At 36.2% G+C, this 64,990-nt stretch overlaps 5 protein-coding genes across 9 annotated transcripts; 4 read left to right on the forward strand and 1 right to left on the reverse strand.

Moving 5' to 3' along the window:
* Positions 1-14,890: 14,890 nt before the first annotated feature.
* Positions 14,891-16,213, forward strand: LOC116188837. The gene is made up of 2 exons (XM_031518300.1): positions 14,891-15,160; positions 15,542-16,213. The coding sequence occupies exons 1-2, from the start codon at positions 14,891-14,893 to the stop codon at positions 16,211-16,213; spliced, it is 942 nt and encodes a 313-aa protein (XP_031374160.1).
* A 15,298-nt stretch (positions 16,214-31,511) lies between these two features.
* On the forward strand, positions 31,512-34,567 carry LOC116189128 (OVARIAN TUMOR DOMAIN-containing deubiquitinating enzyme 5). Of its 2 annotated transcripts, none has more exons than XM_031518660.1 (3): positions 31,512-31,679; positions 32,971-33,082; positions 33,369-34,567. In XM_031518660.1, exons 2-3 carry the CDS (start codon positions 32,979-32,981, stop codon positions 34,228-34,230), a joined length of 966 nt encoding a protein of 321 aa, XP_031374520.1. In that variant the 5' UTR covers positions 31,512-31,679; positions 32,971-32,978; the 3' UTR covers positions 34,231-34,567. The 2 variants fall into 2 exon arrangements, with proteins under 2 accessions (XP_031374520.1, XP_031374519.1); XM_031518659.1 differs by having other exon boundaries at positions 31,513-31,679; positions 32,957-33,082.
* Positions 34,568-35,100: 533 nt separating this feature from the next.
* Positions 35,101-39,170, reverse strand: LOC116189016 (BTB/POZ domain-containing protein At1g03010-like). 3 transcript variants are annotated; one of them, XM_031518497.1, is made up of 4 exons: positions 38,814-39,168; positions 37,329-37,395; positions 36,051-37,253; positions 35,101-35,832 (listed from the first exon to the last, which is right to left on the reverse strand). In XM_031518497.1, the coding sequence occupies exons 1-4, from the start codon at positions 38,912-38,914 to the stop codon at positions 35,272-35,274; spliced, it is 1,932 nt and encodes a 643-aa protein (XP_031374357.1). In that variant the 5' UTR covers positions 38,915-39,168; the 3' UTR covers positions 35,101-35,271. The 3 variants fall into 3 exon arrangements, with proteins under 3 accessions (XP_031374357.1, XP_031374356.1, XP_031374355.1); XM_031518496.1 differs by lacking the exon at positions 38,814-39,168 and adding an exon at positions 37,501-37,660; XM_031518495.1 differs by having other exon boundaries at positions 36,051-37,395; positions 38,814-39,170.
* An 8,689-nt stretch (positions 39,171-47,859) lies between these two features.
* LOC116187617 (spermatogenesis-associated protein 20) lies at positions 47,860-53,293 on the forward strand. Of its 2 annotated transcripts, none has more exons than XM_031516455.1 (15): positions 47,860-48,259; positions 48,620-48,692; positions 48,819-48,840; positions 48,942-49,020; positions 49,136-49,168; positions 49,274-49,422; positions 49,519-49,675; positions 49,918-50,158; positions 50,441-50,682; positions 51,169-51,432; positions 51,536-51,646; positions 51,746-51,970; positions 52,069-52,272; positions 52,418-52,594; positions 52,794-53,293. In XM_031516455.1, the coding sequence occupies exons 1-15, from the start codon at positions 47,984-47,986 to the stop codon at positions 52,995-52,997; spliced, it is 2,457 nt and encodes an 818-aa protein (XP_031372315.1). In that variant the 5' UTR covers positions 47,860-47,983; the 3' UTR covers positions 52,998-53,293. The 2 variants fall into 2 exon arrangements, with proteins under 2 accessions (XP_031372315.1, XP_031372316.1); XM_031516456.1 differs by having other exon boundaries at positions 48,093-48,259; positions 48,829-48,840.
* Positions 53,294-53,487: 194 nt separating this feature from the next.
* On the forward strand, positions 53,488-55,501 carry LOC116187618 (transcription termination factor MTERF8, chloroplastic). The gene is made up of 2 exons (XM_031516457.1): positions 53,488-54,319; positions 54,428-55,501. The coding sequence occupies exons 1-2, from the start codon at positions 53,729-53,731 to the stop codon at positions 55,088-55,090; spliced, it is 1,254 nt and encodes a 417-aa protein (XP_031372317.1). The 5' UTR covers positions 53,488-53,728; the 3' UTR covers positions 55,091-55,501.
* Positions 55,502-64,990: the final 9,489 nt, after the last annotated feature.

Below are 64,990 nucleotides of genomic sequence, written 5' to 3' on the forward strand. Positions count from 1 at the left end.
GTTAAGGAAAAGAAATTTTGCAATTCTGTTAATTTCACATGTAGCGTGAATTTACATCTAGTTTAAAGAATTACAAATATGGAACCAAAATTAAAATCCGCATCAATATACTTGACCAAAAATTTAGCGTTAATCCAATCAAAGTGATAAAAACACGAAAGAATAGGAAAGAATGATCGGAAAAAAGGATTTAGAAGAAAACAGCAAAAGCATCAGCTGAAGACTGAACTCTCTTTTTCATGAATAAAAAACATAGAGCATATGAAGGGAGACATGCCGCCATCTTGAATGAAGATGTTCTGAATTCGATTCTCGCGAGCAATGAAACTTTATGTATCCCTTTATTTATTTTCTCTATACTACATTAATGTGCTTCATGTATAAATAAAAAAGGGAGTTTGAAGGGTTAGGAGGCTCGGCAAAAGTATGCTTTTTAGGAGTATACAAAAATGAAAATATTCTTTATTATTCAGTAAGGGAACTTGCTATTTAACAACAGTCTTATTGCATTTAAAATAATAAAAATTTTACAAAATAATGGTCCATCTCATAGAAGAATAAGTTTTTTATTATTTAGTAAGTAATTTACTATTTTAAAAAATAATAAGTTTCTTATCAAATAATAAGACTTTTATTATTTAGCAAAAAAAGTTCACCGACAACTGACCCGACATGCAGTGACATGGCCATTCTCCGATTAGTCTCATAAGAAGTTAAATCCTAAAAAAAAATAGAAAAATGAAAATCATAAGAAAAGAGCCGCATAAAATAAAGTTGTTAGTTTAATTCAAAGTAATTAATTCAAGAATAATAATGCTCTTTGTTTTCCAATAAAAATATGTGTTGAATATATTTTGACTTGATGTTTGATTTTAAAAACATCGCCCAATCATAATTTCTCTCCATTTACAATTCTCGAATCTGCTTCAAAAGGCATGCACCCAATTCATCTGAACCAACCCACATTGATTACACTTTTCTAGTTTCGTTTGCTCGCAATTTTGAATCCTTTCAACAGAAAGATTCATAACTCCAATGGGTTTGGCCTAGTAGTTAAGGAGGAGCTCTAGTATCTACCAAATCTCGGATTCGAAACCCCTTGGAGCCACCAGAACGCATTTGGCGTGATTACCCGCTCCATGCGTCGCTGGGGGTTCACGGAGCCCCCGGGATTAGTCGGGCGAAGTTTGGACACCTCGAATTAGAAAAAAAAAAAGAGAGAGAGAGAGAGAGAGAAAGATTCATGAAAGGATCTCAAAATAATATTGTTTAAAAAAATTGGCCCCCAACACTTACTTTGTCAAATCTTAATACTAGAGGAGTGAAAGTGCATCTCTCGTACCAGGGTGCACATAGATAAAAGAAGGTCCATCTTGCATAACAAAAATAAATTAATAAAAATTATTCTCTATTAATATGTAATTCAATTATTTATCATTTATTTATTTATTTGTACTGTTCAAGCTTTTTTAAAGAAAAAGTTTGTGGAAGGACAGCAAAATAATTTTTTGTGTAAATTACTCCTAAATTTTATTTTGTCAATTTTATTATTAGAGAGGGGTGAAAGTGCACTTTAAATATCGATTAGATAAATTAAAAGATAGCATAACAGTACATATATATTTCACATTATTTTTGATATGATCCTCAAGAAAACCAGTCTAAGTGTTGGAAGACAAATTTAAAAATAAAAGGGTAAATTACAAAAAAAAACCCAAATTTTGTAAAATATCTCAATTTTGTCCTAAATTTTATTTTGTAACAAAAAAAACCATAAGTTTTCTAAACTGTCTCAAAAATGACCTCCGTTATAACATCCGTCAATTTTTGCTTGCATGTGACTTACGTGGACTGTTAAAGGGACCCACCATCAGCAGCAAAAATTGACGGAAGTTATAACGAAGGTCATTTTTTAGACATTTTATAAAAATTATGATTTTTTTGTTACAAAACAAAATTTAGGACAAAATTGAGACTTTTTACAAAATTTGAGTTTTTTTTTGTAATTTGCCCAAAATAAAAATGATAAAAATTTGGGAATTATGATATGATTGTCGTGAAAATTTTCTCCCACGACATCACAGGTCCAGTTGATTAGTTAATTAAAAATAAAACATATTAAAATCACTTATATAGTGATATGTAACCTAATCGGCATATATATCTATATACTAGTAAATTTACACGTGCATTGCATGTAAAACCTTCTTTGATAATGTTAAAATACATAATACTCGAACGACTGAATATATAACAAAATTATTTTAAGTAAAGAAATATATAAATTGTAAATAAATTAATAATATCTCCTTTTGAATAGATTTGGAACTATTTCTAGTCATAAATTTATTCTTACTTTAATTTATAAATAAATAAAATAAGAAATAGTTAAAAATATCTATGAGGGTTGATACCCAAAAAAGCAAAAAATTGGCCATTTTATTATTTCTAGCACGAATTTTTTAATTAAAAAATTACAAATTATGAGTTTTTTATCACGTTTAGCGTGTCATCATTTTCCTGTCAATTTTAACAGATTTTTCTAACATGGCAGTAACATTGTTGACATGGCACATGGAAATATACCAAGTGGATCCCATGAGTATTTAATTATTAAATTAAAAATAAAAATTAGAAACTAATAATATTCACAAAAAATATTTAATTGAATTATTATAATAAAAATAATTAAATAATATTAAATTCAATGGAAACATGTATATGCATATATATTAATAATAGTATTTACATATGTGTAATATAAAAAAGTATATACAAAATGAACATACTAATGACAAATCACTATATCTAAATATATGTATAAGTTTTTGTACAATTTTATGAAATTGTCCCCATTATTGTTTACTCCACTGAAAAAAAGTAAAACTGAAAGTAAGAAGAAAACTGAAGGTAAGAATAAAACTACTTAAATTTTAAACTCATATATCTCATCTCACTCCCCCATTAATTCACACATGGTCATATTCCCTTTTTACTTATTTCTCTTCAATCCCCACTCTATATTTCAACCTAAGTTATTTTTCTTTTCTTTCACTAAAAAAAATTATTTTTTCCAATTTTTATCATAATTTTTTTAATTTTTTAATAATAACACAACTATGTAGAGTTACAAATGACATAGAATGATGAAAATACAGAGACAACATTTTAAACTATGTTTTTTCACATTGCGCATAGTACTGGTGCAAAATCTACTGTATAAATAATAAAAATTTGATAAATACGATTAAAATATTGGAAATGATTTTTATAAAATGAAAATAATGCAATGTAAAAATAATTTATTTAAAGAAAATTTTTTCAGTTGATATATTATTCTGGCTTGATCTTTCATTTCAATATAATATCTTAAAGAAAAATAGAGAAATGAATTTAAATTTTTAATAAAAGTTTACAAAATAATTAATAGAAATGTTATTTTCACAAATAGTCTTACCCCATAACTCCAAAATTCAGAAACATCCAACCCAAATCGACCAAAAACTTCCTAAAATTAAAGACCTTAAGGTTCGGGTTGTTTAAGTTCTAAAGAAAGAAAATTGGAAGGAAGTTAATCGGACCCGATTTTATGAATATATAAATTTATTTTAGTAATTCATATTTATATTGTAATTTATACTTAGTAAATAAAATAAAAATGAAACAAACGATACACTTTAGTTCCCACCTAAGTCAGAAGAATAAATCTAATTTCAGTTGCAAACTAATAAGTTGTATTGATAATCGATATTAGATTTATATTGGAAACAACTTATCTCTCCCTTTTAACACACGTACCCTTGAGAAGCAACAACGGAAATGTACCTAGAGCTCGTAAAGGACATTAATAGCATGAGAATTTTAAGCTTGTGCAACATTGTTAGCTAGTAGTGGTGGCAGGCACTATGATGCAATGGATAAAACGAAAGCTGATGTCTATGGATAGAAGAAAAAGAAGTAAATAAGAATAGGGAGATAAAAAAAAATCTGAGATAAAAAAAACAAAATTAAATAAAAAAGAAATTAATAATATAGTATCTTTTTTCTTTGAAACTCTTCTTTTCTTTCTTTTTTAATCTCCAAATGCATACTTTTGTATCCACAGAATCTCATACAAAATTTGATTGGAACTTTAAACAAAAATTATTGATGATGACTAAATATCTTAAATAATTTTTAAAATAAATTAATATAAATTTTGAAAAATCTGTCAAAAATATAAAAAATTTTAATCACATGATATATATCAGTAATTTATTAGAAAATATCCATCTATATAATAATTTTTAAAAATTCTTAATATAAATTTTGAAATTCCATCGATAAAAATGTAAATAGAAATATGAGAGAGGAACCGTGAGCATTGCATGGATAAGTTATTTCATATTTGATACATTTGTCAGAGTAAATAATTATAGGAAAGAACATGCAAGGCAATTTATATAATGAAAAAGTATAAAAGGATGCCTTGAAATCAAAAGGTCACGAGAAAGAATAGGTGTAAGTTGGTTTTTGAAAGTTGAAAAAAATATAAGTACTACAGTGGAAGAAAGAGAATACGGGAAATTTTTTTCCAATGATTAACAAAGTCAAAGAATAAGAATAATTAAAAGGAGAAGTAATTAAAAATCGAAAGAGAAAATAGAAAATATACAAATGTAAATGGGAAAGGGAAGAGAGGAACCATGAGCATTGAATAAAGAAGTTATTTCATGTTTGATGCTTTCACAAGAGTGAATAATTACGAGAAAGAACATGCTATGTAATTTTTAAATGGTGCATTGAAATCGAAAGGTCATGAAAAAGAATACACAAAAGTCAATTTTTCTATTAAAACGAATGAAAGGATGTCATGCTATTGAAAACATGTGACGTTTAGTAGCATTCGCATTATTTGAGTAAATGGTAAAATAGTAATATTATTAATTTACCAAGGGCAAAAAAGGAAAAAAAGTTTGAGAAACACTTTGGGAATGGTCATACTTTAGAAGAGATGTACAAAGTTTAACTCAACTAAGACAATATATGATAGAACATGTGAGATGTTGAGAATGAGCGATGAATAGAGAGTTGAAAGTGTGTGAGAAAAAATCATACTAACAAAGCACACTAAAAGTGTGGCAGTAAAAGGTATAAAAAGAAATGTAGAAATTTATGAAAGATACGAGTACTTTTTAAAATAAAAATTGAGAAAACGGGAAATATGAAAACGAATATATGGTGCAACAAAATTTTAAAACTATAAATTGTTATGAAATAATAATAAAATAAACATACATGTGATGAGGGCTAACTTGGTTGAGAGAGATGCGAGACAATAAAGCGTCGAAAATGAACAGTAAATGGAAAGAGCCAGTTTATATATAGTGCAAATGTGCGACCAAAAGTCACAAGCCCAAAAAAGGTGCAAGGAAAAGTCACGAGAGTATAAGAGCATTTTTAGAATATTGAAAATTAGAGAAATTTGTCATACTTTTATATATAGTATAAATATAGATATATAATTCACCAACGAGATTTTTTAAATCCTTTTCTTTTTACTTTTTCTCTCCCTTTTTATTAGGCAATGAATAATGACCCCTATTAATAAATAAACAACTTGTCGTTTTACGCTCTTTGTTTTGGTAAAAAAAAATTTTCCCCTTTTTTGGTAGAAGCAGATTAATAAAAATAATTCTATCAAATAATAATAATAATAATAATAATAATAATAAAAGCTCCTCCAATGCCCTGGTATTTCATTCACTTGCATTTATCCGTTAATTATTGATAATATGGAATTAAATCAGGGATATGAAACATATGCATGAGAATTACACTCATAAGCTCATCATTCAATTCAGATGAAGGACGAACATCACCATATTAAACGTGATTTCTCCGCTCTCAAAGTATTAGGGGAAACTTTATTTTTCCCCCTTAACATCAATGGTCTCTTCTCCTTCACTTGATTTGACCTTATTCTTTTTTGGCTCAAAATTGACTTCACTTAGCTCATTCGAGAATAAAGTGCATCCATGAAATCATGTAAAGACTTTGTCCTTTTGGAGAAGGCAAGGGCCAATGCTAGCTTATAGCTTCAATTCGACACCCCAATTTGAAGGAACAGAGAGATGATGAGTCACTCCGACAACCATCCAATTGATGAAGTTCAAGGAATAAATGCCTTCATATCTGAATTGATGGATCCCCGTCATGGATTATCATGTGGATAAAGCAAGCAAAAAAAAAAAAACACACGCACACAAACACATAAGAATCTGAAATCAAAAGCAAGTGACTGAGAATATGCCCACGTCCCCGATGATGCATGTCCATGCATATGTCTGTGTATACTTTTGGTTTTTGGAGAAACTTGCTCATTAAGCGATTCAAGGTGCGATGATGCAATGGAGTTGCAACTTGTCCACATGCAAAGCGCCCACAAATTCATCAACGACATGTCTGAATCCGCGGAATCGCCTTGGACTGGAAAACAGTTGCGGAATGTATGAGATTCCATCTCTCTTGCGGCCTTCTTGAGAAAATGAAACGATGGACTGACTGAAACACCGGCCCCTTGTTCCTCGTAATCTTGGACAGTGACCGCGAGGTAATGAATGATCAAATTTTATACCAATTCTTGAACATGGTGTTAGGTTCGCTAGAACGAAATTGAGGGGGATGCGAATTAAAAAGCAGAGGGAATTTAAATGACGAGAATTGAAATTTCAATTTAAAACCTTTGTTTGGTTGAGTCTCGGAATTAACACAAACTAAAATCAGGTAAATTACTAAAAGACTAAAATGACCTCTATTTTTAAAAATTAAAGATCAAATTAAAAAAAAATCAATTCACTGTGAAGAAGATGAACAATGCACTGATGGGAACTCTCGGATCCCATGGCTTCGGGATCCACAAGGCTTGAGTGGGTTCACCGAGCCCTTGCAAACCTGGACCAAGGGTCCGAGCCACTGGTGGAGGCCTCGGCGGAGGCAGGAGGTGGACTGGACGGAGGAGCACCACGGGTGGGTTCACGGCTGCTCAAAAAGTTCAGAGGTCTCTAAGAACCTCATTCGTGGGCTCCGTGACCTCGTCTCGTGTTCGCCAGTGCTCGCGAGTCCATGGTGAGTCTCAAGCCCCTCGTTGAGCCTTGACTTGGCAAGGGCTTGCGAGTTAGGGTTCCATCAAACCCCCTTGATGGCTAAATCCTCCCTATGCCGGCGAGACTTGGCCACAACAATGCCAGATCTGGCCTCGTCGTGCCAAGACCGGCTCGGTGAGGTCGGTTAGAAGCTCTTGCCGTGAAGGTGAAGGGGCGGTAGCAGCAATGATGCGACCAATTGGCAGTTGGCTGAGGTCGAAGGCAATTCTAACATTGCCCATTCCTCCTTCGATCAAAATCTCAAATCCGACATAATTAGGGGAGTTGCAATTCTTCATTTTTACAGAATCGGGATGCCTTGAGAATTTTAATTCCGACCTTATCTGCACTGACGAGCATGGGAATGAGAACCGGTCTGGAATGGAAATTTTGATTCCCTCCAATTCCCATGAACCAAACATCACGGAAGGGAAAATTTTTCTCTACTTGGAAAACTCCAACCTCACTGCAATTCATCATCTCTTACCACCTTCCGCCTCCTTAAGTCTAATCAATATAGTCAACCGAGAGAAAGTCTGTTCAATGGGAAATTCTAAGAGGACATAAAGGTCAACATGACCCTGCATCTTCAGCCATTGCATGGGTGAGTAGGATGTAGGGTCCACAGGCATTCGCGGCTGGGACACGGGGTTATGGTGATCCCATATCACTGTAGAAGCTCCGTTGTTCAATGGGAAATATAAGCCGAAAGTTAGGTCTAGCTAGTTCCATGTAAGCTTGAATATGTTAGGTCTCTATTATTAGTATGACTGATAAGACTACTCGAAGTACAATTTCACTATATAAAGTATTTAAAATTTAACTTATTCCATTGCTATCATATGTTAAATTGTTTGAGAATTTTACATCGATTTGAATCATATTAGGTTTTACTCAAAATAGAAAATAATTTTTTTTGAAAGGAAGTGAGTAGTTAAAAGGAAATCATTACCATATTTATCACATAATACAACATTGAATAGTAAAATAATTTATAATGTTTTAATCTTTCTATTTCTTCGTGGAAAGTATTCATCATTGTTTCAATTAGTCTTTGATTAGGTTTGTGATTATTAAATAAGTATTCTAGCAAACTTGCATGATAAAATAATGAAGAATCAATATAAAATTGCATAAATCATTATATTTTTTAACCAAATTCTACATTACATAATTTTATTTTTTTCACACAGCACAAAATCAAATTCTACAGAGCATTATTCTATCCAAATTCTACTGTGCATAATTTTAGTTCTTCCTCTCTTCAGTTTGATGCTTCGAAATCCAATGGTGTCGCCAGCGATGCTTCAAGTTTCTTGCTCAGTCAAGGAGCTTTCAAGCGCTGGTTCCATTCCTCTGCTTCCATTTGATGAGAAAGGAATTCATTTGAAGGGAGAGGGGAGAGAGACAGAGAATGGGAGTGAGAGAGAGATGATGGAATGAGAATTGATTGGATTGGACATTTCCTCTTACCCCTAAGCGGGTGAGTAAAAACTTGGCCGACTTTTCAGGATGGTCGAAAATTTGGAGGAAGAAGAGAAACGTTATTAAGTGCTGAAAAAGCCTGCTGACAAGGAACTTTTGCCATGTATCGCAGCCTCACTGCGAGTAATTGGGACATAATTAGTAAGAGTGCGTTTGGATTTAGAATTGAATTGAGTTGAATTTTGATTTTAATTGATTTGTAATGATTGTATTGTTGAATTATGAGAAAAAGTGTGAAAAAGTAATAAATAATTAAAAAAAAGTAATGATTAAGCCTGATATTCTACTTCCACCGAAATGCATTCCAGGTAACTTATTTGCTTAACCGGTTTGGTTCAGTATTACACGTGACATAATAATAATTATGGACAAAAATCACGTTTTATCTAATAAATGAATTATATCATGATTTTTCAGGGGCATTTTTTGAAATTTTAAAACTTATAAAAATGACGGTTTAGATTAAAATTAGAGGAATATAAGGGTCCAAATTAGTTATGCATGGTGTGAAAAATAAAAAATATGCACTGAAGAACCAACCTATCTTTTATTCCAATTTAATAACTTCACAACTATTCTATTCATTGAAATTTCAAAATCATTCATATATTACGATGTTATGATATATGCAATGAATTCTAAAATATACATGCACCTATAGATCGCCTAGTCTCTTCGTGTTTCCTCTTTTTATCTACTATCATCTTAATCTTTTTACCCATGAGATCAAAAATAACTTTGTTATTTAAAACAATACTTTTGTTAAGTGGATATCTCAAAGCAGCAAATAAACAATCATGCTCAAATCTTAGTCTTTCGATTTCTTTTGAATATCTATTCTAACAAAACACTTCCTATCTTATATTTTGATAATAATTTATTTTAAACCAATAAGACATAGTAAAGAATAAGTTTGAACAATACATATACTTACAAAAACTTCTTTATTTCATCAATAGTAACTTTCGTACAATGCTGAGGAGGTAGAGATACACATTCGCTGGAGAGGGTACGCGCTTTAAGCATGTCTCTTCTGTCTATCCAATTTATACAATAGAAAAGCAAAACTTATATTATTACTTACTTTACACACGTATGGACTTAACTAAAAGATAATAAATTATTGTCCTTTAAATATTGAAAGTTGAACAATAAGAGAGAACAGTACAATCAATAATACAAGAGAAAGAAAATAATACACTATTCTCTAGTCATTTCTTGCAGGAATGTTCCGCTTTATGTCATTCGTTCTTTTCGCCTTTTCTTTCGTCTTTTCATCGTGATGTAAGATTAATTATTAATTTAATAACAATAAATTACGTAACGAAATAAATTAGCTTTCAATCATTGTTTTGATAACGTCGATTTTCTACGTGTCTCACAATAGACCTGCAAATAAAACTAAGAGTTTCTTCTAGCTCCTAACCTCTCCGTATAGGATGTCTAAATGAAGACACATGCCCTTTTAATTAGGTAGAGTTAGGGATCCCTCAGAATATTATTTCCTTATATATCCTCCCATCGAAAGAATATTAACTGTAATCCACAAGATATGAAATATCTCACTCAAATCACAGAATATATATTGTATGACATGAGGGCAACTTAATTGAGATATCATCTCCTTAATTATGTAAATATATAATATATTCTTACATTCTCTAACTTGGCCCCATGACACATATTTGTGAGTGATAAACTTTATTTGGCCAAACTTGATATTCCCTGAACTGTGGAAACCTCTCACTTACTCTGAGAATGCTACACACGAACCATGACGGTAATACCTGGTAAGAAAATACTTCTCATTCATGTGTCACAATGCATAATACTCCCAAAATAAGCACTTTAGAGAAAATTTGAAACTTAAAATAAGTTACATGGGTCTTACTTTATATCCCAATGAATTCAATACTTTATTTGCGAAACTGATGGGAAATAGAATTCAACTTTATTCTCTAAAATAACAAAATAATACATAATTGTCCAAAGTATATCAAGAAAAATCTACATTGCGTATAGGCCCATACTTCCAACATGTCCAATGAACTGTTTTACTGGTAAACCTTTGGTCATTGGATCCGCAGTCATAGCATCTGTACTGGTGTGTTCAATAATTACCACGTCTTTTTTGATATACTCCATCATACTGAGGTACTTGATATCGATATGCTTACTTCTGCTGCCACTTTTGTTATTCTTAGAGAAAAACACTACAGCTGTGTTATGATGGTAAATCTGGATTGGTCTCTATATGGTATCGACAACTTGAAGACTACTTATGAAATTCTTCAACCATAGTGCCTGTGTTGTGGCTTCATAGCACGCAATAAACTATGCCTCCATAGTAAATGTAGCCACCATAAATTGCTTGATACTCCTCCAAGAAATGGCTCCTCCAGTAAGAAGAAACACATATCCTGAAGTAGATTTTCTGGACTCTACACATTTGGCAAAGTCAGTATCCGAATAATCAACCACCCTCAAATGGTCGTTATGCCTGTAGGTCAATCGGTAGTCCTTGGTTCCCTAAGATACCTCATCACTTTCTTTGCAGCAACCCAATGTTGGATCCCAGGATTACTTTGGTAACGTCCTAGCAATCCAACTGCCAGACATATGTCAGGTCTCGTGTAGACCTAAGCATACATTAAACTCCCAACTGCGGATGCATATGGGATGTTCTTCATCTGTTCAAGTTCCAACTCATCTTAAGGTGACTGGTCATTATTGATGGAGACACAGGCCCTTTTAATTAGGCGGAGCTAGGGACCCCTCAGAATATTATTTCCTTATATATCATCCCATCAAAAGGATATTAACTGTAATCCACAAGATATGGAATATCCCACTCAAATCACGGAATATATATTGTATGACATGAGGGTCACCTAATTGAGATATCATATCCATAATTATGTAAATACATAATATATTCTTACACATGATTCGCAGCTTATATGGATTTTTTGAGTCCTGCAAAGGGTCTTTTGGCGGGTCTGCTGATCCTGAGACTGATCCTTCTAGACCACACATAGAATGAATCTTTTGGAGCTGAGTCTACATTTCCATAATTGAGCCAACCTTGTGCAGATCAGCTATCATTTGTGCCTTTAACTGCGAAAACTCATAGTTATTCGTAACATCTAGTAAAAGAGTCTTTTGCGAATCAATCCACTTCTGGACTGCTTGAGGGCAAGCCTCGCCTTCCTTGTAATTTGGCCACCACTTTACCTTAAACTGTCTAACAAGTCTAGGAAAATGATGTCCACATCTCTTGTGATTGTATCATAGGCAAGACTCTGTCATAAGTTCTTCAATCTTGAAATTCCAACAAAATATCCAAGTAACTCATATAGTCTATTTAATAAATCTCTCTTACTAGGTATGGGAATACCATATCCATTTTATTACCTTATTCAAGGGTTTGTAGTTTATTAATAATTTTGGAGCTCCTCTCTGAATTTCCGCTTCATTTTGTACATAAAAAGCAGCGCGACTCTATGGAGATTTACTTTTTCGTATTAATCCATTTTCTAATAAATCGTCAATTTCTTTCATGCTGAATTTTAGTAATTCTTCATTCATCTAAATTGACCTAGCTTTCGTAGGAATATTTCTTTCATTAAAATCCTTTTCATAAGGTAAAGAAACTATATGATGCTTATACTGCCAAAAAAGCATTTGGCATGGTTGAGCATATTTCCTATTCAATTTTTTCTTGCAAAACTATTACTTTATCCTGTATTTCCTTTTTCATAAGTTGTTGCTTTATTCTTTTTCTCTTTATTTCTTCATTCAAAAAATTTAAATGATTTTCTTTTGCCTTGATCAAGTTTATTATTTTAAAAATTGAATTACTTTGTAATGTTAAAATATTTTTTTCTTTGACGGGATCTAAAAATTCAAAACAAAGAGTTTTTCTCAAAATATTAGTACTGATTCCTTTAGTCGTTTCTTGAAAAGGATATAGTTGCATTAAAAATGGCATTCCTAAAATCATTCTTATAGAAATATCTTTAACCGAAATAAAAGTTGTTTTAAAACAACATTTGTTTACAAATATGAACTTTCCAGATTTTTAATTAATTTTTAGAGTTGAGTGTGGTTTTGGTCCCTGAAAGATCCCATAGCCATGGGTTTGGTCCCTTAAAAATTTTTGCCATTGTTTTCGTCCCTCAATCTCCATTCCGTCTGATATTTTAGTCCTGCCGTCATCTTTTGCGTGCCAACCGTGACGTAAATCTCACGTGGCAGATGAGCTGGACGTAACGCCATTAAACACCACCCAAATTGCCAAAAAATGGCGTCGTTGTCTTCCTCGGTCGAAGGTCGCCCGAAAACTCAAGCCGATGCATCCATTCCCGCCAAAATCACTCTATGATGTTGTCGTTCGGACTTCTAGGTCAAACCGAGGGCCCTAAATGCTATAACTGTTGTACAAATCGATTTGGGTGAGTTGAAATTGGGCAAAAGATCTGCTATTCGCACATTGAAGAGGCGAAGGTTTCAACAGCAGTATACTCGATCGAAGCAATTTCCATTTGTTAGCATCGGTCGGTCAGTGAAAATTCCCTTCCCTTTTCACTTTTTGTTGTTGAATGGCAGTTGGAATATTTGGGAATGGCAAAAAGCCGACTTTGGTTGTTGTCCCATACGATTGTGAAGCAAATGTTGTCGAATGCCAGTGGGAAACTTCTAATTTGTTGTCTGTTGTTATTCCTCCCATCACAACCTTTTACCCTTTTTTTTTGCTTTGTGGTCCCTTCTTATCGTCCCATTTGTGTTCACTGCTCTTTGTTATTGTCCCCTTCTTGGTTCTTGTCGTCACTTTTTCTCTGTGGTCCTTTCTTCTTGTCCACCGTTTTGTGGTTCACTGCTTTTAGTTCAGAGCAATAGTGATGTTTCTTTTTATTTAAATACATGTATAGATAATGGATGAGGACTTGTACACGTTGATTTTTCACCATGGGGGTGAGTTAGTCTCTGAACCCCGTGTGCAATATGTTGGTGGAGAAATTGATGTATGGGGGGATGTAGATATTGACCTAGTATCAAAATCCACCATTGAGAACTTATATGTTGAGCATGGATATAGAAAACCAAAGAAGATCTTGTGGTTGGTTCCCAGTTTAGAAGTGCATGAAGGGCTGAGGGATTTTGAGATAGACCAAGATGCTCATACACTATATGCATCAGTTAGAAATGTTAGAGAAATCGAGTTTTTCTTCATCCAAAATGAAGAAGAGATTGTTGTAGCAGAACTTGCAAATCAAGATGAAGAACAAGATGAAGATGCACTGGAGCTTGAGTCTGATGGTTTACATGATTCAGATGATGCATGGGTACCAGGGCAAGATGGGGATGAATATGATTACTGTACTGGCGATGATCGTGATGCAGGGGAAAGTGGAGGGGGTGTAGCAGTGGACAAAACAGTGGAAGTTGAAGTTGTAGGGGAAGTTCCAGTTCAAGAAGCAGGGGAAGAAACAGGGGAAGAACCTGTTGAAAAGGGTGGGGAAGGAACCAACAGAACTGAATCTTCTCGTGTAAGAAGTCCTAAATGGAGACCTTGCAATGCACTGAACAGAACAGCAAGGGAAGAACCATCTGATCATCAAGGTACTGATGAATTTGTAGAGGAAACCAAGTATCACTCTGAAGACTTGCAAAGCCTGAAGGGAAGCGATGATGAATCTGATAAGAGGCCTGCTTTCTTTCACGAGAATGCAAAATATGGTCAAGTGCAGCTTCAACTAGATATGTTATTTCCTAGCTTGCAAGTTTTCAAAGAGGTGGTAAAAGATTATACAATTTCAATTGGGAGGGAAGTGGTTATGAAGAAGAATGATAAGGTCAGGTGTAGATTCAAGTGTCAACATGGCTGTGAGTGAGAGGCCTTATGTTCTTGGTCAGAACCATATGGTGTTTTTTAGCTGACGAAGTTAATTCACAATCACAGTTGCTCCAGGAAATTGAAGAATAAACAAGCAGACAGCAAATGGATTGCTGAGAAACTGGTAAACCAACTGAGAAAGATGCCTAATATGACTGCAAGGGATGCATATAAATATTTATCTGAGGTATTCTCCATTAAAGTTGGTGAATGGAAGATATACAATGCCTTGCGGATTGCAAAAAAACAAGTTGAAGGAAGTGAAGAGAAGCAATATGGCAGATTAAGGGACTACCGTTAAGAGATTATAGCAAGCAACCTAGGTTCTAGTGCAGTAATTGGGGTAGAAAGACCAGACTTGAGCTTCCCTCCCATTTTTGATAGGATGTACATATGCTTTGATGCCAGTAAAAGGGGGTTGCTAGCTGGATGCAGACCACTGATAGGGTTAGATGGGTGCTTCTTGAAGGGCTATTATGGAGGCACTTTACTAGCTGCTGTCACACAGGATCCAACCCACGCATTCTATGTAATAGCATATGGAGTTGTGGAACGGGAGACTAAAGACAATTGGAGTTGGTTATTGAGAATGCTACTTGAAGACATTGGAGATCCAAGGGAACATGGTTGGGAGTTTATATCAGACATGCAAAAGGTAATTGTAATTGTTTTATATTGCATTTTCATTTTCCATATCTTCCTGTATGGATCTAAATATTTTTCTCCAAATTTTCTTTCACGGGGCCTTAGGGAGACAATTAAGGAATTATGCCTAGACACAATTCACAGGTTTTGTGTGAAACATCTAGAAGCAAATGTATGGAAAAATTGGCACAGTGTAGATCTTAGGAAAAAGCTATAGCAGTGTGCTAGATCAAACACCACGGGAGAGTTTGAAAGGCATTTTTAGGAGCTTAGATGTATCAGTGAGGAAGCCTATGAATATCTCGGGTTGTTGGACAAGCATACCTAGACCAGGGCAGCCTTCAAAGTACATACCAAGAACCAAAGTCTGTACAATAACATGTCTGAACAGTTCAATGCTGCTATAGTGAAATATCGAGCAAGACCTATCATCAACATGTTGGAAGAGATCGGGTTATATTTGATGAGGAAGATGAACTCTAATAGGAATCAGATTGCAAGATACAGAGGTCCAATCACACCAACTGCACAGTCTAAGTTAGAAATAGCAAAGAGGGATAGTCACAAATGGCATGCTCTTTGGGCTAGAGACCCTGAGCTTGCAAAGTTTCAGGTGCAACATATATACAGCAGCAACCATCAGCATGTTGTTGACTTGAAGATGTCGACCTGTTCATGTAGAGAGTGGGATTTGTGTGGGATCCCTTGTAAGCATGCAGTAGCATGTATGCACTCGGTTGGCATTGATGCAGAGAAGCATGTCAATCCATGCCATTCTAGGGAAACATGGGACAGGATTTATGCTCCGTATATTGCTCCACTAAGAGGTAAAGATCAATGGATGAAGTCAAGTGCAAAACCTGTTGAGGCTCCAAGATTTGCCAAGGGTAATGATGTGCCTCAAAACCCATATAAGTTTAAAAGGAAGTACAAGGAAATACAATGTGGAAGGTGTGGTGAGAGAGAACACAATGTGAAGAGATGCAAGGGTACATTATCGAATGATAAGCAAAGGAAGAAGGCTAAGACTGATACCAGCCCCCAAAATGCATCAGCTTTGTAGGTATACTGACTTTCAACTGTATATTTTCCCCATTTGTACTGTTGATATGTGAAATTGACAAACTATTGCCTTTAGGGAGTGACATCAAGTGTGGTCCAGCAGCCAGAGATGATGTCTCAAGAAGCAGACAACATTTCTCAGCCTAACATGACTCATCCAAAACCAATGAGACCTCAAAAGCTAGCAATCAGATCAAGTATGAGAAAACCAACAACAAAGACAGTTGACAATGGTGCACCAACGTCAATTTCACCAAATCAGACTCAGCATTCAATTGTAGAGGTGGGCTATTGTTCTTATGTGCCTGTGCATGTGCTTGTGTGTTTTAGTGTGCTCATCTGCCTGTGCTGGTGTATTTTCATGTGCTTAGTGATGTGCTTGTGGTACTGAACTGTGCAAGGAAATGATAGTATTTGTCTTTTGGTGCTTGTGTAAGTTCAAGCTACTGATCTTTGTTGTGCTTTTGCTACTGAACTTTGCGGGGAATGTCACCATCGATGTGTCAGCATTTGGCTAGCGGCCCCTCCAATGCTCATGTTATCTCAGGACCCAATGAACCTAAGAAGCAAGCAAACAAGCCAAAAAAGGATTCAAGGAAACGAAAGTAGTCCATTTTGTATAGAGAATACTGTGGTTTGTGAATACTTTTGATAATGGCCATTGGCTTTTGATACCTTTTGAATAGAGAAGAATTTGATACATTTTTGTATAAACAAGAATGTTAATGAATGGGCACTCAATAATGCAAGTTTTTATGGTATATATGGTTTACATCTTGCAAGTTGATATATTGATTGCAAGTTTCATTTGGTATACTAGTTACAAGTTTCATATGGTATAGAGACTACTGTGGAAATTGTATTGTGATTGCATTTGCTATACAGTCGGGTAAAAACCAAATGCAAATTCCAGAGCAGTATGCAAGTTTCAGAGTAGTGAAATCAAATTGCATATGCTAAACTGATGAAAGATGCAGATGGAGATGGACAAATGGACAAGAACTGATGGCAAACGAATTTCATTAACCAACATTAATACAGACCAAGTCATACACAAGGCTGAGTTGGATAGCAACTTGCAAAAACTTCCAACTCATTGCTTTAACAGTACCACATCAATCCAACATATCCTAGCTGATGTGCTTCAGATTGCAGCTCAACACATATTCGAATTTTCGGGTCCAAACGTGTATTCTAGAAGATTCCGAAACAAGAATTTAGCTTAATTAGATATTAACTTTCCTATATTGCTATGATATAGTTTCCTTTAATTAGATATTATTTCCTATATTAGCTTGAGTCAGCAATCTTAAGTTTCCTATTTCAGATTATTACATTACTCTATTTTAGGAAAGTAATCTAGAGGATATCAGATATCAGTTTCATATTTTATAGTCAATGGGGTGTCTTCCTTCTATATAAATATGCACCTATTGTAAGAGAAGCAGAAAAATGAATTTGATAAATATTTGAATGAAATTGCTTAGAGTATTTCTTCTCTTTCTTATCTAAACAAGTTCCTTGTTTAGTGGCGAAAACCCCGATTCTTATCGTTCTTCCTTGAGCGTGGCGAATCAACCCGACTTTTCTTACTCGTGGCGAGTCATCTTATCAAGTGAGTTTTGTTAATTCTACCATCCACCCTTCTTTCTTATCAAGTTCTGGTTGGTGAGCTTATCATTTGGTATCAGAGCGAAGGTTCTATCCTTGTTGGCCGAGTGAAACACGTGTGTTTGAGTGGATTTTTTTATAAATATGCAAAGATTATGGCTAAAAGCTACCCTGAACGAGTTCCAAGAGGGTTTACTTTCGACCAAGACTTGCCTCTCACTTTCCAGCAGACGCGAGAGGAGTTCATTGCACGGCTCGAGCGAGTGACCCAAGCCCTCGAGAGTTCCGGTGGAATAAGAAGACACCAATGGGTGCAGAAGGACTATCCCCCAAAGAGAATTCCGACTTTCAACGGAAGCATGAGCGCTCAGGAATACTTGGCGTGGATTTCGGATGTGAACCGATTCTTCGACTACTACGGCATCCCGGATGATGGAAGTCGAGTTGTTAGAGTTGCTTATCAGCTAAGAGGCAAAGCGTCTACTTGGTGGGAGAAATTGGAAAATAATCATCTTCAAGATGGAAGGAATCTGGTATTTACGTGGAGGCACATGAAACAACTCTTGAAAGTCAGATTCTTTCCTTTGGGATACGAAAAACGCCTCTATGAATCTGATGACGGTTGCATGAAGTCTACCTATCCTCTTAAGCATAGAAACACAAATGCTTTTCCTATGACGATTGTTGATGTTGAGGAAAAAGTACAACTTGAAGAAACTTCTATGAAGGGTGACAAATTTAAAGAAAATGTGGAGTCCAAGAATGAAGCAGCTCAAGCGTCACAAGATAATAATGTTCTAGTCGAGAAGGATTTAGCGATTGGCAAGATTCTTCGAGAGGAACTAATTTCAAACTCCGAAGAGAAAGTCCAAGCTGAACTGTTTTTAAACCCAGGCCAGGTGGAACTTCAGGAAGTAATTGCTATTAAAGATTCGTCGATGGTGTTTCATCCAATCAAGGCAAAATTTGCCAAAGCATATACGACTCCACCGAGGAAGCAACAGTTTGGGCAACAAGTTGGCTGGCGTGGAAAAACAAAGCAGTCAATTTATGAAGAATTACTGGAAAGAGTTCTCAAAGAAAAGATGTTGTTGAAGTGGCAAGTTAAGAAGCGGCGAAACGCATAAATCAAGACCAGGAGAACATCGACGAAGACTCGAGGTCGAGTCTTTTTCCAACCAAGAGGGGATGATGTGCTTTAGATTGCAGCTCAACACATATTCGAATTTTCGGGTCCAAACGCGTATTTTAGAAGATTTCGAAACAAGAATTTAGCTTAATTAGATATTAACTTTCCTATATTGCTATGATATAGTTTCCTTTAATTAGATATTATTTCCTATATTAACTTGAGTCAGCAATCTTAAGTTTCCTATTTCAGATTATTACATTACTCTATTTTAGGAAAGTAATCTAGAGGATATCAGATATCAGTTTCCTATTTTATAGTGAAGGGGGTGTCTTCCCTCTATATAAATATGCACCTATTGTAAGAGAAACAGAAAATCGAATTTGATAAATATTTGAATGAAATTACTTAGAGCGTTTCTTCTCTTTCTTATCTAAACAAGTTCCTTGTTTAGTGGCGAAAACCTCGATTCTTATCATTCTTCCTTGAGCGTGGCAAATCAACCCGACTTTTCTTACTCGTGGCGAGTCATCTTATCGAGTGAGTTTTGTTGGTTCTACCTTCCACCCTTCTTTCTTATCAAGTTTTGGTTCGTGAGCCTATCACTAGCTAACTAAAACTACCCACAATCCATTCATAACCAAGCTCGGGCCCACTAACAGCAATCCTCACAACCAACAAGCTCAGCCGACTAAAAGGAAGCTCAGAAAATAGCTATCCTCACAACCAACACACACACTACAATCGTCAAAATCCACCACAGCCGAGCCAGCTTCTTCAATTGACGCTCACACTCCACAATCCTGCTTTTTAATAACACCACGTTCCTCCGAAGTTGGACTTCAACTGAAAAAGTGTCAAGCTGGTCTTCCCACTGAAAATAACCGCAGGTATGAGCTTCATTCTTCCATAAAGGACACCTATAAAATGGTCGATCAGGATTTGCAATGGTCTTCGAGATCATCAGACGTGCTCTTTGTCCACAATAACAGAGAATCGACCCAGCTCCGGAGATGCTGGAACTGCAATTGGGATGACAACTCACGCTCGATTTCTGATCTTTGTTCATCTCTTTCCTTTGCAATTGAATTGTAATTGGAGTGGCAAATGATTAAGGCTTCTTTCCCTCACCTGAATTTCTTCATTCCTCTTCGATTGAGCTGTGATTTCGAGTGAACAGTCTCTAATTCTTGCTCCAAAGCCTCGTACTTCTTCCGATTGTTGGGTAATTCCAGTGGCCAGCCTCGAACTTCTTCCTTCCTCTGCGATTGAATCTTAAATCGATTGCCCAGCCTCAGACTTCTTCCTTCAAAGCCTCGAACATCTTCCTTCCTCTGCACTAGATTCGCAATTAGGGCTTGTAAATGGAAAATTAGGGATTCTGGGTTCAAGGGGCATTCAACGCATCGTTTATGTTGTTGAGTAAGAGGGGGGAACGACGTCGTTTAGGGCGGCCTTCGATCGACGAAGACAACAACGCCGTTTTTGTCAATTTTGCGAGGTGGTTAACGACGTTAAGTCCAGCTCATCCGCCACGTGAGATTTCTGTCATCGTTGGCATGCGAAAGATGACGGCAGGACTAAAACATAAGACGAAATGGATATTGAGGGACGAAAACAATGGCAAAAATGTTTTAGGGACTGAACTCAAGGTTTTGGCATCTTTCAGGGACCAAAACCACACTCAACTCTGATTTTTAACCTTGATCCATTCGTACCTTGAAGCTTTTCAGTTGTTTTTTCGTAATATTTTATAGGTATTATTCCATCATTGTAGACAATTCATATCTACTCCAGTATCCAGTAAGGCTATCGTATCTAACTCAAGATCTCCACCTATTATTATATTTACTCTTATGTGCCACTTTTATATAGGTATTGTGGAAATAACGTTTAGGAATTCGTTTTCTGACTTACCGGTATTATATCCTTGTGACTTACTAGTATTGTCTTCTTGTGACTTACCGGTATTATCTTGCGTCTCCTTTGGGCTTCCTTGAAAATCTCTTGAAATTCCTTCAAAAGTGGTGAGAAGATTTTTTATTTCGAAATTTTCGTGCTTTAATTCTCTAATATGTCTTTTAATTTCATTTACCTCCTTTTGAAAATCTTGAATTCTAATAGGCTTACTTTTCCGGTTTAAACATGTCAAATATGTTTTTAAGATTATACGTAACAATTTCTTTTTTCAACTTGTTTTCTTCTTTTTCTAGAAGCATTTTCCTAAATTTCATTAAAGCTTCTAATTTCGCTCTAGGACTTTCTAATTCTTTTTTTTCTAAAACCTCTTTTTCTTCTTTTGTAATTACACTAATTGATTGCTTACAAAAAGAGACTCCATTGTGTTTACAAGTGCTATCATCTGATTCCGTAATTTGAATTTCGTAAACATATTCAGAATCAATTGATCTAGTTTCTTTGAAATTAGACGATTAATTTTCAAAAAGTATCAATAATATTTTTTTTGTTTTACATTCTTAGCCATTGTGATTTCATTCATCTTCTTTCTGACCCGGCACTTTGAATTTATATGCCATTTCTTTCCCCATTTATAGCAAAATATTTCTCTTTTATTTCCATTAAAAGGTTTTTTCGTAAATCTTTTCTTATTTTTAAAATAATAATTCCGATATTTTTCTTTGTGTGATTTTATAGGCTCTCTACTATATTTCTTTCGAAAAGATTTTTTTTCAGATGTTTAGAAGGAGAGGATTCCCCTTTCGTTAGGCCATATTGTGAGCAAAATGATCCTAATTCTATCTTGAACATATTAGTGTCTTGTAATACTTTAGACTTAACTTTAGGTTCGTATATAGCATTAATCCTTCTTTCGTAACATAATTTATTATTTTACCATACGTTAAAGCAGAATAAGGTATGTTTCCACAATGTCTTTCCCTAATATGTTCTCTTACGTTTTCTGCAAATAATGGAGGAAATCCCGAAATAAATTTTTCTTTTCACAAGTCTTGATTACATTTTGTTCTTAAAAACAGTTTTGCCAAAAATATATCTTTATACCATCTAAAATCGTGTGAAGTGGGATAGTTAGGTTTGTTAATGATACCGTGGATCTCTCTTGCAGCTGAGTCACCTACAAAGTGCTTAGTGATTGCATAAATTAAGGTTGATATAGCTATTTTCATATCTTCCCCGTTTATGTTTAGCGTATGTTTTGCGTAGCCATTAAAATATAATATCGTTGTTCTTTCATTAAATAATTATCCCACCAATCTTTTAGAAGACCATTGAATCATACTGCTAGAAGTTTAGCAATTGCGTGATCGTTATTATTTCTACTCCTATACGCCGTAGCGGCTATAGTCATTTCGTTAAGTACATTAATAATTTGATGCTCTGATTGTCCGTCTAAATTCCATTTTTAAATACAGTCTTTTGTATATGAAGAAGCAAATGCTGGTTCCTCTTATTGTAAATCAAGAGGCGTAGGTCCAGGGTAGTAATTTTTTGAAAAGAAATGTCTTTAGCCCGGGTTATACCTTCATATCTTGTTTACTTTTGAGCTTTCATTATTCATTTCCCTAAACTTCTCAACTAATTTATCAATCTCATCTTTAGTTTCTTCACTTTCGTTTTAACTCTCATTCTTTAGTGAGATTGCCTCAATATTTTTATCTCTACTTTCTCCTGAAGCGAGTTTGTCTGTTTTTATAGTAATTTCTTTTAACAAATCATTCATATTTTCCTTATTTAAGATAGAAAGCTCTTCGTATGAAATTACCGGTGGTTTAAAAAGAGGTTTTGAGAGGTGAAATTCGGACTTTGGTTGGGAAGAGGTAGAAGTAATATTATTTCCTATCATTACTGGAGATTTTGTCCAGCATTGTAACATGTCTAATTTTTCGGATATAGTATGAAGGATTTGATTAGAAAAAATATTTTGTATCTAAACGTTTCCCATATCATATTTCGTATCACAACCATTAGAGATTCCATGTTCATCTCTAATCATTTTAAAAGGTCCAACAATAATTTCTTTTGTAATCGTTAATTCCTTTAATGGAGGGTGAGTTGAGACAAACGTATCTCCTTCGGAGGTATTCCAATTCTTAGTTGTCCTATTAATAGGGAGTAAATTTAATTTCATATATGCTTCAAACCATTCAAAAAATGAAACTTCTTCTTTCCAATCATTCATATATTCATAATAGTCTTTTTGAATTTGATCTCTTTGAACTTTGTTGGAGTCAACAAAAAATTTTCTCTTCTTTCCCTGTTCTGTTCGTTGTAGAATTCGTTCATTAATTCTTCTTTATCAAAAGCATATTCTCTGGTTGTCATAAAAATTTCTTTATATTCATAATTACCTACATGCATATGAGATTGGGTGGAAGACATTAACTTTTTTTTTTCTTAATTGAAAATAGGTTTTGAGATTTGTCTATTAAAATCTACTCCTTGCAGATTAATGGAAGAGGTTCTTGTCATGTGAAAAGAATTCCTAGAAGGGGCTGGAGAAGCAATAAAAGATTCATGAAAAAAGAAATTCTTTTAATGTGTGGTCCTTCAAAGTTTAGTTGAACACTTCCATGACCAAATTTTATTATCCTAGAAGGTATACCACTAGTGGAGCTATCAAATTTTGGCATGATTTCCTAAAGATTCCATGATTATGTAGTGTAACTTCTTCCCATTTTAAAGGTTTAATCGTCAAGACTTATGATCTTTGCGTATTACCTTCTATCAAAACTGTTTCTCTCATTTTTGACTTTTTAAAGCTTTTAGTGAGACATTAGTAGCCATAAATTTGTAATAAATTATGTATATTAAGACTAAACATTTTCCTTGTTTTGCCAAGTTGTGATTTTATGTTTGCACATTTAAAGTTAAGATATCTAATACTAAAGAGTCATTTAGATCTAAGGAACAGTTGTGATAGCAATTAAAGTATGCAAGACCATTATGTAAATTTAACTCTAAGACTGCCAATAAAGATTTCTTAAGAGATATAAACCTTGTATCTATTAAATAAATTGAAATAGGTATATCTAATCCTACCCTATGTAAGGGTTTTACTGTTATTTGTACTAAACTAATATGTAAAAACTTATATTTCATTCTATCTTCTCTTATGGATTCTTTCACAAATAGGTGTAAGTTAATATCTTCTTCCGAGATGGTATTGACTTTTCAACAGTTTTAATACAGTAATATTGAAAAGAATAAAAATTCCAACAGCTTGGGAATATTTCAATTTTATAAATCTTGCTCTATATTAACAATTTGAACTTCTTGTGAATTATGAAGGTCGTGGTTGGATTTCATCGTTGGAATAGAAAATTCGGTTTGAACGGAATGAAATGAATACATATTACTGGTATATGAACTAGCACTAAATCTTCGGCGAGAGAGTTTTCTGAAAAATACAGACATCTTAATTTCTTTCTACAATAAATTGAAGATAGTAAGTTTAACCATAAGTGCTACTTCGTGATCGCCACTGACAACGGTCTCAATGCCGAGACCATAGCTATCCAACAAAACACTTTCAATAATAATAATAATAATAATAAGTAAGTCTACACTAGAATATCTCAATTTTTCTATTTCTTCGAGGAAAGCATTCATCATTGTTTCAATTAGTCTTTGACTAGGTTCGTGATTATTAAATAAGTATTTTGGCAAACTTGCATGATAAAACAATGAAGAATCAATATAAAATTGTATAAAATCATTATATTTTTATACCAATTTAATAACTTCATAACTATTCTATTCATTCAAATTTAAAAATCATTCGTGTTTACGATGTTATGATATATGCAAAGGATTCTAACAAACACATGTACCTATAGATCACTTAGTTTCTTCCTGTTTCCTCTTTTTATCCACTATCATCTTAATCTTTTTATCCATGAGATCAAAAATAACTTTGTCATTTAAATCAATACTTTTGTTATGTATTTATCTCAGAGCTGCAAATAAATAGTCAAGCTCAAATATTAGTCTTTCGATTTCTATGGAATATTTATTCCAACAAAACATTTCGTGTCTTATCTTTTGTTAATAATTCATTTCAAACCAGTAAGATATAGCAAAGAATAAGAAAAGAAAGGGCATATAAGTTCACAAAATAAGAAAAGATTTATAAAAAAAAACCTTTTAAAGGAAATAAAAGAGAAATAGTTTGCTATAAATGCCGAAAGAAATGGCATATAAGTTCAAAGTGTCAGGTCAAAAGGAAGATAAACGAAATCACAATGGATGAGGATTTAAAACAAAAAATGTTATCGATACTTTCCGAAAATGGATCATTTAATTTCGAAGAAATGGAGAAAGTAATGGATATTGCAAGATATTTTAAATTCAATATGCAAGATAGTGTGAGAATTACAGTAAGCAAAGATAATCTTAAGTGCTTTGAAAGTATTTCGCTGGATAGTTGTGGTCTAGACAGTAAGTCCTAGAGAAAGACAGTGAGACTGTTGGTCAGCGGCGATCACAAAGCACCCAAAAGCACTTCGGGTTAAACTTACTCTCTTCAATTTACACAAGATATTGTTGAAAGAAATTAAGACATCTGCATTATTAAGAAAACTCTATCGCCGAAGAGCTAGCACTAATTCAAATACCAGTAGTATTTATTTTTTCCATTCCGTTCAAACTAAATTTTCTATGCCAACGATGGAATCCAACAAAGACCATCATAATTAACAAGAAGTTCAAATTGCGAATATAGAGCAATATCTACGAAATTGAGATTTTTCCAAGACTAGTAAGAAAGAAATATACGAAATTGAATTTTTCTATTCTTTTCAAGATTACACTATTACAATGTTCAAAAGTCAATACCCATCTCGGAAGACGCTATTAACTTATAACTATTTGCGAAAGAATCCATAAGAAAACATAGAATGAAATATAAGTTTTTACATTTTGGTTTAGTACAAATAACAGTAAAACCCTTACATAGGACATGATAAGACGTACGTATTTTATTTTATTAATGAGACGTAAGGTTTACATCTTTTAAGAAATCTTTACTGGCAGTCTTCGAGTCACATTAATATAATGGACATGTATACTTTAACTGCTATCTCAAATTTTTCATAGGTCTAAATGACCCTTTAGTATTAAATACCTTAACTTTGAATGTGCAAACATAAGGTTTAGTCTTAATATACAATATCTATTACAAATTAATGGCTACTAATCTCTCACCAAAAGTTTTGAACGTCAAAAATGGGAGAGACAGTTTTGATAGATGGTAATACGCAAAGATCACGAGTCGTGACGCCTAAACCTTTAAAATGAGAATAAGTTACATTTCCAGAGTCATGAAATCTTAAAGAAATTACCAAAATCCGATAGGTCTTCTGGCAGTATGCCTTATAAGATAATAGAATTTGAAGACGGAAGTGTTCAACTAAACTTTGAAGGAACACGCCTTAAAAGAATTTCTTCTTTTCAAGAATCTTTTAGTACGTTTCCATCCCCTTCTAGGTATTTTTTTTCATTGGACTAGAACCTTTTCCATTAATTTGAAGGAGTGGATTTTAATAGACAAATCCCAAAACTTGTTTTCAAAGAACAAACATAAAAGTCAATGTCTACCATACAATTGGATATGCAAGCAAATAATTCTTAATATAAAGAAATTTTTATAATAACCAGAGAATTTGCTTTTGATAAAGAAAAATTAAGGAATTCTACAATGAACAAAACGGGGAAAGAAGAGAAAAAAATTTTGTTCACTTCAACAAAGCTCAAAGAGGTCAAATTCAAAAAAGACTATTATAAATATATGAATGATTGGAAAGTAGAAGTTTCATTTTTAGAATGGTTTGAAGCATGCAAGAAATTAAATTTACTCCCTATTAATAAGACAACTAAGAATTGGGATACCTCCAAAGGAGATATGTTTGTCTCAACTCACCTGCCATTAAAGGAACTAAAAATTACAGAAGAAATTATTGTTTTCATCTTTTAAAATGATTAGAGATGAACCTGGTCGCAATCATGTTTTTAAAATTTTAACTCTAAGTTTAACTCTACTCACTACAAAATAAAAATTAATAATATAATTATTACTTTTTCCTTTTTCTTCAATTTTTTTAACCATTCAATTCAATTTTTAATACTAAAATTTTTCAACTATTCATTACCTTTTATACAATTCAACAATACAATCATTACTTTTTTTAACTATTTATTACTTTTTCTTATTTTTTTTCATAATTCAATAACACAATCATTACAACCCAATTAAAATCAAAACTCAACTCTACTTAACTCTAAAATCAAACACACCAAGATAGTCTTACTACGATATATGATATAAGAAACGTTTAGATACAAATATAATCAAACCCTTAATACTATATCCGAACAATTAGACATGATAGAATGTTGGACAGAATCTTCAATAATGATAGGAAATAATATTACTTCTATCACTTCCTAACTAAAGTCCAAATTTCACTGCTCAAAACCTCTTTTTAAACCACTTGTAATTTCAGACGAAGAGCTCTCTATCTTAAATGAGGAAAATAAAAATGATGATGATGATAATAACAATAATAATAATAATAATATCTCATGAATGTTGGAAATCAAATTTCACCCATAGGCCGTCAGCAAACTCGCCGGAGGCAATGCTGGCCTCCTCTATCCCCTGTCCTTCCTCATTCTCTTCAACAATTTCTTTTTTTAAAAAAATGAAATTAATTTTTAAAATTTTAGAAAAATTTCGGAAAACAATGAAAAACGAAGGAAAACAAACGAAAAATGAAATATTTAATGGAATAAACAAAACTGGCTACAAACAGTACAAATTCATGCTTTAATTTACAATAACTTTCGTTTTTTGCTATCAACCCGAAAAAATAAGCAAAGTACTTTTTTTTTTAATTAGCCCATCCATGTACGTTCCGGTATCTTGATAGATATATTACCTATAATTGGTCTATCAGGAGTCACTAGTCGAACTCTAAAGGAAACAAGAGAGACTGTGAGAGCCAGTCGGTCAAGCTGTCGAGGCTCGATAGTTGCGCCCATCCCACTAATCCAAGCTCCCTATTTTTCTGAAAGAAAAAATATTTGTATATAATCTATCTATTCTTTTTTGCTAAGGAAGAGTTACAAGGCAGTCTTCTCAACAGGCCACGTGTAACAAAATTGCGAAGAGTTATTAATATTTTTAATTAAAAAAACTGTCATAAATAAATGGAAAAACTACACTTCTAGGCCTCTAACTTTCCCTACTTTTCTTTTGTCTACTTTTTTTTGTCCACTGCCTTTCACTACTTTTGCGTTTCTATCCTCAGTTACTTTTTCTGTTAAACATGCTGATGGGTCTTTAGTGATGGTCCATGTCTGCAAAAATCAGACCCTTGGATTAATTGAACCCAACATCAAAAAGCTGTCTTCAAATGAAGGTGGGTTAATTCAAATAATTCAGCGCTTATTCTGCTTAATTAAGGTCTCGGATTCGAGTTCTTGTGAATGTAAAAAATCCATGTTGTGATAGCTTTATCTCATAGTGAACTGACATATCTCGACTGGATTATTCATGATTCGATTTGATTTTCGAATATCAAGGTTCACATCGAAAATGAAAAATTGCCTTCTAAACGGTGGAATTAAGAAGACTCCATCGTCATCTAAGATTTTCAGTTCTCCCTTGCTCTCTTCATCTTCTCCACTCAGTCTCGTCGCTCTCTATCTCTTCCTCTTCCTCAATTCTTTTTTGTTCCCCCTTCTTCCCTCGATCTATTATCTCATCCCTGATTTGCCTTTGATAAAAATTTTGGGCAGAAATTAGGGTTTCATGACATGAAATCATGTTCGATTTTGCTCTGCCAGCAAGGGATTACATATTAAAGCTCGTTGGGAAGACCAAGCATGGAGGATTTTGGAAAGAAGTAGAGGTGTGCATGGATATTGGGTATACTCGGAATCGATTGGAATCTACCCATTAGGGTAGGGTCCGGATAACTCCAATTGAAAATAGGATGGGATCCATGTAGTAATTTAAGGAATCAATGAAAATAGATTCCGATTCTGACATACAGGGTACCCACTGCAAGTAAGAAGAAGGGAAGGGAATAATGAGCTATAGTCCCAAGAGGGTATCTGGAACATGTAATATAATTTAAGTTTCGGGTGAATTCTGGTTTCAGGTCCGAAACATGTAGTATAATTCAGGTTTCGAATAGACTTCGGATCCAAGTCCCAACATGGTAGAATCCGAGTATAGTGAAAAATTATGGTACATTTATCCAAAAAAAAAAGAAAAATTATGGTACTTGGACACTCCTAGAAAGAAGTGTCATTCTTTGATGTTAACTGCGTTGAAATTGGCTTTGAAATGGACCCCGTGGAGATGGAAGATGAGGAATATTTCAGGGTTGTCGGTTGTAAACATCATATTTCAAAAATTCATAACAACCATCCCTTTCACAAAGCTATATAATTATGATTAGATCTGAGGACAAGCATCAAGAATGGGAGAAAAATCAAGAACTTTCGTCGAAAGCATAGTGGCAGCAACATCTTGAACTTCTGCTATTGGGCTTAGTTTTGACCCTAATTTTTTGTATGGAATTTTCAATTAGTCAAGAGAGCAAATTTAGCCAAAAAGATGAAACAACACTTGGCAAAAAATACATTCATTACGTTATATATATATATATATATATATATTATCTAATTTGGGGTATCCAGTCTTCGCCCGACTAATTTCCGGAGCTCCGTGAACTCTTGGCGACGCACGGAGCAAGTAATCACGCCAAAGGCACTCTGATGGCTCTAAAGGGTTTCGAACCCGGGATCGGGTAGACATTATTTTCTATTGTTCTCTTCTCTTAGCCGATTCTCCTCTTCTCCGATTGAATTTTTTATCGAAAGCGAGTGGGGCAAGATAAGAGGCCAATGCAATGAGATGTGAAAAATATATAGATGAAAGAATCTGACCAATCGAGATGTCTACGTTGACGTGAAAGGGGTAAGAAGAGTCATTGGGATCGAAACCGATTTGAGGGGTGAATTCTTTTTGAACTGAAATATTTTAATTTGGGTTTGATTTGGTCTCATCAGATGCCATGTGGCAGTTTATCGTAAGGTGGAAACCCATACATACTTTCCAAGTCGGCAGCATCTTGACGGAAAAAGTTACAGAAAGGGAGAAAACAAAAATTAATCAAAGGTACTGGACTGAAATAGAAAATTAGTGAAAGATAGTGGACGAAAATAGAAAAGAAAAAAGAAAATGGACGAAAAAAAAATAGCGAAAGTCCTTTTTTCTAGGGTTCTTGAAAAAATCTCCCAATCAGTGTTATTTGAAAAAAAAATGAGGTTCTGATTACTGAGACTAACGAGGAGAGGATGAGATGCACCGTGAGAAACTTGGGGAAAATTGAATTTTTTTTATTATGAGAAAAACAGAGATTATGTATTTGATTTTAGAGTTCAGTTGAGTTAAGTATTAGTTTTAATTGGTTTGTAATGATTGTATTGTTGAATTATGAAAAAAAAAGATAAAAAAGTAATGGATAGTTGAGAGAAAGTAATGATTGTATTGTTGAATTAGAGAAAAAGTAATGAATAATTTAGAAAAAGTAATTATTGTGTTATTAAATTGTGAAAAAAGTAATAAATAATTGAGAGAATTTAGTATTAAAAAAATGAATTGAATAGTTAAAAAAATTGAAGAAAAATAATAATTGTGTTGAAAATAAGTAGAATTGAGTGAAGTGAAGTGAAATTTTTTTTTTTTTTGAGAGGTGATTGATCACCTATCAGTCCATATTTTAGGTTTTGGGACATCACAAAGAGCTGAACCCTTAATTTTCGCCTGTCTTAGTTAAAGTTTCAGGCCGTAAATTGTTTTCTTTTGTATTTGTATCGGTCCCTTAGGTGTTGTAGAAAAAAATATTTTTTGATGAAATATTTGTTTTCTTTTTCAATTTGTTCTAAAACACGTGCATAACTTTTTGCCCAATTACTTCTCTCAGCTGACAAGGTCATTTTAATTCTTCTATTAGTGTTTCGCCTGCCGATCATAGCGATTCGATTAAATTGCTGGTGGATCCGCAGCGTCCCGCTGGGTGTAAGCTAGTAATATGTATATAATATAATAATGGAATAACTGTGCCATATTGCCTAACGTTTGAAGGAATTTTTAATTCTAGTCTAAACTTGATTTTTTACTTGAAATATCCTAACGTTGACGTGTTAGTTTCACATCTAGTCCGACGCTAACTTTCAATCCAAAATTGACGGAATTGCACACGTGGCACATTAATTTTGTAACATTGCTTACATGTGTTACAAAATTGATGTGCCATGTGTGCAATTTCGTCAATTTTGAACGGAAAGTTAGTGTCTGGTTAGATGTGAAATCAACACGTCAACGTTGAAATATCTCAGGTAATAAAATCAAGTTTGGGTTAGAACTAAAAATTCATTGAAACGTTAGGCTATATGACGCAATTAACTCTATAATAATTCATCAAATGGCCTATCTTGGGCCGGCCCATATGCTTCCACCATGTCAAGGCCCAGCCCACTCTTTCACTGCTCATTCTTCTTTCTCCTTTCATCCCCCGACTCCCCTGTCTCCCTCTGCTTCCCACTGTTAAACCCGACCGTCTTCTGCTTCTGCCCTCCTCTGATCGCTTTCCTCCCTGTCGGCAATCCCTTGATCTGTAACGCAACTCTTCGACCTCTCCAGCCGCTGTGGTATTGCCCGGCTGAGTGCAAAAAGGTGAAAATTTTCATTCTAGGGTTTTGTAATTTTCAGATTTTTATGACTAATTGCAGAAATGCTTGCTGTTGTTTCACTCTGGTCGCGGGTTGGGGGGCAGCTACTTTTGTTGTAGTTTAGGCCCTCGAAGGGCTCCCAACTGCCCCCTCTTTGTCTCCTTACCTGTAATTCACCCAAGGAGCAGTCTATAGTGTAAGTTTCTTGTTTGGGATGACATATTCGTCAGACCATGTCACGGGTTCTGATTCAATCCTGGTGCCTGTATCATGTCAATATACTGTTCTGTGTGACATTATTGGCCACTTAAAGCTTGAATTTTAGATTTTTCAGAAAAGGGTAAGTAGTTAATTAACTATCTTTACACCCGGGAGCTCGTGGGCGATGAACAATATGGAAAGGGTGTTTGAATGTGCTCATCTTGACTAAAGATAATGGATTTCATCTTGATGAGATTGGATCGATGGTTTCACGTAATCATGAAGAGCTTAATTAGATATGCAAAAACCATATCATTGCTTAAGGTGTTATTTTGTGCTTGGCCAGACTTCTGGGGTGTGATTGTGTTGTGAGTCTGATGAGCATGCTTAGCTGGTGAATATTTCGGTGATGAAAGCTAATCTATATGTGGAAGGTTCGTTAGTGAAAACTTGAAGATGCAGTTTTTGGGACATACCTGTAAGAGTGGTTGTATTGCGCTGCATCATTGAAACTTTGATTTGTTGGATACTTTGCTTACTTAATTAAGTGTTACTCGTAGACATAGAGGCAGAATGCCTGTAGTTTGTTATTTGACGTTGGCCTTCACCTGCATTTTCTTTAATTTCCCCCTAATTCCTTGTGCTTATGCAGTTATCCTTTGGTTTGTTGCTTGTTTGCATCAAAATGACGTCGCTTTGTAGAACTCCTCTTTCAATGAAACTCTGTAGCAAGCCATTACCTACGATCGGAATGATATAGTCCACATGAAAACATTGCATTCTCTCTGTTCGAATCAATATTTTCATCATGGATTGACAATTTTCATAGTTGCACGTGGCAATTCATCTATATTTATGTCTTCGTTTTTGTTACTCAATGTCTTCATGCATGAAAAATATGATATGAGAAGTGAGCGTGCATATTATCTGTTTAGCAAGTGCTTCATAATATAGATTATACCAAAAAACTTTCACTGCCCTTTAGTATTTCCACACTTCAGCCATTGTAGTTTCAGATATTGAGTAGTATAAATTGCGTGCTTGAATCTAATCATTTCCCCCTACCTTCGTAACCCTCAGCCTTGGTTGTAAAGGTGCTGAAATGGAAGACCCACAAGGTACAGAGAGTGTCTTGGCAGATAAATTGCCTGAAAATGTTCCAGAAAAGAAAGAGGAGACTCGGGATGATATGCTTTCGAGGCACAGGTATGCTTTTGCTAGTGATGCGTTCTGTGTGCTCTCCTCCATTACTTTTGTTGATGGTTTTATTTTGTTTGATCGATATTCATTTTCTGCTCAATTTAAGTTATGGTAGGAAATGGAAGTTCATGTTATTGCACCGCTAACTTTTCTGTGCTCCTCCATTTGGTTGGTGATCACTGTATTAGCATGTTTGAGTTTTACTCCTGTAATTTGATAAAATTGTGTAATTTTGTTGGGCAGTGTACAAAGAATGAGTTCTTATTTGCTCATGATGAGTCCACTATTGCAGAAAGGAGATACAGCAGCTGCAGAACAAGGAAATTGAGCTGAAGAAGGCTGCTGCAAAAGGTAGCAAAGCTGAACAGAAAGCAAAGAAGAAGCAGGTGGAAGAAGAGGTTTCCAAACTCTCTACTGAGCTCAAAGAGCAACATGCAAAGGAACTCGCAGAGTTGGGATATGCTGATAGCAATGGAGCAGCAAAGGGCAATCTCGACAATCTTGTGAAGGCCATAGCAGGAGTCTCTGTCTCCGCCCAGCCTGACAGCTCGAAGCCCAGCAAGAGCGTCAAGAGGCGCGAGAAGAGAGCCCAGCAGGAGGCTGCAAGAGAGCAGAGGATACAGGAGGAGCAACAGAGCATAGTGAATGATCGGGTAATCGAGAACGAGAAGTTGGAGAAGAAGCTGGGACTGCTGGGCCTGACCGTGAATGAGATAAAGCCTGACGGCCACTGCCTCTACCGGGCTGTCGAGGACCAGCTGGCCCGACTCTCCGGTGGGCCTCCTCTCTACACATACCTAGAGCTCCGGGAACTGGTGTCTTCCTACATGAGGGAACACGCCACCGATTTCATCCCATTCTTCCTGTCAGAGACTGACATAGAAGGAGACTCCGTAACAGACAGGTTTGAAACTTACTGCAAGGAAGTGGAATCAACTGCCGCTTGGGGAGGACAGCTCGAGCTCCAGGCGATGAGCCACTTCCTCAAGAGGCATATCATGATCTACTCGGGTTCATTTCCTGACGTAGAGATGGGCAAGGAGTACAAGAAGTCCAATGATGAGATGCACCCATTGGATTCGAGCATCAAGTTGTCTTACCACAAGCATGCATATGGACTCGGGGAACATTACAATTCAGTCATCCCGACTTGAAGAGATCAGTGTGTCTTCAAGTCCTTTTTGACAGAGCTACGGGAAATTGCCCAAAGTCCTTCGACATCCCGAGTTTACGATAGATTACAGAAAGACTGGTATGGTCCCATAAAGACACAGCCACATTTTGGGATTAAATTGAGATTCCACAAACTATACGGATATGATGGAGAGATGATGTATTCCAAGTTTTGTTGATATTTTCCCCTTCCCGTCTATGGGGAAATTTAGCTGATTATATTGGAACGTATGAACACTCGAAATTGGTTGATTTTCTCCAAACTAAATAAGGATTTAAGGTGTAACTGGATTTTTGGTGGGAGAAAAATTTCTTTCAGAAAGACGTTTCCTGCAAGAGTTTATGGAATTGAATAGGGTCGGTCTCATCATTGAAAGTCATGTTCGATAATACTCTTTATCGAGTCACCTGTATTGTTTGTATGATTGGATTTACCTGTCTCGAAGACTTCGTAGCATTTATCAATTAGCTTGGCTGGTTATAGAATGACCACTCGAGTGGCGACCTTTATTCGACTTGACTAGGAGGGAATTTCCTCGTTTAGATTGTTAATCAGATGCCCTTGGACATAAATTAGTGGCGAACAGTAAAAGTCATTTCAATCTTGATGACTCTCTTGATTGCGCATGCCTTGCCTTCTTTTCCATAAAACATTTGCACTTTTACGCCGAGTAAATTGACCACTGTAACTTTTAACTTAGATTTGTTGAATATCGCAGCGAATCCTAGTATTTTTTTTTCTCGGACAACCTTTATCTTGAACTCGTGATGGGTCCGTGAAGTTACGAGGTCTTATGCGCGATTCAAATGAGATGGATCCGGATTATCGATGTTTATCTGGTGCAGCAATCTCAGAAAAACTGCTATAACCGATTCCAAGCAAGGTGTAAGTTAACACTACCAAACACAAGAAAAATCATATAATCTCACAAAACTGACGATGCCGTGACTATGTTTACTAATCTATACATTGGATTAGACATATTCACACACATTTGTTATGTCCCAAGTCTCCCATCCCATCATGAGACGGAGTGACGCCTGCGCTTTTGGAATGGGAGCCGAGGCTCGGAACTCGGCTTCCCTCCAATTAGGGGCCTGATCCCGTTCAATCGGAACAGCGAGTTAAGCTTGCTCAATTTTTTCGCGAACGACCTGAATATCTTGTTCCCTTGGTGGGGCTTGATGAGCTCCTGCTTCATCGAGACGTGGTCCTTCTCCAAGTCGGTCAGTCTCATTCTCATCCTCGCGACCTCGAGCTTAAGCTCCCGGTTCTCCCGCCTCACTGATGCATAGTTGTCCCTTGGGGATATTGCCCCGCTGCCAGCCCCGCTGGCTGACCGCTGCTGAAACTGCCCATGAACCGCCCCAAAGAGGAACTGGTTGTGGCTGCCACCTCCTCCACCTGCCCCGTTCATTGCGTTCCGGAGGCGGATTTGCTCGAAGTATAGGACTTGCACTGCCATTTGCACTGGTAACCTCTCGTTCTGCGCTGCATGACTACAGGCTTCCTGGGACAGTTTCTGGCAGTCGATGGTCTTGCAGAGCCTGTACCGCTCCGTGTCCTTAAGATTCGGATGAACCTGCAAAATATATAAACAAAGACAATCGAAAAATCATCATCTGATTTTCATTGAGCCAATCACCGTAAAGAACTCATCTACATGTGATTGCAGGCCAATGCAGATCCATGTGGCTCGACTGTTTTACTGGATGGTAGTATTGTGCATGTATCGTCATTTTTCGAAATAAGGATTGGGACAAGGAAGAACTCTTCGATAGATGGGGAGAGAGAGCTCACTTTCAGGAAGATATCGACCGCCCGATAAAGCCCATCGCTCACAACTCGAGCATGGTCTGGGAGTAGCTCTGCTAGTGCAATGAACTTGGACTGTAGGAGATTCGATTCAAGAGCAATTTCTGCCAGATAATTGTCCAATAGTTTCGATACCTTAATGATCGAGCTCTGCTTCGGGGACCCAGGGCTATCGAAATCATAGGCCATCTCACTCTCATCCCTTGGGAGAGTATGAGTGTCCTCGTCATCGTAGTCATCATCCAAGTTGAGGAAAATTGAGAAGATCCTGAGGACCGAGTCCGTGTCATACATAATGGTACTGTGGTGTGTCCCGTGGTTCGGGTTTATGGGAATGAGGATGTCCTCTAGGATTGCCTGATCAAGCTGGAGACCAATCCGCCTCTCCAGGTCTGACCTGCAGGAGGTGGAGGCCGAGGACACGATAGCGGTCTTGAGCAGGCTCGATAAGAATGCCATCGGGACCAGGCTTTTCCGGGACTGGGTCGGCAACAGGCCAACGATCGCCTCCACAATGAGCCTTTGCTTTTTTTGCAGCTCCACGTCCATGAGGCTGCTTCCTTTGCCCAATTGCGGGTCCCTCACAAAGAGACCCTGAAGAGAGTTCTGGGCATAGTTGATCAGGATCTTGCTGATCATGTCCTGCTTTAGGCCCTTCGATTTAACCGCCGAGAGGACCCGCTGGAAGAAATCGAGGCTTAGCACCGCAAGGGACTTCCCCCACCAGTTCAATGGCGTTTCTGGTTCTATGGCCAGGACCTGTTTGTGCTCGAGTTTGGACAAACCCGAAGTCAGCTGCTCCTTGCAAGCGATATTTGCTATCGCACTAATCAGCCTCGGGACGAGGTTAATTTCCTCAGACACGGGCAAGAGAGATTCGCAATGATGGAGGACTGATATAGAATTTGCTATATCTGGCAACACGGAGTTCTTTAGGTATGCTTCGGTTCGGGTTTCGAGGTTCTTGTCCGAGAACTCCTCGGTCATTTCTAGGTAATGTGCCACACAACGTAACATGGCAATGTTTGATAGTGTGATCTCTATGTTGATCCCATAGCAGAATTTTGCAGCAAGCTCGAATGCCTCTGGTCCGCCCGGGACTGCCGGGAGACTTACCCTTGAGATCTTTGCATCTTTCGATTCTAATAACAGTTTCCGGATCCTTCCACTCCGAGAGACAAGCGGGAACTGCCAGTGCGCGCAAATTAGCACATGATAATGCAAGTTAGAACCAAACAGAGAGTGAAAGTAGGAGCAGTTTACTTTGTGGAGAGCAAAGTTCGAAGTCCCGACTTCGATAGTGAGATCGCTCGAAACATCAGAGATCGGCCTGCAAAAGGAAAAGCAAAAGGCTGAAGAAACATAACAGATTCGGCACCAGATCATGCAGAAGTGAAACACAACATTAAGGAAAAAAATAAATCTACTCGATTACATGTCCGCGGATGCAAATAGCTCAAGAACCATGCAGCAACTTTTGCTGCTGTAGGCCTCAAGCACCAAACTCGAGGCCATTTCTGTGATTTTAGTTAAAGCTACCATAGTTCGACTTATAGGCAGTGAACTGTCAGGACAGCACGAGTCGACAAGGATGGATGAACCAATTGAATGTCGAGCTCATAATTGATCAAACGGGACAGACTGAATAGGATCTAAACCAATAATTCTGCTGTCGGATAAACCGTTAAAAATCAGTGCAGAAAAAAAATCGAACCACGAAAAATGTAATATATGGGTCCCTTAGGCCTTAGCAGATACTGATGAGAAGCAAGAAGCTCCTGTACGATTCATCCGTACCGACCAGAGGGCCTCAATCATAAAGTGAGACACGAAAATATTGATTGCTACACTAACGTTTGCAACGGCCGATCATGATAGATTACAATGCAGTTTCACTCGGATTTAAACCCGTACATACAACAAGTAGGAAAGTTTTCTACTGTACGAGGTAAAGAGAATCATAAAACCGTTGGATCGAGATCCCGCTGAGATAAGATTTGCACGCCCCACTTATCTATCGGGATGTGCAAATCTAATTTATGGATGAAAAGCTTCCACGGGGAGGCGATTAGTCCGAACCATCCCGGGCCATTAATTACTTCACGAGAGTCGGATGATTGAGGTCATATAACATTTTTCGATTATAAGAGAGGCAGTCATACAGCATTTTGGCCTGTGATGAGGAGAGAATAAAACGAGATAATAATAATAATAATAATAAATTGTATACAAATCGTACGATAACAAAAGGCATATCTTTCCTATATATGTACAATTACTAAGTATTCCCAGTACCGAACTCGACTCGACCAATACGACTCCAATCGAGTTTCAAGCTGTATATGAGGTATTAAACTATTTATGCTCTAGCCCAACCTCATAAATGATATAGCTCTGCCTAGTTCAACTTGAACTCAGCGAGGTTGACCTGGACTCGATCACAGACCAAGATCGACCAGCTGGTTCGCCTAAACTTTAGCTCGACAGTCAACATCTAAAATAGCTTGAGAATGGGCCAACGTCCAACTCATAGGGGAAGCTCAATCGGATAGGCACTAGCCTCTCAAGCTCAGCACCTATATAAGATCAATAAAGCTCGACTCGACTCATCACCCCGGTTGTTACCTACACGAGCCTCTACAAGTTCATGAGTGGCTTGACTCAAGGATGGTCCAAACCGACTAGTTGGCACAGAATGCTCGCTTTAGTGAAAGTGCTGAAGAACTTAATAGTAAGAAAATTACGTACCATTCGGTGGCGTGCTGGACACTAGAACTCGGCCGGAATGTCCTGATCTTCCCTGAAATGCCGGGCTTCAAACTCAATTCACCGATCGTAACAACTCCCATATCTCACCCCCACTTCAAATCAACCACTTGATAACAAAGCAAATCAATAGATCATCAACCCTTCATCATATATATAAACCCAATTTTTTTTATTTTTTATTTAATTCCTGACCCACTAAATGACCGAAATTTGCTCTGCTTTCTCAGTAGGAGATCGTGTTTGCATGCTTATATATATATGCGTGCAAAATGTGAATTGGAAAGAGGAAATGTTGCACTTTTCGGTGAAAGGATGTTTATGTTTGGAAAATGTTTATGTTTTTGTCATGGGAGGAATTGTTCCAGGAATCCCGAAGAAGTGTGGGAGCTTTAAGGGGAAGCGATGATGTGTCTTTAATTAATTTTGATTAATAATTAATCTAATTAATTCGTGAAAGGAACTTTTCTTGGAATTAATTAATATAAGGTCATTTTCTTTTTACAACATGCATCATATGATATCTGGAAGCTAAATGAGTCCCCGACTAATTTAGTTTGAGATGGGTTGCCCATTAGAGGATAAAACTCTCCCAATTGTGAATTTTATCTTTTTACAAGATTTGAACCGAAAACTTATTTAAAGGGAGTAAGTGTCGAACCGTTTAAATCAACCAAAGTTGGTAATTAATTTATGGCTTTGTATATCGGCAAAGCTTCCCTAAAGTGAGAATTAGATTAAAAAGGGATGCGTGTATAATGAGTTGGACTGCAAGTTATGATGATGCCCACGTACAGTCCCCCATAGGACCTGGTATAGCTTGATCATGTCAAATTAAAGAAATTGTACTCAGTTATAATTGTTAATTGCTTTGGATCAAGCGAAGACGACAAGAAAATTCACAGTAATCACCAATTGTGATCTATCTAATTGAAAAAAGAGAAAAGAAAACGAAGTTTTGAATCGGATTGTCGAGGAAAAATTTTATCCAATGTTTTCATTAGACTCAATGGTGAAGATAGTTTCGTTGCCTGCATACTCCTATAAAGCTGTAAATTCTTTTTTGTTCAAGCTCTAGGTGTCTGATGTTTATCTAATGTTTTCTTGGTGACCTGTCAAGGAGTTAATCTTGGATGGTCGATTTTCAGTCCTTTCAGATTCCATTGTAAATACAGTTTGGAGATCAATAAAATTATCACTTATCCCAAAAAATATATATATATCTGACACCGTGTGATGTTGAGATTGATCAGCTTGCACATTTTCGTCGAGTACTCCTTTTGGAGGAAATGTGGATTACAATTTACAATATATGGTTGTGGTGGAGCGCATACTACGTGAGAGAAACTATTTGCGTTGATTGGCTATCAAACTATGCACTCGCTCTTCTAGTATGAATTCATAGATTGAGTCCATGCCCTCTTGGACTCCATTTCATTTTATTTGGGAGTGTTGTAAGGACCACCGTATCTCATCTTTATACCGTTTAATTTTATCTATCAATAAACTCGGGCATAGACTCCCTAATTCACCTAAAAAAATTACAACAAATGTTTAGCTTTTTGGTTATATTTCTAGCAAGCTATATCTATCATATCTTATAAAATATTTAGCTTATGGTTACGATGTAGGCTTATAATTAACAAGAGATTGGAGAAAGGGCAAGTAAGTGTTCCTTTAATTTTCCTTCCTATATCTTTTTTTAAGATCCATCAGCCTCATTTGTCACTGAAAAAATAAATTCTTGGTTTCAAGTCATGAGCGAGTGCGGATACTGCCCAGAGTATATTCTTTTATTTAAGGTCGTCAAATATTTTCTCTGCAACAATTTCTGGATGCCTCCATTTCACGAGGAGACTCATCCTTTTACAATTATGCAATTAAGATCTTGGATATTATAAGCCATCTACCCATTGGCGTCATGATGAAACTCTATCACAAAGGACCTCACTTTGATCATGTAATCGATAATTACTTACTAATGATGGTCATGTGTTCATCGAATTTGGTCATTTAGAGCTAGCTTTACGATGTAATTTTATAATTGTAATAGCATTGTACATTACCCAATAAGAAAATCACAAACGAGTTCATTTTTATTTTGCTGCTGATCAATCATGCTATCAAGCCCCAGGTCCCACCCCCGCCGCCCCCCAGCGGTTTGATCACAAAACAAAGGACGAACGATTATTAGTCGAATGTATAAGGCCGCTTTATGACAGTTTGTAGATTATATATATTACTACTGACATTTGGACCTATAAAAGCAAGATCATAAGACCTATGGTTTATAAAATTGTACTCTATTTGAGTGCAACACGTTGGTTGCATCATTCCATATGATGCCAATCGACCAAGTGGTCATGATGTTCCCATCGATTCCCTTCTCCTTTTATATCTATGGATATTCAGTATAATAACATAGTTATCGAACTGAAATTAATTAGTTCAGTTATCATCAATGAATATTTTTATATCTATTTATTTTCTATTTTACTATTTTCCTACGAAACCCATAAACTTCCTTTATAATTATATATATATATATATATATATATATTTGTAACCTAAGTTTAATAGTTTTGTATATCCTATCTATACAACTATCTATTTATTTTTTCTTTCGGATATAAGTCTTATTTATAATCGAAAAAATGAATATGAATATAATATGAGAAATTTCTGGGTGCACATGGGCATGCAGGATCCTAGTTCTCTTTCCCTCCACGACACTCTTTCTTCCTTTCTAATACTTAACACTATCTTAATCTCAATCTACCACATATATTTAAAGCTTTTTAGAAAGAAGGAGCGGCAAGGAAGCAAGCATATGTAAACGTGTATTATATATATATATATATATATATATTGACAGTTTGTATATGACGACATGGCTGATGTGAGCAACAATATGGCAGGCTAGCTAGCAGCTGCATCTCCTTTTTTTTTTTTCTTTTTTGGTCACCTTTAATTATTTTATCTATTAAGGTTTAATTTCTCACCCCTTACAGATTAAGCTTGCACGAATGGAGGCCCTCAAGTGTAAAAGAAGAACTACATATGCTAAGGCCCTCATAAAAAGAAATTGTACTCAATAGTAAGCAAATGGGAACATAGAAGATTTCGATTCAAATGTAAAATTTTCGCCCCGGCTATGATTCGGCCTGTTCTCTACCAAAAACTTAATCTAGCAGGTGGCGAAATCCTATAAATGTCCATTTATATTGCTTTATTTTTCCGGGGTGGGCTTGTATATTTTTCCTTTTATTCTCGACATTAAGATATAATATTGTGCCAAATTTGCAGTGTATATAATTCCTAATAGATTTTAATTTTATATTTATTTATTTATTGCTTTATTTATAATTTATTATTAACAAAAAATCCTCACATGTGAGATGAAAAATTCTGTCTTTGTTTGCTTTAAAGCTCCTTCATTCATGTATTGTATGCATGAAAAATATTAGATTTTATATATTTATTATTTCCAGCTAGTACCTCCAAACATTTCTTAATTGAACCTTGAATACTAATTACACATTATGCATGTCTGGACCATCTTTTATGGTTGATTTCATGACCTAAAGATGGATTTGCTTCCAAAGAAGGAAAAAAAGAAAAGAAAAAGGAATTGGATTTGCTTCCGGTTAAGATAGGAGAGTAAGTACCAGTCATTGTCTATGCATAGTTACATCATTCAAATGATAAAGAACGAGAGAACACTCATCTTTTTAAATAATTATATCATATATACATTATTTTCAAAAGTAAATACGCAAGGCCTTGTAATGTATGTATTGAATTACATGAACATCAAGTAAATTACTACAACTTTATGTAAATTACATGGCTTTGAGAAAGTTATAAACACCTTGAACATATTACATAAACTGAGGCAATGAGTTTGAGTACATTACTAACATCTCAATTAAATCATCTAAACTTCAAGTAAAATTACTTGAATTTTCGTAAATAACTTTGAATCTATTACATAAATTTCAAGTGGATTACTTGGTTGAAAGTGAGGGGGTATTGTAAATTCTGTTTCACCTATATATTATACCATTAAATCCCACTAATACAAAATGTAGAAGAATAAGGTTCATGCATGTATATTGTTGTACTTCGCACGTAAAGAATGCATGACATTATCATAACTTATTTACTAATACGCGGTTCGCTATGCTTCCGATTCCTTATTGATGGGAATAAATCCAAGCATGGAATCCACTTCCATATTTCATACTTCTATCTTAATTAAAAGCAGACACTGGCGCATGCGTTTTACCCTTCTTTTCAATTTCTTGGCAATAATCAAAAGCTTTCATTGCTTTTCACCCGGAGCCAAAAAGAAAGAACATCTTATAACCTCTCTTTCATAACATTTCATGAGGTGTCATTAGTCTAAATTAATCCCTGCTCAAGCCTGACTTTGCTCTGGTCACAAAGTGAACATTTTTAAATGATGTGATTACACGCCACAAATGTTCCTAACTTCCATTTACCATTCCAATTTCCAAAGGGTAATTACGGTTTAGGCTTTTGTTCGGTCGGCACCACCTCATATCCACAAGCTTTATGATATTTGATGACTATTCCTGGTGAGTATTGTTGAGATACGTTGTCTTACACAAAAAAAAATGAAAAAAAAACCACAAACTTATATGAGATTTGGATCTAGCAACATATCAACTTCAGTTTTTTGGTTGCAAATGGACTCTAGTTCATATAGGCCCAAGTGGTAATTTTATATGGTATCAGAGCGGATTATAATTTCGTGTGTATGTGTGAGCTTACACCATGCCAGATTATGTTTCGAGGTAACCAAGAGTGCGCCTCGTGTTAATCATACCTGAGAGTAGCCCAGTCCAGTTCTAATGTAGCTAAAGGCGCACCTCTAGTTAGGCACGAGTGTGGAGTTCGAAGCTAGTTGGTGATTGTCCTCCCTCGCCCGAGCACGGAAAAGGATGCCCGGCTCGTGATCAACTATTGATGATGGGTGTTTAAGGGTACGTAGCACTTACTTGACCACACGTTACCATGTGATGGCGGGTGTTGAGATATGTTGTCCCACATGAAAATTTTGATAAAGAAATCACAAGTTTATATGATAATTAGGTTCAACAACCTATTAACTTAAACTTTTGAGTTGTAGATAAACTCGAGTCCGTATAGGCATGGGAATTTTACAAGTATAATAGATTGGAAATTCGTTCGGCTCGTATTTTCTGAAAATTATTCGGTGTAATTCGTGACTTAGTGGATGAAAACAAAAATTTGAGAGGCAATAAGGGTAATGAAGGGACGACGACGACGACAAATCCCAAAAGGATTTGAGGCATCTGCACAGTAGCCGTACAAGCTTGGAGGTCCACATATAATTGGGGAGAGAGAAATTTCCTAAGAAGGGGGGAAGTATATGTGAATCATTACTGCAGGTGAGCAGAGCTTTAGGGTTCATGATTAGGGCAGGCATGCATAAAATCACAAAAGGAGCCCACAAATTCTTTTTTGGGGGACTTGGTTCGATGTATATTATTATATTGTTAATTTACATGCAATTATATGTTAATTTTTCTATCTCGATATGTATTTAAGCCCACCATCAACTCGATATACATATAAAAATTAAATATGCATGTATACTAGTCATGTCATGTCAAGTCAGTACTGTTAAATTACACGTTAAATTATGAATACACAGAAAGTTTTAATAAGATTATTGGAAGCAACACCATCTACCGGTCATTCTGGCTAGTGCATTATTTGTCAGGGCGGATTCACATTTTATTAATTAAGTGAAGAGTGGTCAATTTTCACCACATTTAATTAGCTTTTAAATAATTCAAGATATTTATAACAATTAGTTTTCGCCATTTGGCTCATTCTTTTACTATATTATCACATAAAATATAATATGAAATTTTGAACTCATTTCTTCTCTCAATCTGTGCCAAACAGAAAAGAAATGTAAAAAATTTACGGTCGTATACTAAAATTCTCCCTCGACATTCTTGCAAATACTTGTGCACGAGTTTTTATCTCTTTGTTCCAATTCCTTCCATATTCTTCTTTACCAATAAAGAAAAATTCGTTCACATATTATTCTATAAAAATGAAATCAATAAAGTTCTAAAAATCCTTGAAAATCTCCTTGATTCCAATTCTGTAAATAATGAGTCACAAATAAAAACAAATGGAATTGAACTATGATCTTTTATTGAACCAAATATATATATATATATATATATATATATTATTTCATTTCCAATTTCGTTCCATCTTCCCTCATTCCAATTTCAATTATATTTCCCTCTCCAAAACTTGAACCATAATAACTAATTACTTCCATCAACCGAAAATCCTACCTACTCTTCTGCAAAATAGACTTTACTTTTCTTTTGTTTATTAAAAAAAATTAAAGACTAAAATTTGTATAGATATGTTGAAGATGTGTCATTTTTATATGTTTATAGATGAAAATCAAACGAAAAATATAATAGTGATATCCATATCATAGCGCAGATACGATTCTAGTACAATCAGTTTAAGATTGTAAGGTGGAAATCATCCCTGCTTGCACCACCATCTTCTAACCAAAATCTCTACTTTTTTTTTCTAAAGCAAGCAACGTTGTTGACAATTGGATGTGGTATATGTGGAAAACCTACCTTTCCAAAGAAATGGATAAAATAAAATTAAGCCAATTGACCCTCACCAAAATTACCAAAAACTGGTTAAAGTGGATTAGCTAAAGTGAACTTGTACTCACTGCTTCATTCAAACCTGCAAATAGTGTTTTCCATTGACTTAATTAATGATGAGTAATTTGCCCCTTTTTCCCGGTTACAAGCAGATATGTAAGACTCAAAAAAGGGCGTAAAAAAGAGAAGGAAAATAAAGGCACAAGAAGTTCAAGGACGAAAACCAAACTTAAAAATTTTTAATGTCATATCGAGACTGTGCCAAATTTCATTTATTACTTTGTCTCTTCAATTGATAAAAAACTAAACACACTTTTTTTTTCCTTATTTAACAGGAATTTACTGCTAATGATCGTTGAGTAATTGCTATAATAGCTCCAACTAGGTAAAAGAAAAAAGAGATTCCTTTCTCAAAATTAAAGGCCTCCGTGTAATAAATTGGCGGAGAAAAAAAAAAGGAGTTTTATGGTGCTAATATAATTAATGCCCTTATTATATATGAGTAAGGTTTGAATTCGAGTTCACCTTATTATTCTTATGGTCGATCCAATCTATAACTGTGATCCATGAAATTTGTGACCTAGCCTATGCAGAGGTACTTCGAGCAAAAATAAGAAAAGAAAGAAAAAAGCCTATGCAGAGGCTCTCGATCAATTACCGAATTGCCGAAACACTTGAGATCCTTGTTATTCGAGGAGAATATAAACAAAATAAGTATTATTAAGTGCTGGGCTGTTAACGGGCCAGGCCAGCATGAAACATTTAACGGGTTGTGGCGAGCCTGGTTTACAGAGCCCAAGCACGGCACGGTGAATTTACCAGCCCTAATAGTCCGGCACGATAAGTCTCGACCCGAAGCACTGATTTATCATGCTAGACCCGTCGCATGCTGTCGTGCGAGGCCAGATATTGCCCGGCTCTAGTTCTTCCCGGAGCACCTATTGAATCGGTCGCCTTCTCCTCAATGTTGTTATTGGAGGATGCGTGACTTTCATACAGGTTCGCATGTAATAGAAAGCATAAACTTGAGGTTCGAACAACTCGATTTTGTCTTTATAAAAGCCAAGTGAACTGCATGAGAAAGTGCAATAACCTTGCCTGCATATGCCGAGGGAGTAATCATATGGGGCTTAAATGTCATTATTGCTGGCTTACATAGTTTTAACATCTTAATCATATGTATCCAGCAAAAAAAATAAAAATCAATCTTAATCATATGAAAATCAAACTTGAGACGGACATACTGACCAACCAATTTCGGATATATCATATTACAATTGTCTATTCTGATGTCCAACCAAATTTGTAAATTAAAGGTAACTCAATTATAAATTGCAAGAGCATCTCCGCGGTCACTGTCCCCGGTCTCTGATGCCCACATGGCACGAAGAGAGACCAAGATGGAGATGGATGACATTAGAGGAGCCGCGATTTGAGAGACTCGTCTTTTTAACATAGATATCTCCTTCTTCTTCCCATCCGGCTACTGCTCACTGCTCCAGTCACGTGACCTGCAACGGGTCACATAATTATCTTTTAAATTCTTTTTTATTTTTATTTTTTAAAAAAAGTGTAGGATCACAACAGATATTCAAATAAAGACTTAAGTATCAAGTTTGTCTTTTTAGTCAGTTGCTCTTCGGGCTACATGGTGCTCATATGGCACCACATGGGCCTTAATGGAGACCTAAAGAGAGACTTGTACTGAGGATGCTCTTTCAATTCCAATTCCGTGCCAATTACATCCTCCCACTATTCTTAGTCGGGGAAACACACACTCTGTCGTCGTACGCAACTGTATCTTTCATTTACTTACCGAAAAAAGCTCTATCTTTTATTCTTAGGTTGAACAAATTATGACTCACTATTTCGGTCCCTTGACCACTTAGATCAAACTTAGTTTAAGCTATATTCGGGTTCCTCGTAGATAATATGACTTACTTTGGAACTCATTATCGAAAAGTGAATCAAATCAGTACCAACTCACATTAATTTTTGCATCAAAACCGAGTCGAGTTGGGTTCAGACTGTCCATATCCTAGGCACCATAGGAGCGTAAACACAGAACGGAACATGATAATCGATCAAGCAAGTTCGAATTCGATCCTTTAGGCATGGCAGTCAGGTATGGTTTGGTCCGGGTTCCACTCCCACTCGGTACCGGGAACCAAATCGGCCGGACTGAACCACTCCCACCCGATATATGTGGGGCGGGTCCGAACCCGAAAATTTGGGGCCGTGGAAGAGCAAAGGCAGGACAAGTGGACGGACCAACTGGCAACTTGTGTAATCTCCACATCCGAAACTTATAAATGACTCATCCTCACTATCCCAACACCACATGGCAGCGCCACTTCTCCATCTCCTTCTTCCTCTTCTTCTCCCACCGAAGCCATCCTTTATTGACCTCAACCCTCCACTCCCTTCCTTCCTCTTCTACACATTTCTATGCTCAGACTCCTCCTCCTCTGCTCCTCCTCCTCCTCCTCTGCCTTTCCCCTCAGACCTCTCCCCACCCCCAGATTGACCAGGACGCGCAGACCCCGACACCCATTTCAGCTCGCGCTCTCTGCCTCATACCCCACCTACCGGCGGCCGGTTTCCACCCTCCGAGTTCTGTCCATGGCGGAAGGTTCCCATGCCTCGACCTCGCAGTCCCAGCCGCACACCAATCGCTTGGCGGCCGAGCACAGTCCTTACCTTCTCCAGCATGCCCATAATCTGGTAATTGGAAAACCCTCCGCCTTTTCGGTCCATTTCTTGGATTTTTGGCTTTTGAGTGGTTGATGTCGATCGAGACGGCGCAAAAAAAATCGCAAATTTAGATGAATTGGTATGTGGGGTTCGTGATGGGGAGAGATTGGTATGCTCAGTGTTGTGTATTACTTGCAAGAGTTGAATGCAATGCAGAAGTTGAGCAGTAAAATGCTGAATATGGTTGCTTAACACTTTGTTGGGTTGGTGGGTTGAGAATGGCATGACCTTTTTTGGGTTATAAGGCATATGACTGGATATGGGAGGAGTAGTTTACTTTCATTGTTTCTCTGACAATGTGTATTTTCTTTCAATTTATGGTATTTGAAGGTTGATTGGTATCCATGGGGTGAAGAGGCTTTTGCCCAAGCGCGCAAGAGAGACGTGCCCATCTTCTTGTCAAGTATTTAGATCGTACCAGCCTCCTCCATTTTGTATCTTACGGTAAATATAAATCTTCGATAAGCTCACATTTGCTTCGTTTTGATTGTGCTTCACATCGCATCCGATGTTGCTCCTTCCTTTGAAGTCGGATACAGCACGTGCCACTGGTGAGAAATAATTTTCCTTTCCATTCTGTAAGACACGATATTTCATTGCATTGAATCGGCATGACAAGGAGTAACGCTCGCTGTTGTATATTACGATCAAGGTGTCATGTTATGGAGGTGGAGTCTTTCGAGAATGACGAAGTGGTTAAATTGCTGAATGATTGGTTTGTTAGCATCAAGGTAAACTTGATCAAAATGATTTTGTACCTTTTCCTCTTGGATATACTTCTATTTCCATACTTTCCACCTTCCAATTATTTTGTCCTGATGCTATCCTTGCCTGTTAACCTAATAGGTGGATCGCGAGGAACGACCAGATGTTGATAAGGTGCACGAAGTTCTCTGATAGTTGGATTGCCATTTATCACTTTGAAATATTCTTCAAAACTGTGGGCAAATTCCTTTTAACATTTTTTTTTTTGCCCTATTGCAGGTATACATGACGTATGTGCAGGCTTTATATGGAGGCGGTGGTTGGCCACTGAGTGTCTTCCTATCACCTGATTTAAAACCTTTGATGGGTGGAACTTATTTTCCACCAGATGACAAGTTCGGTAGACCGGGCTTCAAGACCGTACTTAAGTGAGAAATCTAGAAAACATTAGATTTACACGCAGGGCTTATACTTACCTGCAGCTCTATTTAATTATCACGTATTTATTTCTTTTTAAATTGCAGGAAAGTAAAAGAAGCATGGGATAACAAGAGGGATATGCTCGTCCAAAGTGGTGCACTTGCCATTGAACAACTCTCTGAAGCGTTATCAGCAACTGCAAATATGGACAAAGTACCAGATGGACTTTCCCATACCGCGATCAATCAATGCGCTGAGCAAGTGAGTCTCATAATCTCAATAAACTGATAAGATGCAATTCACATAGTAGTTGAATTAAGGACAATAGTTCTTCAGTATTGTTTTTAAAGCTCAGTACAATTATGGGGATTCCTGTTTTCTGTTTCTTCCCATGATAAGTCCCCAGATATTCTGTTTTCTTCAATTCGTAGCGGAAGATTATTTGAATTGATGTGACTTAATGCCGATGGAGACCTAAGAGTGCACATTGATTGCTTATCTAGCTTTCTGCGAGTTATGATCCCAAGTATGGTGGCTTTGGAGCTGCGCCAAAGTTTCCTAGACCAGTTGAAATTCAGCTGATGCTCTACTACTGTAAGATGTTGGAGGGAGCTGCTAAGTCCAATCAGGCTAATGCAATCTTGGAAATGGTTCTCTTTAGCTTGAAATGCATGGCAAGGGGAGGAATCCACGACCACCTTGGAGGCGGTTTTCACCGATACAGCGTTGATGAATGCTGGCACGGTCAGTTTCTCTAACTTGGAGATATAGGGAGAAAGAGAGATTAGATGAGGAGTTGACTAGTCATATTATCATTGTTTTCAGAGAGATGTTTACCTAAAAATGATCTACTACGGAGAACACCGCAAAAGAAACACGGGTCCCTGAATGCTTGACTAATTGTTTCTCGTCACTGCGTCACCCCTTAAGTCTCCCCTTGGTCCAAGACAATCAAATAAATTTGACCCTGCGTTGAGGTTGTTAATGTTACTGGATTATTACTGAAGTTGCAATGTCTTTTTGCAGTTCCGCACTTTGAGAAGATGATGTATGATCAAGGACAACTGGCGAATGTCTATCTTGACGTCTTTTCAATAAAAAATGATGCCTTTTACTCATGTACATGTCGGGATATTCTTGATTATGTGAGGAGAGACATGACTGGGCCTAAAGGAGAAATTTTCTCAGCCGAGGATGCTGATAGTGCTGAATATGAAGGGGCCCCAAGAAAGAAAGAAGGAGCTTTCTATGTCTGGACTAGCAAGGAGGTGTGTCAAGATTCACGATTTTCCATCTTTCTGTTGCTGTTATACATTCGTAAACAACATTATACTGGCCTTTTCATCGTTATTTTGGTTGATAGTTGAAGTTCTTGTGGAAGAAAAATTGTTTGGTGTTTTCCTGAAGGTGGTCTTATTTGCTGATAGCATGGAAATCATGTTAGCTTTCAGTAACTGTTTTGAAGAAAAACAGTATGCAGAAAACTATTGAATTTTATTTTTAAATACGAGTTTTAAGAATAAAATCGTTTGGTTCTCTCTCAGTCCCTCTCCTCGCTGTAAGAATAATATTGACATGTTTTGTTACTATTGCAAAGAAAAACAGTATGAAGAAAAACTATTGATTTTATTTTTATGTGCAAGTTTTAAGAATAATATCCGTTCAGACACACTTCTGAGCGCCCACTTTGCTTCTCTCTCAATCCCTCTCTTCTCACTGTAAGAATAATATTGACGTGTTTTGTTACTGGGAAGGTGGATGAGATACTGGGGGAGCATGCAAAACTATTCAAAGATCATTATTACATTAAGCCCTCAGGGAACTGTGACCTCTCTAGACGGAGCGACCCTCACAATGAGTTCAAGGGTAAAAACGTCCTCATTGAGAGGAATGATTCTTCCGTTTTGGCATCAAAACATGGCATGCCCATTGATAAGTACCTTGAGATCTTGGGAGAATGTAGGAGGAAGCTTTTTGACGTTAGACTCGGACGCCCAAAACCGCATTTGGATGATAAGGTAGCATCTGTCCTTCCTTTTCTGTTGCTTTCCTTTAATTAGGGCTTCTAATGTTCTTCTGAAGATGCAAATAGATTAGATGAGCTTTCGTCATTCTTGCTAGGTAATTGTGTCATGGAACGGGCTCACGATCTCGGCATTCGCTAGAGCCTCAAAAATTCTGAGAGCTGAATCTGAAGGGACGAAACACAATTTCCCTGATGTTGGCTGTGATGTAAGAATACTTTTTCTCCATAGCAAGTATAAGAAAGATTAGTATATACAGTTCAGTCCAGCAAAACTAACTCATTTGATGGGATTTTCATATTTTCAGCCCAAGGAGTACCTTCAAGTAGGGGAAAGAGCGGCTGCTTTCTTAAGAAAGCAACTCTATGATGAGACAACAAGGAGGCTTCACCACAGCTTCCGTAATGGGCCTTCTAAAGCCCCAGGATTCTTAGATGATTATGCGTTTCTGATATTGGGATTGCTTGATTTGTATGAGTGTGGCGGTTCAACCGACTGGCTCTCCTGGGCTATTCAACTTCAAGAGACCCAGGTAAGAGGATGCAATTTGAGGGTAATTTTTGATTCGGCATTACATATTTTCATCCTCTGCTAAATTGGGCGAATATCTTGTATGGTTATTTTATACAGGATGAGTTGTTCCTTGATAAAGAGGGAGGGGGCTACTTTAATACTCCTGGGGAGGATCCTTCGGTCCTACTCCGGGTGAAGGAAGACCATGATGGTGCAGAGCCCTCGGGAAACTCAGTCTCTGTCATAAACCTTGTAAGGTTGGCTTCTTTGGTTGAAGGAAGTCGGTCTGCTAGTTACAGGCAGAAGGCAGAGCATATTTTGGTAAATTTTCTACTTTCAACTAGATCATGTGCTTGGCCAATAAAAAAATAATAATAATTAATAGATAACATGCTACTTAAGTTCCGGAAAATATCATTAGGGGGACAATATCATGATTTGTTGTGTGTGATAATCTGCTGTGCAGGCTGTTTTTGAGACGAGATTGAAAGACATGGCAATGGCAGTGCCCTTGATGTGCTGTGCAGCTGATATGCTCTCAGTTCCTTCACGGAAACAAGTTGTTCTGGTTGGTCGCAAGCATTCGGCAGAGTATGAAACCATGCTTGCAGCTGCTCATGCATCGTATGAGCCGAACAAGACGGTATGTATTAATGCGCATGACATTTTATGCTTGGACTCTGTTTTGTTGCTGAAAATCGCCGAACTTTTCTTAGATATCCAATCTCTCTGTTTGCAAATATGGAAAACGAGAACACGCACAGCAAGATTTTGCCGAGAAAATCCAACTCAAGAATCACTAAGGCTGGATGTTGCGATATTGAATGCCTGATATCATGCAGGTAATCCACGTAGACCCGACTGACCCTCAGGAGATGAAGTTCTGGGAGGAGAACAATAGCAACATTGCTCAGATGGCTAAGAGTAACAGCTCCGGGGAAGACGAGCGAGCGGTGGCTCTCGTGTGCCAAAACTTCACATGCAGTCCACCGGTCACGAGCCCAAGCGCGCTTGAGGAGCTGCTGTCTCGTAAACCAGCAAAGTGAGGCGCAGTCCAAGGAAACCTGGGAAGAAGCCAATCCCGCAGATGCTGTTCATAAAGTAGTTCGCAGGAGTTTATGTAGTGGGAAGTACATGCATTCCCCCTTCCTACCTAAGATTTTCTAGGTGTTTTATACATATACCGTCGATACATAATAAAGTATGGACTCACCAGTCACCAGTCTCAGGATTGAGCTCCTATGATGATAGCTGCTTATGTAAGATAAGAGGATGGTGTTGTTGATCGGCTGCATCGCCTTTGTCCGGCACGCTGAGTGTAAAACAATAACGTTGCACGGGAGTTCTTCGCAAATGCAGAAACAACTGAAAGGTGACATCAGTCATTCACTTTGCACTTGTTTGGGTTTTAGCAAACCTATAAATAGAGGTCTAGTTTAAATCAGAACCAAATTCTGGGCTAAATTAGAATTTTTATATTATTATACTAAATTTTGCTCTATTTTATTATAACAATTCATATTCATCATAGTTTTGAAAAAATATAATATACTAATTATTAAGAGTTTTTTTTTATTACACTAAATTCATAATCCTTTCATATAACATATAACGGAAAAATAAAAAATAAAAAATCAAATCAAATTTTCCTTACTAAAATCCTTCAATAATTCAAAAAAAAAAAACCAATATTTACGTCAGAAAACATAGGGGAGGGATTGCAGGGTTGAAGCTCTTTACCGCCTTCTTCACCAAATCACTTTGTACGGAACCAGAAATGGCACTGACTCTGGTTCAACACTTCCGCCATTTCCGACCAGGCCCTTCTTCTTCTTCTTCTTCTTCTTCTTCTTCCTCGACCTCCTTTTCGTTCCCCTTCCCCTTCACCGCTCTCTTCCCACTCAACAAACCCAACTCAGCGAAGCCCCCTCGCCTCTTCATTTTCCGACCCTTATCGTCCAAGCGCTCGGCCTACGCAACCGCCGCCACTGACGACAAGTCCCTTTCTTTCACCGCCGACTACCTTGTCCAGTCCTGCGGCCTCACCCCGGCCGCCGCCGCCGCCGCCTCCCAGCGTGTCCAGTTCTCTACCCCGGAAAAACCCGACTCCGTGCTCGCCCTCCTGAGGTCCCACGGCTTCTCCAATGCCCAGATCTCGAAGCTCGTCAACCGCCGCCCCTCGCTGCTCCTGGCGACCCCGGAGAGCAGCCTGCTGCCCAAGCTCGAGTTCTTCTACTCGATCGGGGTCTCGAGATCGGAGCTCGCCAAGATCCTCTCCCGGGACCCTACACCTCTGTGCCGGAGCCTCCAGAACCAGATCCTGCCCTCCTACGAGTTCTTGCTCGGCTTCCTCGAATCCGATAAGAAGGTTGTCTCTCTTCGAAGAACAAGAAAAAGTCAAAATTTCGCTTATTGCAGTTCTTGTTTGATGTTCTTAGAATGATTCTGCCTGACATTGATTGCCAACTGGAATTAGATCATTTCTGCAATGAGGAGAACGTCTTGGGTCTTCTTGCTTGATTACACGAAGAATCTCGCCCCGAACATGGAGCACCTAAGCAAACTCGGCGTGCCTAAGTCTTGCCTATCCTTGCTATTCGCCCATTTCCCAGAGGCTCTTCTGAAGAGCCACGAGGAGTTTGTAGAAAACGCGAGGGAGGTAGTGGAGATGGGATTCGACCTGAAGAAGACCGTGTTTGTCCTGGCGGTCCATGTGATCTCAGGGAAGGGGAACAGGGCGATAATGGAGCGGTGCAAGGAGGTCTACGCTAGGTGGGGATGGTCCGAGGATGATATCAAGGTCGCGTTCAGGAAGCACCCGAACTGTATGATCCTATCAGAAAAGAAGATCGATCGTACGATGGAGTATCTCGTGAACGAGATGAAATTGCCCGCTAGGAGGATCTCTCAGTGCCCTGCTATTCTCTTCTTCAGCTTGGAGAAGAGGATCATCCCGAGATGTGAGGTGATTAAGGTGTTGCTGAAGAAGGGGCTGCTGAAGAGAGACTTCAGCTTGAGCACATTCTTGCTTCCCCCGGAGGAGAGGTTCTTGGATAGGTTCGTGGAGGGCTACCAGGAGGAAGCGCCCGAGTTGATGAGTGTATTGAGAAGGAAGCGGGACAGTACGGAAGCGCAATGACAGGGAATGACGAGGAGATTAGACTCTAACTTAGCATTCGTATCAAAGGCTGAGGAGAAGTTTTTCCCGGATTATATTCATGGAAATGGAAACACACGAGGGCAAGTACCAAGCTTTCATGTTTTCTGGTTCATGCGAACGTAAGATCGAGTCAATGACATTGTAAGAGGAAAGTTGCTCGAGGTCTCTTCTGAATTCTTCGCGATATTTTCGTTAGACCTCGGCCTTAGACGCTCCAATGTATGTCATGTTTTGGAGAACTTTACAATCGATCCTGCAGGGGAAGATCGAGTAATATTGAAGCCCGGGAAGGCAGCTTAGATCTCTAGAAGGACAAATCATTGTAAAAGATCAACTTAATTTTCCGGAAAGCAAGTTCTTGATCTGGAGAAAATATTGGCCGTTCGTTAACCATTACATTTGATTCTGGACGCTAAGTTAGCATGCCATTTTGCTGCTGGCAAAATCCAACAGTGCATCAGAGCCCAAAATAGAACATGTGTGTTTCAATATTCCATTTGTTTACTTCTTGAAAACGAACGAAATAAATAAAAAGAAATGGTTGATTGCAGTTGACAAGAATTTTTGCGATTAAAAATCGAAGAAGTGTGTGTTAAAATTTATCTATCAAAAAGGTATTTGTTAACATTGAAGAATTGACTTTTTCCGTACCCAAAGAAAACAGTAAGAAACACTTCACAGTTTTCTGGGACAAATGTGGAGAGTTGTTTACTTGTCTGAGTTTTTTTCTTTACTTTTCTTTTCTTCCTGAGGAATAAGGAGAATTCATTGATAACATCAATGAGTACAAGATAAAATGCTTAAGAAAAAAATTATAATATCCGAGTACAAGGGGGTCCTCCATAGCAAACTACATGACAGAATTTAAAATGCAAAAACAGATGTAACAGTCACCCGACGTTCCGATCAGAATCCCTGCCATCCCATATGCACCCTGAAAAAATCAGGAGAAGGGTCCTCGAGGTTTGTTTACTTGTTTACTTGTTTGAGTAATTGGTTTGGTTTTTACCTATACAATATCAAAATTTGGTTGACCGATTCCAACATCTTTTCGAGGAAAAAGTGTCCTAGTACTACTTATATGTAGTTATTTTGTCGGATCACCTCGCTCACCTAGTTAGTAGTTAGGGATGCCATATATTACGGCTATGACTTTTATGTATTTTGAGACCGAGTTCTATACTGTTAAAATATGTTGTTCCACACGAAAAAAAATAATAAACTTATATGAAACTTGAGTCCATTAACCTATCAGCTTAAGTTTTTGGATTACAGATGGGTTCAAATTCGTATAAACTTAAGTGAGAATTTTACATGATATCAGAACGGGTTAGGCTTCTGCGTGGCCGTGCGCTTACGTGCGGGCTCACACCCCGTCGGATTTAATTTCAAGATAGCCAAGAGTGCGCCTCATGTTAGTCAGGGCAGAGAGTGGCTTGATCCAATTCCAATGTAGCTAAAGGTCTTCTAGTTAGGCCCCGAATGGGGAGAGCTCGAGGCTAGTTTGGTATTTGTCCCCCTTCGCTAGAGCATGAAAGATGATGTTCAGTTCGAGATCAGTTATTGAGGATTGTTGTTTAACAACACGTGGCACGTGTTGGACTACACGTTGCCGCGTGAAGACGGGTGTTGAAATATGTTATCCCACACCGAAAAATTGAAAAAGAAACCACAAATTTATATGAAACTTGAGCTCAGTAACCTATTAATTTAAACTTTTGGGTTACAAATGAGTTATGCCTTTTGTTTGCTGATTTAGTTGGTGTCTCTGTACCATCTCCAATTGTATTGACCATGTGCCTCTTCGAACCAGCTAGTTAATTCATATATCTCTTGCTATCAAAAAATATGTGGTTACTTCACCTCTATTTTAAGGTTTTTCAATCTTTTATATGTGCTCATTTTTTTTCCTATATGGGTGGATAATTATTCTAATTTGATTTTTTTTCTTCAAATCTGTTACGATAATCTATATAAATATCTATCCATATGCAATTCTAAAAGTTGGAATAACGCATGGAAAGATGCCACATAGAACGGCCTTAGATTCTGATTGAGTGACTTTTCAAATTACAAACATTAAGAAATCAACGAGTAGCGCAATAAGGCGATGAACTATTATCCGTGAAAATTAGAAAGTCCCATAAACCACGGAAGTCATAAAGTCACTTACGCCCAAGATTCCAAAAACCACTAACTCATATTGAGGTCCAAATGTACATAACTCAAGAAAGTCAAAAAGTCTTCACTCAGTCAGAAAGTCCTATATATAGTATGTGTATCTCTCTAAACTATTAGATAAAGTTAGATTTTCTCTTTGAATTGTGAACCTGGGAAGCGAAAAGGATATGATTTGAAGAAATAATTGTCATCATTATGGCCCTATAGTTTTAACATTGCCCAAGGCTTTGCATCAAAAAGGATGCGGTGGTAACAATGGACAAATTTAGATAATAAGATTAGGATTGGTTCTCTTAATTATATTAGACATGGACTTTTCAAATACTCCAACCAAATGCTTTTGTATGGAAAATGAGATAAAAGGCAATGGATATCTTCATATTTATTGTTTTTAAAATTTTTCAGTAAATAAACAAGGCCAAAGCCCATTACAAAAGAAATAAACTAAGAAACATAGAGATGGATGTGTAGACCAATAATATCGCTAAATAAAAGCACTATAAAAAATACCAGAGGATGCTGATAGATGTATAGACCAAGCGGCATTTATAAAGCTCTATTAGCTAATCAGTCCGCGCAAGTATTACCCTCCCAATAGGTATACATGGTTCAACAATCCAGTCCATATCCACTAGTTCTCACAGCGGTTTAACCCGCATGGTGCACACAGTTCGCCTCAATATTTTATAATTTTTCAAGTTCATGCTATTTTGATAAAGAAAAGGAGGTTTTTGATGTTCTCATTGACTCCAAGTGATTTTCTGATTCACATATATTATTGTGTGATCGAAGAAACAAAGTGATATATGTTTGAGTTGTTTGTTGATACCGTGGATTCACTGTTGCTTTATAATTCAAAAGTCATATGTGATATTTAATTTTTCGGAGCCTAAATCTTCCTTTCCATCAATCCTACTCTCACTCTATGAAAAAAAGAAATTCGATTGTTTCAATCTATATTTTTGAAATCATGGATTTGTTTATGATTCTCAAATGCGAGTTTTAGTAAAACTTTATCTATTTCAATAATTTCTTCTGACTATTTGATACTCGAAAAAGTCTGAGAATGTTGAATATATCTTATTATGTTACTTGAAGATGGAATGTAGATTTAATAAAAGAACTATTTTATCCGTAATATTTAAAAATTATGGATAAATTAATAATTAATAAAGAAAATAAAAATATTGCATTGAAATTTAATTCTTGATAAGATCTCTTTACTTTAGAAATCACCAATTCATATAAAAGAAGAAAAATATAGATTTCTGTGAAACGATCAAACAAAATGACTAAATAAACATACTGAATAATCCACCCAATTTCAATTTCATACTAAAAAATATGCATCAAGGTTCATAGGTTAGGAAGTGAGAGACGGAGTTATTGGTAGCAGTTGATCCCAATCTCACATTACATATCCTAATTATATTATTTACTTAGCATTCCTTATAGTGATTACCGGTTATATATTTCACTATCTCAATGAATATGTGTGGGCTGTTGATCTAGTTAAATATGGAAACAATGACCAATCTTCAGAGTATTCCAAGTAAAATGAACATGCTCTTTAATAGATTTTTCAAGTCCTCATAATTAAAAGTTAGCACAAAATTGTGGTATCATCTCACCTTTAAAAATTCAAAGGTTCAAACATTTGAATGAAGTGCTTGAATGTCACTTGCATGATTGCTTTTTGTATGTTATAATTAAATCGTTAAAAGGCATTTTGAAACTATAACAGGGTATCAAATTCATCATTTTCGTCATGTTTGAGACAATTGGTACAAAATTGCGTGGCGCTATCATACTTTCAAAATTCCCAAGGTCCACCACTTGAATGTAATACTCGAATGTTTACTTGAATGATTACTTGTATTTGCTATACTTTCGATTGAAAATGCATTTCGAAATTATCAAAAAGCATCACTTCATCTTGTAACTTTTGTGAGGGAGGGTATTCAGAGGCAATAATGCCTAGTTCGGACGAATAAATAAGCTAAAATAGTCGGATATATAAGGAGTTCAATTCTATCACTTATCAACTTAAATCTTTAAATAGGGCATCATATATATTTACCCGGTGGGGAAGAAAAATAAGCTAAGTTAGAGAGATTGACCACTAAAAACTGCCAAAAAAAAAAGGTCATGTGCAAACAAATTGGCAGTTGTAATAACTCTGTTATTAATATTAACTTGGATTTGGTGAAGAAGCCTATCTCAAAGTCCAAGGATTATCTTGGCCTTCTCTTCCATATGTTGGAATTTTTTTTCTATTGCTGAATAGAAAGAGAAAAAGGATCATTTTCTCAGATTGATTATAATATGTGCTCATGTACAATCAGAAATTCTTTCTAGTATAGACTGAGTTCGGTGCATTTACATTATATCACGACAAGACATCCAATTGGACTAAATCAATGATGCATAATTAAGGAATGAATGCACAGCCTTACAATATGATTCTCTACATTTTCTGTTATAAATGTACTACGGACAACAACATAAAATGCTCAAAGGAATGAGATTTGGTACAGTGGTATAAATTGCCTCCTGGAACTATGAAGTTGTGGGTTCGATGCTCGTCAGTGGAACTGTCGTATCCCTTTGTTTAACTTTGGTATTTCTACTTTTGTACTAAACCATAAACCTCCCTTATAACAGAAAAACCCTCATAAAATGCTAAATATTTTCATTTTTCTCTAACATCCATGTCCCTTATTAATTAATAAGAGTTACTAATATCAAAAAATGGAAAATTCTAGTATGAGACACTAAATAATGTCCCATGGTGGGCCATATATATTTTTCACCTTTAAGTATTAAAACTGACATTTTAACCCGCAATATTTTTGATCTTGTTACAATATCATCGGGTCGCATTTCAAAATCTCAAATACATTAGAATGTTGATGTATCGCATGTAGACGCCGACATGTATCACAATTACGACCCAACCCTTTAATTGTTCTCACTCGAACCACAACAAACCCCACCCGATTTTTTTGAACATAATGGTTTTTTGAGAAAATTGTTTTAACACAAAGCCGTTGGTAATTAAATCCACTCGAATTTATTAGTTTGATTCGTAGAGTCAGTTTAAACGTTTAGTTATTCTTCTAAAACAACATTGTCGGCCATGGCATCCATTATCGTCGAAGAATAGAAAGACGAACTTAGGTTTTCATTTGGAGAATTACAACTGAATAAAACAATACATAATCAAGTGAATTAAACGAATGAATTTAGCCAACTTATGACTAAGTTTCATTTACAATATATGTTCGGCCATGCTTCTACATCCTAAAGACGACCGTTAGTGGTTGTCTTGTTGTGCAGTTGGACGAAGATTGAAGTTGGACGAACAAAGCATGGCGAAATGCAAATTTATGAAACAACAACGAGATTATGGAAATGAAACAAGATTGTTGCAATAAGGCTCAACATATTTTAAAGATGATGAATGCCGTCATCGATGGTGGCTTTCGGTGAACGAACTGTTCCTTTTTCTTTTCAGTTGTTCGAAAAAAAAATAACTTCCCTAAATTAACCTCCTAAAATATGGAATGTTACTTTTTATGGGATCACCATCCCTACAATTATGGAATTAAAAAAGAAAATTAAATTTAGTAAAATAGATGAAAAAACTAAAAAACATGATTCTTCTAACCACCATTTACCTCAAACAGAACAATAACTGGTTGTTATCCTTTTAGTTAAATTTGCTCAAGCGGACTACAAAATTGGCCAATGCCAATATATAAATATATGAACTTATTAGTTTTTCATTAAGGTCCTCTTTACTGATGATTTTGTTTTCCATCCTAAAAAAATTTATATTCTTAAGACTATTTATGGCACAAATAAGATCCGGCAAATATGATAATTAGTTTGAGCCAATATATAGAAACAAAATAAAAGTTAGTTTTATTCCAACTATTTGTTTATATTGGATGGTCGTCATCATTGCTACATTCATCAACAATTGAGACTATAAATAGGAATAAAATATGAAGGTCATCCTTAGCAAGTCATTCAATAAACCAAAATCAATATTGCTCGAAGTCTTTAATAATTACTCGTTGTTATCCTTTTAGTTAGATTAGCTTAAGCGGATTACAAAATTGGTCAAGGCCAATATATAAATATACGAAGTTATTAGTTTTTCATAAAGGTTCTCCTCATTAATACTTTTGTTGTTCCTCCTAAAGAAATTTATATCCCTAAGACTAATTATAGCAAAAATGAGTTCTGATAGACATTACAATTAGCTTGTGCCGGTATAAATAAACAAAATAAAAGTTAGTTATATTCCAAATATTTGTTTCTATCAAATGGTCATCATCTGCATTCATCAACAACAAAAACTATAAATAAAAATAGAATATGAAGATCGGCCTTGGCAAGTCATTCAATCAACCAAAATCATTATTGCTCAAAGTCTTTAACAATTACTCATTATTATCCCTTTAGTTATATTTACTTAAGTGAATTATAGAATTGGTTTAGGCCAATATATAAATATATGAACTTATTGATTTTTTATCAGGATCTTCTTCACTGATACTTTTATTTTCCCTCCTAGAAAAATTTATATTCCTAAGACTATTATAACATAAATGAGCTCTAACAAACAAGACAATTAGCTTGAACCAATAATAGAAAACAAATTTAGAAAGAAAAATTAACTCAATTAACGAACGAAATGTCCTTTAAAAATATCAACTTACTTAAAAAATTGCAAAATATCCCTTGATATCAGGGAATAACATAAGGAAATTATCGTTGCCAAAAAGAAAAACTGATCGGAGATAGAAAAAAATGAAAAAGATCAACATGGCTGGCCTCCAACGAACTCTCCTAGGATGCTACGAGAAACCTTGAGCCATGGCACGGTTTGACGAAGTTGAAGCAAAACATGTCGATAGGAATTGGCCATCGTAATTGACACTAGTTTCATGTCGCAACTGCGGGATGTCTCGTCGCGAAATTGATGAGGGAGTTGAGGTTTCATTATCGGTGAGCAAAATTTTCAACTAGGTACAAAGGAATGCGGAAATCGGTTGTTTGTGGAAACAATTTGATGATTGAAAAGGCTGAAACCTCCGTATCAATTGCTAGATGATGATCAAACGTAGTGATTAGAATTAAAAACGATAGAATAAACCAATGAAAAATTGAAGAAACTGGTTAAAAGATGATAGAATAAACCAATAAAAAACCGGACAAACCGGTTGAATAAATAAGACCAAATTGGATTTGCAAAAAAACCAAATTATCGGTACGGTATTAGTCTAATTAATTAGGGTCGGGTCTCATTACCCGATTACATTTTGTCTTGAGTGCGGATACGTGTGATGGAATGATTGGGCCACGTGTCGGATGAGTGAGGGACGAGTACAAAGTATTGTGAGCAAAAATCGCTAAATAAATAGTTGAAAAACTACAATTTGAGGGGTAAAATATGTAAATTATGAACGATCAAAATTTCATATTGGACTATCTAAATGATAGGATTGGTGTCCCACCATAAGACATTATTTAGCATTTCACGCTAGCAACACTCGTCAGAAAATAATGATATTTATAATGAGCGCAGCAATTATTTCTATATTTTTCTATGTTGACATGATAAATATCTTAATTTGAAAATCCAAGAGGACCGACATTCATGTAACTAAGAGTTCAATATTTAGAAGAAATCCAGAATTTGTTCAAGTCTGAGATAAGAGTAGAAATATATGACATTTTCATAATAACAAAATTATGAGAAACTTTTTTTTTCGGCAATTATAGTTCTATCTTAATTGACATCCAATATGATTTTTAATCGATTTTATTGTGGTTTTACCGTAGCAAAATAGTATTTGAAATATCCACCCGAAAAAAAAAGAGTATTTGAAATACAAAAAAACTGCAACATCCATTTTGGTTTCCTTTAGTAGAAAATTTGACTTTTGAATCTTATATTTCTTTTTATTATGTTTTCTTTAAATTCAAATGAGGAATACTTTCTTATTTACATGTAATTTCTTAATTAAATAAAGTAAATAAAAATAATGTTATAAGTTATTTAAGTAAATGACTAGAGGATTTATTTGCATTACACGCATAAGGCGTAACTCAAAATGAAAAAGTAAGTTTTAGAGACAAAATTTGAAAAAAGTAACGTCATAGAATGTGGAAGTGAGAATTTGAGAGGGCATATAGCGAAATAAAGAGAGAATGCACGTAAACTTACACTTTGTGAGTAGTTCACAAGGTTTGAAGTTCGAAACCTCCCCTTGTTCGCGTAACTCTTGGTGAGGCTACCCACACATGTGCTTCCATATAAACTTACTTGGATCCATGGGTTTATGAGGTGTTCATGGGCATTTTGAGAATAAACTCTTTGTCATGAAAAAAAAGAAGAAGAGGAAAATCACCCTTTCCCCCCCTAAACTATGCATGCAGGGCACTTATGCCCCTAAACTATTTTTGGGGAAGATTTACACCCTCAACTATGGATCGGGGCAAATGTTCCCCCTACCGTCAATTTATTTGTTAAAAGTAACGGGACCTAGTCATGTGCGTCTCATATGCCTAATTACGAATTCCAAATTAGCACAATTACCCTTGCTATTGAATTAAATATTTTTAATGAAAAATAAATAAAAGAATTAAAAAAAAAGAGAGAAAACAACAGTGAGACTTATTAAGTGAAAAGGGTTGAAGTTAATCTGAAAATGGTAAGGAAAGCAGAGGATAAGCCAGACTGAATTTCAAAGTCCAAGGGACTATATTGACCATTTCTTCCAATTTCTGAAAAAAAAATTTCCTTTTCCTGAATATAATTAAAGAAAATCCATTTTCTAAAAAGTTATTTTGATCAATATGGGTTAATTTAGTGGCTCGACGATTTTTTTTTGAAAGAAGATTTCGAATTCAAATTATTAAAAATGGTGAAAATTCATAATTACAAGAATTTTATTCCCTTAAAAAGTCAATCTCATGAGAACTTTCGTTAGTCGGAACGTATTGAATTCTGAATAATAATATTGCATACTTAAAAAAAGAAGAAGAAGAAGAAGATGATTTTATGTGCTGATGTGCGGTCAGACAATCTTCCTGGTACAGACCAATCAAGTAAGAGTTCGGTACATCTCCGTTTTCTTCTCTCATAACCAGACATCCAAAAGATACTTAAATCAATAATGCAGGATTAAGGAATCAACGAACAACCTTCCGACAACTTTTCTTTTGTAAACATAAGAGTTACAATTGGCAAAAAAAAAAAAAGAGTATATTTGTGATCAATTAAAAATCTGAGACAATGTTTAAATTGTTGGAAAAAAAAAACTCAATCGTCTAGATTTTGTTGATACTGCCGAAATTGCAGTGGTACCACATCATGTAAAAAACAAAATGAAAATCTAGATTTTGTTGATACTATCAATGTTTCATTCGGAAACGGATAAATAAATAATGTAATTATCTATCTCAAGATTTATCCGAACCTGGGTGCCAAGACATCTCAATCTAAGGTAATGTCACTTGAGCCAAGAAACCTCGACAATGACCTCTGCAGAGGCTCGTTGACGAGCCACCACAACCCTTTTTATCCATATCTAAATTGTAGAGATGCAGAAAAGTAAATAAAATAACAAACCATAGATTATATTTTTTTTTAATTCAAACGTTGCAATATATTCTAATTAG

This window comes from Punica granatum, chromosome 8, assembly GCF_007655135.1.
Source record: "Punica granatum isolate Tunisia-2019 chromosome 8, ASM765513v2, whole genome shotgun sequence".
Classification (NCBI taxonomy): Eukaryota; Viridiplantae; Streptophyta; class Magnoliopsida; order Myrtales; family Lythraceae; genus Punica; species Punica granatum.

Bases quoted from the DNA above. Each gene is read 5' to 3' on its own strand.
- LOC116188837 (XM_031518300.1), top strand. From the start codon at position 14,891: ATGTACATATGCTTTGATGCCAGTAAAAGGGGGTTGCTAGCTGGATGC. The intron at 15,161-15,541 runs GTAATTGTAATT...ATGTCTGAACAG, and splicing joins TTATATCAGACATGCAAAAG to TTCAATGCTGCTATAGTGAA.
- LOC116189128 (XM_031518660.1), top strand. From the start codon at position 32,979: ATGGAAGACCCACAAGGTACAGAGAGTGTCTTGGCAGATAAATTGCCT. The intron at 33,083-33,368 runs GTATGCTTTTGC...CCACTATTGCAG, and splicing joins GATATGCTTTCGAGGCACAG to AAAGGAGATACAGCAGCTGC.
- LOC116189016 (XM_031518495.1), bottom strand. From the start codon at position 38,914: ATGGGAGTTGTTACGATCGGTGAATTGAGTTTGAAGCCCGGCATTTCA. The intron at 37,396-38,813 runs GTACGTAATTTT...TTCCTTTTGCAG, and splicing joins GTCCAGCACGCCACCGAATG to GCCGATCTCTGATGTTTCGA. The intron at 35,833-36,050 runs GTGAGCTCTCTC...TATATTTTGCAG, and splicing joins CGGTCGATATCTTCCTGAAA to GTTCATCCGAATCTTAAGGA.
- LOC116187617 (XM_031516455.1), top strand. From the start codon at position 47,984: ATGCTCAGACTCCTCCTCCTCTGCTCCTCCTCCTCCTCCTCTGCCTTT. The intron at 49,423-49,518 runs GTGAGAAATCTA...TTTAAATTGCAG, and splicing joins GGCTTCAAGACCGTACTTAA to GAAAGTAAAAGAAGCATGGG. The intron at 52,595-52,793 runs GTATGTATTAAT...GATATCATGCAG, and splicing joins CGTATGAGCCGAACAAGACG to GTAATCCACGTAGACCCGAC.
- LOC116187618 (XM_031516457.1), top strand. From the start codon at position 53,729: ATGGCACTGACTCTGGTTCAACACTTCCGCCATTTCCGACCAGGCCCT. The intron at 54,320-54,427 runs GTTGTCTCTCTT...AACTGGAATTAG, and splicing joins TCCTCGAATCCGATAAGAAG to ATCATTTCTGCAATGAGGAG.